General features: G+C 43.3%; 1 protein-coding gene across 1 annotated transcript; it reads right to left on the bottom strand.

Annotated features, from left to right (window-relative positions):
- Positions 1–32,648: 32,648 nt before the first annotated feature.
- Positions 32,649–65,438, bottom strand: LOC126234660 (dehydrogenase/reductase SDR family member 11-like). The gene is made up of 6 exons (XM_049943390.1): positions 65,289–65,438; positions 51,234–51,396; positions 45,077–45,206; positions 36,249–36,378; positions 33,241–33,387; positions 32,649–33,017 (listed from the first exon to the last, which is right to left on the bottom strand). The coding sequence occupies exons 1-6, from the start codon at positions 65,418–65,420 to the stop codon at positions 32,976–32,978; spliced, it is 744 nt and encodes a 247-aa protein (XP_049799347.1). The 5' UTR covers positions 65,421–65,438; the 3' UTR covers positions 32,649–32,975.
- Between the last annotated feature and the right edge of the window lie 1,029 nt (positions 65,439–66,467).

Here is a 66,467-nt window from a genome sequence, read left to right as displayed (position 1 = left end):
CTCTGAGCACTATGGGACTCAACTGCCGAGGTCATTAGTCCCCTAGAACTTAGAACTAGTTAAACCTAACTAACCTAAGGACATCACAAACATCCATGCCCGAGGCAGGATTCGAACCTGCGACCGTAGCGGTCTTGCGGTTCCAGACTGCAGCGCCTTTAACCGCACGGCCACTTCGGCCGGCCCCATCGTGTTCCTAAAGAATTTTTCCGGCATATTTCCCAGGAGCTGGACAGACAGACAGCGTATTCAGTTCGTCACTGGCTTTATTTCTGGTGATGCAGCATTATGGGGAACGGAAATGGTAGACACGTGTAGAAATTATGAAGAGTTTGAGAAAATGTTCTTGGCAAAATTTTGGAGTAATGGGGTACAGCAAAGATTAAGGAAGGAGGTGTATGGTGCGGAAATTTTCAATGAGAAGCATGGAAGTCTCCGGCGATACTTCGAAAAGTATCTAGCAAAAATTAAATTCTGGGATTCTCCGATTTCTTCCAAGGACGTAATTATGATTCTCAAAAGCAAACTCCCTGTGTCTATTAGAGAGAAAATAGTAAATGTGTCCGAAGAAGACACGGATGCATTCCTTTCTGTGCTGGATTCCTTAGATTTAATTAGCGAGGATGTGCGCTCCAAGGTTGACAGCGGCAAATTCTTCCCTGGCAGCCAGCAGAATGCATCGCACGCGGACAACAATGCGCCGAAGGAGAGAGCGAGCTACTGCGACCGCTGTTGCCAACCTGCCAGCCGTTATGAAAACGCAAACGGCAATAACTTTAAACGGAAGCAGAAAACCAATTACAGTAATCAGCAGAGATACCACCCAATTTACAACCACCAGGTACAACATCAGTACGGAAACCCACCCTTTAATTCTGCGCCAGAGCACTATGGAAATTCTCCACAAACGATTGGTAATTTTTGAAATGGGCCAGTGCACAATCAAAGTTATAGGTCGAAAAATAGCAAGTGGCATGGGCAAGGCGGAGGCCACCCAGCACAACATCAGAACAACTTTTCACAGGATAGAGGACCGCGGAACAATTTTCAAACGGTACCAAATGCGAACTTTCCTTCACAAGGAAATGGTTTTGCCGGCAACCAAAAGATCGGGCGACAGCAGCCGTCTCAAGTATTCTATTCATAAGTGAATGCACCCAGTAGATTTTACCCCTTTACACCGGCATTTGTACCACATAACCAGCACCAATATGGAACGGAACAAACACTTAAGGCCATGAATGACAAACAGGTTAAACATCCTGCGGAAAATTAGAGGCAGCGCCTTTCAGCCTCCTAGAGGTCGCTGCCGGTTCCAGTGGGAGTACTAACGAATACTCTGAGTATGCTAATGCGATACGGTACGACCATGAGACCGACTTACGAGATGACCTTGCACCCGACCTATAAGCTCAAGACATTAATGACATTTATGATGAACAGGTCCAGGCTTCGATTCAGATTTCTATTGCCAACGTTCCTGTCACAGCCATTGTTGATACAGGAGCAAACATCAATGTCATGTCATCATATCTCTTCAGACAGGTGTCTTCTGTTTCAAAAGTTTTATCATTGCCGATTCAGGGTTGCTCCATATCGGGAGTAATTGGTCTATTGAAACAGAGAGTTAGTTTACAGACACAGCCTCAACTGCAGATAGAATCTGTTTTGGTTTCTTACCTCTTGCGTACTGGAAATTTCCTTGTGTGAACTGTTAATGATAAGTATTGTGTTGAACAGCGCACTGACTACATGGTAACGGCTACGACATGTAAACTTTAAGTATTAAATGCTATGTATGGAAAAATTGTTTATAGTGATGGACATGAACTGATATTTCTTCAACAAGCTGAAGCAGGAAATTAAGGTTGCAGAAAGAATTTCAATTTAGCTTTAAGTTAGTATAAAAAAAATGTGCTTGCGAGGTGATTGCCAGGATCTATATAAATATGTAAAGGTGAGAAATGGAGGAGGATGCGTAAATAAGCACTTCTCTCAAGGTACAAGAAGATTTATAGATTTATTTTTAGTAATGTAAGTACTTGAAGTTCTGTTGTAAAAGCCCAAATTACCTGCTTAAAAAAAAAAAAAGGTACATGTTCAAACAGTCCAGACAGGGACAGGAGTAGAAGAAATAGCTTTAAGTTCAGTTAAAGCGTGCTGTTAAATGTAAAAACAAGTGGTAACCCACATGTGTTCACGCAAGGAGACAATAAGCTGTAGTAAACTAAGTTAGGTGAAATACAGTACAAATAGAGGCAAACCATGAAGCATCAATAATGTAGCGTAAGTACTCCGGGAGGCCATTAATTGCTATGAAAGTAAACTATTTCCCTGTGATCTGAGCCCAATGTAAAGAGTATATGAGGAATGTTAGCTGACGAATTGATTTCGGTAGAATCAAGGTACTAAATAACTACACAGCAAGCCCCCTGTATCATAAATAAGTCCAAGTAAAGATCTTCAGAAGATTTGTAGTGTAATCTAGCGACCATTCAATACCCTAATTGAAGGCTAATCTAAAGAACAAGCAATGCAGAGATATTTAAATTAATACTCACTATAACCAGAGTAAGACGTAGAAGTAGCAAAGCATGCTGTAATGAAAGAGGTTGAAATTTATATATGTGCCTATGTTTATTATGATAATTTTATTTACATGCAGATTTTATTGCAAAAATGTCTCCTAACACACTCCTCTTATGAAATCCATTTTCCTTGTGCCCGTTCCTTTTGATCCTGGTTCATTAACACAGACCAAGGGTCGACTTGTAAAAGGCACGTGTGCTTCGAGGCAAAGCAGTGCTTATGAGAAATGAGACACGTAGCGTGATGAACTTCGCTAGCTTTGGTAATGTTTGTTATGGACCGGTTGCTTAAACCCAGTGAACTTTCGGTAATTCCATTCATGCGAAAAATAGTAGACACGCGTTACCCTATTTTTTTTTAACAGAGAACGATTGCTGAGTACATGAAGCGAAGAGGGAGACCTATTGTTATCCAGTCTACCCCCCCCCCCCAAAAAAAAAAAAAAAACAAAAAACAAAAAAAAAACGAGTGTTGCGAAATCTGTAGTTTTCATAATGAGGAGATGAGCCCTTAAAAGAAAGTTTGAAAGAATATTTTTAGATTCACTAGTGAAAGTAAACCTTGAGATATAAAGAGTCCATTCATAAAGCAGTTGTTCACTGGACTTGACAAAAGGAGTGACCATTAATTGTAAATACACTCCTGGAAATGGAAAAAAGAACACATTGACACCGCTGTGTCAGACCCACCATACTTGCTCCGGACACTGCGAGAGTGCTGTACAAGCAATGATCACACGCACGGCACAGCGGACACACCAGGAACCGCGGTGTTGGCCGTCGAATGGCGCTAGCTGCGCAGCATTTGTGCACCGCCGCCGTCAGTGTCAGCCAGTTTGCCGTAGCATACGGAGCTCCATCGCAGTCTTTAACACTGGTAGCATGCCGCGACAGCGTGGACGTGAACCGTATGTGCAGTTGACGGACTTTGAGCGAGGGCGTATAGTGGGCATGCGGGAGGCCGGGTGGACGTACCGCCGAATTGCTCAACACGTGGGGCGTGAGGTCTCCACAGTACATCGATGTTGTCGCCAGTGGTCGGCGGAAGGTGCACGTGCCCGTCGACCTGGGACCGGACCGCAGCGACGCACGGATGCACGCCAAGACCGTAGGATCCTACGCAGTGCCGTAGGGGACCGCACCACCACTTCCCAGCAAATTAGGGACACTGTTGCTCCTGGGGTATCGGCGAGGACCATTCGCAACCGTCTCCATGAAGCTGGGCTACGGTCCCGCACACCGTTAGGCCGTCTTCCGCTCACGCCCCAACATCGTGCAGCCCGCCTCCAGTGGTGTCGCGACAGGCGTGAATGGAGGGACGAATGGAGACGTGTCGTCTTCAGCGATGAGAGTCGCTTCTGCCTTGGTGCCAATGATGGTCGTATGCGTGTTTGGCGCCGTGCAGGTGAGCGCCACATTCAGGATTGCATACGACCGAGGCACACAGGGCCAACACCCGGCATCATGGTGTGGGGAGCGATCTCCTACACTGGCCGTACACCACTGGTGATCGTCGAGGGGACACTGAATAGTGCACGGTACATCCAAACCGTCATCGAACCCATCGTTCTACCATTCCTAGACCGGCAAGGGAACTTGCTGTTCCAACAGGACAATGCACGTCCGCATGTATCCCGTGCCACCCAACGTGCTCTAGAAGGTGTAAGTCAACTACCCTGGCCAGTAAGATCTCCGGATCTGTCCCCCATTGAACATGTTTGGGACAGGATGAAGCGTCGTCTCACGCGGTCTGCACGTCCAGCACGAACGCTGGTCCAACTGAGGCGCCAGGTGGAAATGGCATGGCAAGCCGTTCCACAGGACTACATCCAGCATCTCTACGATCGTCTCCATGGGAGAATAGCAGCCTGCATTGCTGCGAAAGGTGGATATACACTGTACTAGTGCCGACATTGTGCATGCTCTGTTGCCTGTGTCTATGTGCCTGTGGTTCTGTCAGTGTGATCATGTGATGTATCTGACCCCAGGAATGTGTCAATAAAGTTTCCCCTTCCTGGGACAATGAATTCACGGTGTTCTTATTTCAATTTCCAGGAGTGTATTAGCTCGTAAGTGATCTTTTGTAAACAGTAGAATATAAGTCTTTCTGTACCAATGGAGGAAACCTGCAAAATTGATTGTTTTGTAAATGAACTCTATCGGCGAAGGAACTAAGCACGAATGCTGTGTGAAGATGCACACTAAAGTGCGACGTGCATAATAAAAATAACTGTTCACTGTATATTAGTGGTAGTGTTGTACTGCAAGTGTAAAAAGAAGTCAAGGCTACGACAACAAGTGCAACGCAAAGTTCAGTGTTGTTCTAAGTGCAGCGACAGCTAAAACATTCGTCGTCACTTCCCTGTGAGCCTCATGGGAGGCAGTTGACAGAGAAGTATGGAGGCAGCTTCAGTGTCCGGGTCCTCCGATGGAAAACGCGCGCGAGGTGTTTGTATCGATGCACTCGTGTGATACGAAGTTCACAAAAAAAAAGGAGCAATCGACGACCAGCAGCTCTGTTACAGCCTGAGCGCGAACGGATACTGAGCATTGGAGCTCACGCAACACTGTGCAGCCGCTGTTGAGTGGCTGACGTGTGGGTGACGAAACAATCCGAACTTTAAACTGCTAACCGCCATGACTTCCATCGTACATACTGGAGGAAAGACATTTGTACACTTGTGTGACTACATTTTCATACATAAATTAAGCAATTTTCTTGAGTTGAAGTTAAGATGAGTGAGAAGTAGATTGTTAGATTACTCAGGCCTTAAAGCCATTAATACCGGCACTCCTGAACACTGCTAAAATGAATTATAATCCTGTCTCTTGATGGACAAAGAAAATGAATGTGCACTATAGGAAGACCCTAAACTCCAGACCAGTCCCGATCCTTAACAAATGTATCCAATAGGTTGTAAGTCATACTAATAATTTTCCACTTCTTCTGTTTCATATTGTAAATAAAAACCCGGAAAGCCACTTGAATTCCTGGCACCACAGTGGAAAGGACAGATGTACTGCATGATGAACGCCGTAGACAGCTAACACAGAAAGTGAAAGCATCACGAAGTGTAGTGCTACGTTATTAAACTGTAATTGAACCATAATGAGTCAACAGATGCTCGAACATTGTCCACTCTAGTTTAGTGAAAATAAGCACTCACTGTACTCATGAATTAGTTGTTAAGCTCAAGAGAAAGTAATTTCTGAATTCTATCCCCTGAAGTGCGAAATGAACGTTCACTTATTGTTATAAGCAAATATGAACCAAACTTAAATATGCACATAAATGTTAATCTTGGTATTATGGAATGAAGTGACTGATGAACAAAGAATGAAAAACTTTATTTTGAAAAATGATAAATATCTGATATATGTTTATAAATGTAATTTCAATTTATGTACATAGTACGCCAGTAACATTATGTAAATGTCACACCAAAAACCACGAATATCTCATGAGGACATGAGGATCGAGGTAATCCTTCGGCATTCCCTCTCTCCTCATGGGAGGCAATGTGATATTCGCTATTTTTGACATCATTAAGACAGCAAATACGAGTAATTAATACTTTCAGCCAGAAGGCAAATACTTGTTTATAAATAATGATTAATGTATAATGAGGCGTCGCATGGCGACGGTGGAATTTTCTAAATAATGTAATTCGTCGTCTTTGGGCGGCAATATAAACAGAAAAATACGGATAGATATGCGATCCTTCACTATTTTGTTCGCTGGAGAACAAATGAAGCCTTGAGCGCTAAAGACTTCTACTGTTTTTCTTGAGTAATACGGACGCAGATTTGTGGCAGTCTGATCTAATTTTTTGCTAAATGTATATAAACGTGTTATGTCTAGGTTTGAGTGAAGTGTAAAGAACTGTTATAACTTACCGTGACGACGCACGAGCGACTCAAAGAAGACAATGGCCATATAAAAGAGCGCTCAATGGACATGATACGGACATAAAAATCTACCGTCATTGTAGTACTAAGCTTAAGGTACGATATATGTTTTAGTTTATAGTAAATATTTGTTCTGGGAATACTGAATCATTTAGCAGTGCTCATTCCTATCCTCTCCTCAGTGTTATTTTCATTTTAATTATGCATTTTGCTAATATTACAGACACCAAGATCAGCAGTCCAATGTGCGTGTTACATTGATAAAAAGAAAACTGTTTTATCGTCTTCTTGCATCATCTTTAATATTGAATTTCCCTTTTGTGTGATGTTACAGTTGTTTTTGCGCCCTTAAGAACTTTCTGGTCCCTTAGGAAATTGTTTTGTCATAACAATAACTTCACAACCGGGTATGATCGTATCTACGATCATGAAGTAATTAGAAAGACGATAATGCGATTTCTTAATCAATAGCACGCTAGTTGTGACTGCCTCAAGCCACGCGAAACTGCAAGTAAAAACTATTCACATCTCATAATGCAATATTTTATGACAATGGTCAATCCATGATTCTTACGCCAATTGTGATTGATAAAACAGTAAGCTAAATCTCAATTTCCAACTTTCCATTGAATAACAACATCACTTTTATTTTGTAACATCACAGGCTGTATATGCGAGCGATGCGCACAGACGGGTGTGGCGTGTGTATGGGTCTAGCGGGGTTCAACGAGTATAATGTGAACTGGAGACAGTGGACTCTTCTTTGCGAAAGGCGAGGTTTTGCTGCTTACCATTATGCAATTCTGTTTTGAGGTTGGCAAGTAAAACTTGAAGAAAATTCAAAACACATTCATAGGACTTATCGACTTGGAAAAGGCGTTCCACGATGCCAAAAGGTGCCAGATGTGCCAAATAGTGAGAAAAACTGCGGTAAGCTACAGGGAAATCCGCGAAACATACAATGTGTACAAAAACCAAGAGGGAACAACGAGACTGGAAGACCAAGAACGAAGTGCACGGATTAAAAAGGGTGTAAGACAGGGATGCAGTCTTTCGCCTCTGCTTTTTAGTCTATGCGGCGAAGAAGCAATGACGGAAATAAAAGAAAGGTTCGTGAGTGGGATTAATATTCAAGGTGAAAGGATATCAGTGTTAAGATTCTCGGGTGACATTGCTATCCTCAGCGAAAGTGAAGAAGAATTGCAGGATCTGTTGAATGGAATGAACAATTTAATGAGTGTAGAACATGGAATGAGAGTAAATCGAAGAAAGATGAAAGTAATGAGAAGTAGCAGAAATGAGAACAGCGAGAAACTTACCACATAATTAGCGATCATAAAGCAAATTAAGTAATTCCGCTACATAGGCAGCAAAATATCCAAAAAAATGGTTCAAATGGCTCTGAGCACTATGGGACTTAATATCTGTGGTCATCAGTCCCCTAGAACTTAGAACTACTTAAACCTAACTAATCTAAGGACATCACACACATCCATGCCCGAGGCAGGATTCGAACCTGCGGCCGCAGCGGTCACGCGGTTCCAGACTGAAGCGCCTAGAACCGCACGGCCACACCGGCCGGCAGCAAAGTAACCGATGACGGCCGGAGCAAGGATCATACAAAAAGCAGAGTAGCTCTGGAAAAAAGGGCATTCAGACCAAGAGAAGTTTAGTAGTATCAAACATAGGCCACGATTTGAGGAATAAATTTCTGAGAATGTACTCTTGGAGCACGTTATTGCGTGGCTGTGAGACATGGACTGTGGGAATACCGGAACAGAAGAGAATGGAAGCAGTTGAGATGTGGTGCTACAGACGACTGTTGAAGATTAGTAGGACTGGTAAGGCAAGGAAAAGAATATATGGAAAACACTGTCAAGAAGAAGGGACAGCATGATTGGACATCTGTTAAGACACCTGGGAGTAACTTCCATGGTACTAGAGGAGGGGCGGCCAGAGTGGCCGTGCGGTTCTAGGCGCTACAGTCCGGAACCGCGCGACTGCTATGGTCGCAGGTTCGAATCCTGCCTCGGGCATGGATGTGTGTGATGTCCTTAGGTCAGTTAGGTTTAAGTAGTTCTAAGTTCTAGGGGACTGATGACCTCAGATGTTAAGTCTTATGGTGCTCAGAGCCATTTGAACCATTTGAACCAAACCAGCCGGAAGACTGGTGACTGAAAAAATGAAACTTTGTATGGCAGGGAACTGTGTCTGTACTGAAGTTTATGAGCTTGGCCAGTGAATGGAAGGAAGAAGCCTTTGGTTAGATAATGATGATGGATGATTCATGGCATTCAGAGCTGGAGCAAGACATTTTGAAGGCCGGCACTTGTTGTGGCTGGTGCCTTCAGGAATGTGGGTCATGTTCTGCGTTCGGTGGTTACGAATTACAAGGTACTGAAGTGTTATGTTACTTTGCTCTCTTTAACTGAAGTCGGTGTCTTGAACGCTGTTTCGAATAACGGATGTCGAAGGCTATCTTTATATGTCTGATATATCCGTACTCCCGGTAATGAGATAGTAGGACTTGGTATGCACTGCTACCGGTCATTCGGAGGATTTGGTTTCCTTCCTGGACATATATTAAGATTCAGGAGTTATTTCTGCACAGTTGTTATATGTACACTACGTTCTAGATCAACTATTACCACGCTCTCCCCGTTTACTGAATGCATTTGCTCCTATAATCGGGGTTGAACACAGCAGTCATTGCAATACAAATCTGTAATTTATTGTTGATCTAGATAGATTTCAGCTGCAGTACAGCATTCATCAACGCTAAATAGCAAGACACACAGGGATCAGAATACTTAAGTGGGTACAAGCAGTTGTACAGCTTAAATATTACATGACGAGACAAACACGCCATTTAAGAGCGACAGACGTATCTCAAATCACACTGGGGCTGCTGTTGACTAATTTAACGCAGCCAGCTACAGTGTACCTCAGTGTGAAAATATTTTCGCAACAGAGAAAAGTGTGAAATACACAATCAAAAAAACGTGCAACAGAAAACACAGAGTAGTGCAACAGCCCTCAGGCAGTGGCAAAAGACTCCGATATGGTTGCCGTCGTTGCGAAAACAGCTCAGCGCAGAATTGTTATGCCGTTGCTCCATAGCATTCACTGAAACCACGCACGAGATGCGTATCTGCTAGCAGTTCATCACTAAATCTATTATACTGCTGTGTATCAGTGTCCTCTAACACTGTCGGAAAGAAAGAAATCGGAGACAGAACCAAGCCAGATGCAGTATCAAGATACACTCAATGCAAGTTTGACCGCGACGAATATAGCAGGCATTATTGTTGTAAACAGCAAGTACCGTCAATGAATGGAGCAGTTTTGCTCTCAAGCTAGACACACAGCGTATACTGTTGACGTTCGCTCTGTTATGCAGTTTCTTCAATGTAAGACAGACACAAAGATAAATTGGGGTAAGAAATCAAACGAAATGCAATTACTCTCTGACAAACCACCGGGAACCACGAGTACCTTGTATCAAAATACTCAGAAAATATCAATGAACAGTCTCCGACATTTTGTCGTTGGAATTCAGGTTCGTCACATAACCCTGTCGATCCCAAAAAGGTTTCGAGACTGGATTTGAAGTTACTAATATATATATTGCTGAAATAACGCAGAACTTCTTGAGAGTGTTACTTGGCTTTTATTGTTTGACTGCATTCACAATACACAATCAAATCAGCAATCACACAAAAACTCACAAAATAATTCCAGGAACCAACACAAAGCGATCAAATACAAAAACTAAGAATAATCAAGGAACCAAAGGGGTTCCGTGCGCAGTCATATTCCGCTGCGTTGGAACGTCTCTGCTTTTATGGCGACTACTCGAAATCACTGTCGGTCGCCACACAGCCTCCCTGCTGAAAGTACGGAGCACCCGGGACGAATGGGTACTTGAAGCGTACCCGCCGACCTGCTCGTGTATGCGATACTTGCACGGGCGATGTTTGCTGACTGGACGGTGGAGGCACAAGAGAAATAGTTTCCTACGATGTCCTCGGTGCTGGCTTGTTTGTTGGTTGAGGTACTTCGTTACCGTCAGCAGGCATGTAAGCTGGCTTGACTCTTTCTATTGACACCACTGTTGACTTCCCATTGTAGGAGATTTCATCGTATGCGCGTTTCGGCGCAAAATTTCGTAAGGCCCCGAATACGGTTGTTCCAATGGAGGTTTGACGACGACTGATCTCAACATAATGTGGGTACAACTGCTCTAGTCTTTGTGCATGAAAGTTGGCTAATTTTCATGCCTAGTGCCTGGAATTGTCCCCAGACGCGAAACTTGTAACTGCGCTATGAAGGTAGGTGATGTATAAAATTCTCCTGTCTTAGGACTCCTGTCTTCAATTAAGTCCGCTGGGACGTGGATATTCTGGCCATACACCATTTCTGCGATAGACGTGCATAAGTCAGGCTAGTAAGCATTGCGCCAACCGAGTAATACCAAAGGCAGAGCCTGTGTCCATTTATCTTCATGACACACAAGAGCTGCTTTTAAAGTCTGATGCCTTCTTTCAACCATACCGTTGCTCTTGGGATGATAACTGGTTGTTTTGTGGTGGTTCATTCCACACAGCTTGGCTAACTGTTGAAGTAAGGTTGACTCAGACTGTCCCCCTCTATCCGTGGTAACATGTATAGGACATCCAAAGCACGCTATCCACACACCCATGAAGGCCTTTGCAGTCGTTTCTGCTGAAATGTTCGCTATCGGAACGGCTTCCGCCCAACAGGTATATCGATCAATTACCGTAAGAAGGCAGCGGAAACCATCTGAGGGCGGTAATGGACCCACCAAGCCAAGATGGACATAAGCGAATCTTTCGCAGCTGTCAGGATAAGTCCCTAACGGAGGATGGGCGCGACGACGCACTTTGTCTCTTTGGCAGGCCAAACATTCTTGCGCCCATCTCCTGCATTCTTTGCTTACCCCGGGCCATAAGAAACGTTCTGTCACCAGGCGGACCGTGCTCCACATGCCAGGAGGGCCAGATCGTGTATCCTACGAAATGCTCGTCTGCAGTAGTCTGTTGGCACAAATGGGCGCTTTCTATCTGTAGAGACGTCGCACCAAACTTTGAGACTCGAATTCGGTAATCTAATTTGCACTAGATGGGGACCCGTATTCTCATTCAGGAGGAAATGCTGGAACCCTGCATCGTTCTTTTGTGCCACTGCCAATTCGTGAAAGTTAATGGTTTGGGATATGCCATTTATTCGGGAAAGATAATCTGCCGCAAAATTGTCTGCCCTGCCATATGCCGTATGTCGGTTGTGAATTGAGCTATAGATTCAACCTGTCTGTGTTGCCTCGGAGAACTGTGTTTGCCTCGCTGTCTGAAAAACAAACGTTAAGGGTTTATGGTCCGTGAAAACTTTGAAGTCTTTGACCTCAACTGACATTTTGAGATATCTGATTGCCACAAAAACCGCCACATCTCACGATCTTATGCACTCCAATTTCTTTGCTGCGCATTTAAATTTTTTGGAAAAAAATGCCAATGGCTGCCACGGAAAAGTAACATATTGTTGCAGGACTGTGGCTATGGCTGTCTGACTTGCATCGACAACAGTTGCCAAAGGTGCGGTCGGATCAGGGTGTGCTAGAAGCGTTGCGTCAACTATACTTTTGTTTTACTGCCTCGAACGAGCGTCGCATTTTCATAGACCACTGAATACTGCGCTTACCTTTAGCGTTGGTACCTGCTAGTGCTGCTGTCAACGGCTCCTGTTTCTCCGTCTGGTTAAGTGCCGCCTGTAGAAATTTACCATTCCTAGAAATCTTCGTAATTTTTGGTATGTGGTCGAGGGTGACACTTGCTGTAGCGCTTGCACCTTCTCCGGCGTTGGAGTAATTCCTGCTGTAGTAACTAAATACCCTAAAAAAGTCACTTGGTTTTGTCCTAGGACACATTTGTTGAAGTTAATGGGCACACAATGATCACTGAGACGTTAAAAACCTGTGTCAGATGATCCTTATGCTCGGTTGTAGTTTTAGAAATACTAGAATGTCGTCAACGTAAGCTAAACAAAAATGCAGGCCACGCAAAACCTCGCCGATAAACCTTTGCCATGTCTGGGGTGCATTTTTAAGTCAGAAAGGCTTATACATGTGTTCGAACAGGTCAAACGGGGTAGTTTTAGCTGTCTTTGGAACGTCTTCTGCCGCCGCTGGAATTTGCATATAAGCTCTCACACAGTCCACTACACTGAACACATGTGATCCCGCTAGCAAATTGTTAAACTCCTGTAAATTCGGAACCGGGTACGTATCTGTTATTGTCCTTGCGTATAGTGCCCGGAAATCACCACAAGGTCTCCATGTTTTATCTTTCTTGGGAACTAAATGCAACGGCGAAGCCTATGGGCTGTCAGACGGACGGATAATGTTTTCTTTCAACATTTTCTCAAATTCTTGTTTTGCTATTAGTAGGCGGTCAGGTGGTAATTTTCGTGGCCGTGCAGACACTGGTGGATCTGGTGTGGTTTTGATGAAATGTTGCGTATTATGTTTCACGTCTTTCTTCTCTTATTGTGGTGTAAGAATCTCGGGAAAGTATTGAAACGGCTGCGTAAACTCATTTGGGACGAATGCTTCTCGCACCTGATTCATGGGATAATAAGGTGCCTGGGTGCCTCTTGTACTGCAACCGGAAGTATTGTCGATTAGCCAGCCGTTCCTTACATCAGGCAGCAAGCTGAAATTCGCGAGGAAGTCTGCTCCTATTATTGGTTCTGCTATAACAGCACAATAAACTGAGACTGATATCTCTTCCCCAGTCCGAAATCTAACAGCAGAGTTATTTCACCAAATGTCTTAATCACCGAGATGTTTGCTGCAGAAAACTGTAAGGGCATGGGCTTCACACGAACCCATAACATCTTGTGTCTATGAGGAATTTGCACCGCGAAAGTTTGTCCGCCACAAAGAGTCTGTGCGAGAATGAATTGTTTTGTTGGCGCTGTAAATAACTCTCGCAACCGGTCGCGCCTATTGTCGGCCGCTCGAGAAGTTTGGGTAATTGCACGGTGGTGAGCATCGTGTTGTACTTTCACCAAAACGCTCGTGATACCAACAAAATTAACGTCAATGTGGGCTCGGGCTGTTGCTCCTGGCTGGTGATTGAGAAAATGTTTTCCGACGTCTCTGACTTCTTTTTCTCTTTATCGTCAACTGCCGTTTGCTCATGCAGCACTGTTAACGCCTCTACTTGACATTACAGTTGCTGTACTGCGTTTGACAACTGTTGCAACTCGTCCTGTGTGTCTGTATGGCACTTCCGCTGTGTTGCTGCTGCCATCTCTGTCGACGCTGCTGTATAATGTCGTGGAAGCTCTGTGATTGGAGGTAGCGGAAGTGGAATTGTTTCCTGTACTCGGTCAGCCATCTCTGCCAGCTTATCTAAATTCAGTTCCATGAGCGGGTGTACGATGGCTTGCACTGATACAGGTAGGCGACTTGTGCACAGCACTCGCAGCATTGAGTCTGGCATTTCCGTGTTCGCTGCGAGGCTTCTCAGGCAGTCGGAGAAATTCCGAAGCCGTCTTATCTCCCATCTCTTCACGATGCAATAAATGTAGGATTTGTTGCTCAACCGACTTGGAAACCCGTTCTATTAACGCTTATTTCATGTGTTAGTAAAGTTTTCAGATGGTGGGCTGACAATTATATCTTCCACCACAGATGCGTAGTTTTGCTCCAACTAGCTTACCACATAGGCGAAATTTGTTTTCTCGTTTGTTATTCCACTACACAGTAAATTCGCTTCTGCCTGTGCAAACACAAATTTTCGGGTTCTGTGGCCAAAACGGCGGTAAACGTAGAGCCACCCGCGAGATTAAACATGTATCTGATTCGCCGGTGTAACGAAACGGCATGAATGAATTTTCAATTGGATTTGCTTGAACTCCGCTGCTTTCGTCTTCCTGCCGTCCAATTTCTGTACGTGATCGAGTCCCTTCCATTCTTGTGGCCACTTTTTCTTGTGAGCTAATTTTCGTGTTCGTAATATCGGGGTCACCACTGAAGTTACTATTATACACTACTGGCCATTAAAATTGCTACACCAAGAAGAAATGCAGATGATGAACGGGTATTCATTCGACAAATATATTATACTATAACTGACTTGTGATTACATTTTAACGCAATTTGGGTGAAGAGATTCTGAGAAATCACAATCTAGAACAACCACCTCTGGCCGTAATAAAGGCCTTGATACGCCTCGGCTTTGAGTCAAACAGAGCTTGGATGGCGTGTACAGGTACAGCTGCCCATGCAGCTTCAACACGATACCACAGTTCATCAAGAGTAGTGACAGGTGTATTGTGACGAGCCAGTTGCTCAGGCACCATTGACCAGACGTTTTCAGTTGGTGAGACATCTGGAGAATGTGCTGGCCAGGGCAGCAGTCGAACATTTTCTGTATCCAGAAAGGCCCGTACAGGACCTGCGGTAGTCCATTATCCTGCTAAAATGTAGGGTTTCCCAGGGATCGAATGAAGGGTAGAGCCACGGGTCGTAACACATCTGAAATGTAACGTCCACTGTTCAAAGTGCCGTCAATGCGAACAAGAGGTGACCGAGACGTGTAACCAATGCCACCCCATACCATCACGCCGGATGACACGCCAGTATGCCGATGACGAACACGCGCTTCCAACGTGCGTTCACCGCGATGTCGCCAAACACGGATGCGACCACCATGATGCTGTAAACAGAACCTGGATTCATCCGAAAAAACTGACGTTTTGCCATTCGTGCACCCAGGTTCGTCGTTGAGTACACCATCGCAGGCGCTCCTGTCTGTGATGCAGCGTCAAGGGTAACCGCAGCCATGGTCCCCGAGCTGATTGCCCGTGCTGCTGCAAACGTCGTCGAACTGTTCGTGCAAATGGTTGTTGTCTTGCAAATTTCCCCATCTGTTGACCCAGGGATCGAGACATGGCTGCACGATCCGTTACAGGCATGCGGATCAGATGCCTGTCATCTTGACTGCTAGTGATACGAGGCCATTGGGATCGAGCACGGCCTTCCGTATTACCCTCCTGAACCCACCGATTCCATATTCTGCTAATAGTCATTGGATCTCGACCAACGCGATACGATAAACCGCAATTGCGATATGCTACAATCCGACCTTTATCAAAGTCAGAAACGTGATGTTACGCATTTCTTCTCCTTAGACGAGGCATCACAACAGCGTTTCACCAGGCAACGCCGGTCAACTGCTGTTTGTGTATGAGAAAGCGGTTGGAAACATTCTTCATGTCAGCAGCCAGCTTAAAAGCTAATCATTTGCATATCACAGCATCTTCTTCCTGTCGGTTAAATTTCGCGTCTGTAGCACATCATCTTCGTGGTGTAGCAATTTTAATGGCCAGTAGTGTATATTGCTGAAATAACTAGTGGTGTACATGTCCCGCTTTTAACCCGCCCATGTTTGCCCGGTGGCCAGGCGGGCAGGCCGCCGCGCGTTGTCAACAGAACGGGCAGGCTGCTTCACTCCCAGCCAAGCCAAGCACAACCCAACCCGGGCAGGCTGCGGGAAACTTGCTTGCCTGCCCATATTACTGCTGAGCTGCGCTACGCAGCCGTTTAGTCTGCGCGAGTCATTGTCGTGTTATCAACGTTAATTAAAAGTTTTTATTTTACCTGAGCACCAAAAGACAAACCCCAACACTATATATATATATATATATATATATATATATATATATATATATATATATATATATATATATTGGAAAATCGACCGAAAAATTCGAAAATTTGAGAAAAACTGAAAGTGCGTTTTCATTGTGTCCGTGTGTTTGTATTGCATACAATCTTGATAAAATTTTGCACACTATATCTTGAAACCAAGAGGAAGGTCACAGTCTACATAAAATTTCGTAGGGTACATGGCAGAGGTTACTTTACCTAACGGAATTCGACAAATTGTACGTTTTTATTCCGACCTTGATGAAATTTGGCACACTTGATATTCAAAGCAGGATAAAGGGCGCTGTCTGCTTAAAATTCTCAATGGTGCATGGCGGAGGGCACTTTACACACTTCTACACCAACCTACAGTTTTAGTTTTAGTCCGATCTTGAAGAAACTTTGCGCACTTGACCATCAAGAGGAACATCACTGTCTACATAGTATTTCGGACAGTCCATGGAATAGAGTACCTTACAAAAGATTTTGACATCGTTTGCGGGTTACCATGAAAGTTGGCTCCATGTTTCCATGTAGAAGGTTTTTGAATATTTCCATGTGCATCTTTATATATATATATATATATATATATATATATATATATATATATATATATATATATATATATGTGTGTGTGTGTGTGTGTGTGTGTGCGTGTGTGTATATATGTATATATACATACATTTTTTAAACGAAATGTCTATGATCTTTTTGAAATTTGAGAGATGTCTGACACATTCTGTCACCGTGTTTAACAATTCGCGCACAGCAAATGTCGCTTAACAGTTGCAAACCAGTTTTGGTTGAGCGAATGTGTAATATTGGATGCAAAAAACCTTCATGGTAACGAAATGAATTTTCAGATTCAAAATATGATACCTGGCAAATTGATGACGTACAAGTCGGTTTATTCCGTTACTAACCAAGATGATGTAGTCAACTATCCTACGGAATTTTTAAATTCGCTGGATCTGCCCGGATTACCGCCTCCCAATCTGCAATTAAGTCGGATCGGCAATCATTATGTTGCGAAAGGTAAACCAGCCACGTCTTTGTAATGGAACCCGACTTGCGGTGAAGAAATTAAAGAACAACGTAATCGAAGCCACAATTTTAAAAGGAGAGTACAAAGGTTAAGACAGTTTGATTCCATGTATCACTATGATTCCGACCGACATGCCACTCGACTTTAAACGGTTATAATTTCCAGTGCAGCTTGCATTTGCCATGTCGATAGATAAATCGCAAGAGCAGTCGTTATATGTTTGAGGCATCAATCTTGAGAATCATGTTTTTCACACGGCCAATTGTATGTCACATATTCCCCTGTCTGGACACCTTCAACATCATTTGTTTACGCACCAGAAAACAAAACTATCAATGCTGCGTATCAAAAGTATTACAATAAATGCTGCCTAGCAATAAACTTTGACACTGCTTGACTGATCACCACAAAAGTTGACAGATATATATGAGTTTTCATAGATAGGTGAAGAAGAGATGAACTGAAGTGGCGGAGTCCAACAGAGAGGGGACGAGGAGAAGGATAGAGGGTGGGGGGAGATGGGCCAAGGCATGGGGAGGGAGGGCGGGAGGTGAACATAGAGATAGTGGGAGAGGAATAAATGGATAGAGAGAAAATAGGGGAGGGAAGATGGACTACGAGAGTATGGAATAAATAAATGCCCAGGCAACGCCCGGTTTTCAGCTAGTTGTCAGATATAAAAGGATTTCTTCGAGACTTCACAATTCTCAGTTTTGGATATTCTCAATTCAAACCACCATCAGATCACATCTCAAACAGGTTTGTGTAGCAAGCAGAACAATCACTGAAAATGGAGTTCCTTTGTACACTAAAAGCTACAATTAACCACCAGGGGCGTAGATAACGGGGAGGGTGGGGGGCAGGGGTACCCCCCCCCCCCCCCCCCCCCCCGAGCCCATGAACATAGTGTTTTTTGTTTTAGTGGAACGCAATGCAGTCTGTGTTGCAGGTTTCAACACTGAAATGGATGGATATTTGTACTAAAGAAGCGAAACTCCACCCCCCCAAAAACATAAAGAAGATTGGTCCCCTCCCCAGAAAAAATAAATTATCTACGTCCTTGATAACCACTGTACTGCAATGAGAACCAAATTAAGATTTTGTAAGTCTAGATTCTTTAACTTCAGTACGTTTCAGCCAAGTATTACACCAGTTATTCAAATATTTAACTACTTTTCCAGGATGTATTTTACTGGTTCTGTGAATTCATTCAAAGTTGTCAAAATCATTCTAAATTGCCAAAATGCATTTTAACAAAATCGAAGCACTTGTTACGTATCCAGTTCGTCTAAAAACTATAGTACTGGGAATACAATGGCGACTCTGAGCCATTTTTCGCGGCGTCTACGTTTGCGTCATGAGAGTCCACACTTGTAGTCTAGGTCTGCGTCATAGGGACCATAGTTCGGATCCTCATGATGCAGACTTAGACGACGAGTGTTTACTTGCATGATGCGAACCTAAACGACGACTGTAGACCCTCATTACACAGACCTAAACGACGAGTCTGAATCCTCATGGCGCAGACGTAGACGCTGTGGAGAGTGGCTCCGAGTTTCCATTATATTCCTACTACAACACATTCGTGGAAAAAGACGCTCTTCATTTTAAAAGCATTTGTAGTGTCTAGGTCTTCAGCATCTTGACCCTGCTTGTGGGATTCCCCTTAATATAGAAATACAGGAATAAAATTACATTTCGCAATGTGTGTGGAACTCAACAAAATAAATTGTAATTTAAACTCATAATGTGTATTGTCTTAATCCACAAATGAATATTTTATTTTGCAGAACACTTTTCAACATAAAATATTTACAAATTTTCCTTCAGTTCCCCTGAAAGTATTATTTAGTCCAAACCAGATACTCCTAAAAATATTTGGCTACTCTTGCAAACACAAGTAACAGAAAATGGTTTACGAACAATAATAAATGTCACTTGGGAGGATTTAAATCAAAAAGTTTAGTCTAAAATAAAAATGAACTCTATGCATTACAAAATTTCTATCTCAGAAATTGACGCCCAGAAAGCACAATTAGAAAAGTGCACTCTTAATTAGTAAATTTGCACTCAAACTCATAGTTTTCTGTTTAATGTTATACTGTATTCTTAATGTGTATGCTGATTAGTGTTTGAATTAATTATGACGAGATCGTTAAGTCTGTCTGTATTAAGACGTGATCGTTTTTCGCTAATTAGGTTTCCAGCGCAACTAAAAATTCTCTCACTAGAGGCACTAGTGGCTGGTATATTTAATATTTTTCTTGCCACACACGCAAGTCGAGGAAGTCGTTGGGAGTTATTTTTCCACCACTGTAGAATATCTCCCTCGTTCACACAGTGTTCTTACAAGTATCTGCTGACTTCATCATGTAGGAGAGGAGACTCTTCTGCCCAGTCCTCAAATTTCGCCATTTTGTACGGTCCTGGATTTGTTTCTTCGGTGCTGTGACTGGGCACTTGTACTGAAACTATACAGGTTCCAGTTAATAAGTTTTCACAAAATTTTCTCTACTTCAAAACATTCTGAAGAATATCTTGAACGCTTGATTTATAGACGTTCCGTTGCGATATGTAATACAACAGCGTTGTAACAGAACGGCCGTAGGTTCATTACTTAACGCTGCCTACTGAAAACTGGCTGGTCGATTGTGCATCTATTGTTTACAGTTGTTACCGTAGTTACTGCGCTGACGCCTTTTATACGTCAGGAATGAATTTAGTCTCGGAACGTTTTATACAGAGAGCATACTGCATGGGGGCTTAATTAAAATGCAATAATTTTAGTAGCAGTGTGTCCGGTTACGGAGTCTCGTAACCGGTTGGCCCTGAGTAGTATTAGTACGCAATCTGACTGCATAAAACAAAAATAAAGAATGACAAGAAATTTCCGTTAACACAATTGATTAATTAAGTTCAAAATGGCTCTGAGCATTATGGGACTCAACTGCTGAGGTCATCAGTCCCCTAGAACTTAGAACTAGTTAAACCTAACTAACCTAAGGACATCACACACATCCATGCCCGAGGCAGGATTCGAACCTGCGACCGTAGCGGTCTCGCGGTTCCAGACTGCAGCGCCAGAACCGCGCGGCCACTTCGGCCGGCGATTAATTAAGTCCCCTGCAACTATAAAAGCTACGAAACAACAAAGCACAAGTGTAACTGTTCTGTGTGTGGTAGTGTGACTCAACGTACATTTATCTGGCACGGTTCTTCCTCAATACGACAAGGTATTTTAAACACCATTTATAATGAACTAATTAAAAAACCAGAAATACTATAATTGCACATAGAAACCAGAATTACAAGTCTAATACATGAACACGAGACAGATGCTTTGTTGACTGAACCTGTGATCAAGAGGCATTGTCATTAAAGAAATGTGAAATAATTTTTCTTTTCCTCAATATATATTGACGAAAAATACACTGTGATCATTGCAACATCTTCCATCTATACATTACACCAACCGAACAGCATCTACTCTCTCGCCCAACAGAACAACAACTGCACTCGACATCCTCTGAACTAGTACTGCTCTCGATATCCTCTCAACAAGTACTGCCCCCGCAACCTCTGAACTACTACTGCACCAGTGGAGGCGGCGGAATAATAATCTTTGGCGCAATCTCTGGCGCTGTGACTCAGTGTAGCCCCCTTTCAATATACACATACACAAATCAGACTGTGTGGAGCCATTTACTATATTCTGTCAGTCGTTCGTACCTGTTAGTTCCAAAGATAGTAATTCTAGAAGATTACAAAGATGAAATTTTAACGGAAAATTAAAGAGGAAGTAATTTCCAAGAATGATTGCCTATCGAAGTCGCTGGGTCCAAACGATACCTATCGAACGTGCGATCGTAAATCGATCATGCGACTCCGGTGGCGGGCGTTGTGATCAATTATTTGTGATCCTCATTTTTATCTCCTTTCCGCCGTTCCCTTACTTGCTCTAAATTACATACCTTCGCGAATTATTTGTGAGTTGCTAGGGGAACCCAGGCGATTTATGTCGTTAGTAAGTGGGCTGTCTGGTGTTCTTGACGTTTCTTCGGCGGATTGTCTCACATGGGAGAATCTAATTCCATGTTTAAGCAGCGTAGAAAATTGTTAGACTTTTTGTCGCAAATATGGAGTACTACATCTACATTTATACTCCGCAAGCCACCCAACGGTGTGTGGCGGAGGGCACTTAACGTGCCACGGTCATTACCTCCCTTTTCTGTTCCAGTCGCGTATGGTTCGCGGGAAGAACGACTGTCTGAAAGCCTCCGTATGCGCTCGAATCTCTCTAATTTTACATTCGTGATCTCCTCGGGAGGTATAAGTAGGGGGAAGCAATATATTCGATACCTCATCCAGAAACGCACCCTCTCGAAACCTGGACAGCAAGCTACACCGCGATGCGAGCGCCTCTCTTACAGAGTCTGCCACTTGAGTTTGCTAAACATCTCCGTGACGCTATCACGGTTACAAAATAACCCTGTGACGAAACTCGCCACTCTTCTTTGGATCTTCTCTATCTCCTCCGTCAAGCCGATATGGTACGGATCCCACACTGATGAGCAATACATAAGTATAGGTCGAACGAGTGTTTTGTAAGCCACCTCCTTTGTTGATGGACTACATTTTCTGAGGACTCTCCCAATGAATCTCAACCTGGTACCCGCCTTACCAACAATTAATTTTATATGATCATTCCACTTCAAATAGTTCCGCACGCATACTCCCAGATATTTTACTGCAGTAACTGCTACCAGTGTTTGTTCCGCTATCGTATAATCGTACAATAAAGGATCCTTCTTTCTATGTATTCGCAATACATTACATTTGTCTATGTTAAGGGTCAGTTGCCACTCCCTGCACCAAGTGCCTATCCGCTGCAGATCTTCCTGCATTTCGCTACAATTTTCTAATGCTGCAACTTCTCTGTATACTACAGCATCATCTGCGAAAAGCCGCATGGAACATCCTGTGGTGTCACTGCCAGACACCACACTTGCTAGGTGGTAGCTTAAATCGGCCGCGGTCCATTAGTACATGTCGGACCCGCGTGTCGCCACTGTGTGATCGCAGACCGAGCGCCACCACACGGCAGGTCTCGAGAGACGTACGAGAACTCACCCCAGTTGTACGACGACGTTGCTAGCGACTACACGGACGAAGCCTTGCTCTCATTTGCCGAGAGACAGAATAGCCTTCAGCTAAGTTCATGTCTACGACCTAGCAAGGCGCCATTAGCCTTAGATAGCTTGTATCTAAAGAGTCGCACTTGCATCGCCACAATCTCCAGACGTCTCATCAAGAACGATGTATACAAAGGAAGGATTAAAAGTTAAGTAGTCCAGAAGTTACGTATTTTCTTTATAGCATTCATTAAGTCTCCTGTTTCAGACCTCACTCCATCCTTCGTGAGTTAGCGCGTGCATCTTGGCCGCCTCTTTCAATTAGTGTGCGTAGTGTTGGCAAGTCTGCCGACACTACACTTACGACACTATCTACTAGGTCATTTATATATATTGTGAAAAGCAATGGTCCCATAACACTCCCCTGCGGTACGCCAGAGGTCACTTTAACGTCTGTAGACGTCTCTCGATTGAGAACAACATGCTGTGTTCTGTTTGCTAAAAACTCTTCAATCCAGCCACACAGCTGGTCTGATATTCCGTAGGCTCTTACTTTGTTTATCAGGCGACAGTGTGGAACTGTGTCGAACGCCTTCCGGAAGTCAAGGAAAATAGCATCTATCTGGGAGCCTGTATCTAATATTTTCTGGCTCTCATGAACAAATAAAGCGAGTTGGGTCTCACACGATCGCTGTTTCCGGAATCCATGTTGATTCCTACAGAGTAGATTCTGGGTTTCCAAAAACGTCATGATACGCGAGCAAAAAACATGTTCTAAAATTCTACAACAGATCGACGTCAGAGATATAGGTCTATAGTTTTGCGCATCTGCTCGACGACCCTTCTTGAAGACTGGGACTACCTGTGCTCTTTTCCAATCATTTGGAACCTTCCGTTCCTCTAGAGACTTGCGGTACACGGCTGTTAGAAGGGGGGCAAGTTCTTTCGCGTACTCTACGTAGAATCGAATTGGTATCCCGTCAGGTCCAGTGGACTTTCCTCTGTTGAGTGATTCCAGTTGCTTTTCTATTCCTTGGACACTTATTTCAATGTCAGCCATTTTTTCGTTTGTGCGAGGATTTAGAGAAGGAACTGCAGTGCGGTCTTCCTCTGTGAAACAGCTTTGGAAAAAGGTGTTTAGTATTTCAGCTTTACGCGTGTCATCCTCTGTTTCAATGTCATCATCATCCCGGAGTGTCTGGATATGCTGTTTCGAGCCACTTACTAATTTAACGTAAGAGCAGAACTTCCTAGGATTTTCTGTCAAGTCGGTACATAGAATTTTACTTTCGAATTCACTGAACGCTTCACGCATAGCCCTCCTTACGCTAACTTTGACATCGTTTAGCTTCTGTTTGTCTGAGAGGTTTTGGCTGCGTTTACACTTGGAGTGAAGCTCTCTTTGCTTTCGCAGTAGTTTTCTAACTTTGTTGTTGAACCACGGTGGGTTTTTCCCGTCCCTCACACTTTTACTCGGCACGTACCTGTCTAAAACGCATTTTACGATTGCCTTGAACTTTTTCCATAAACACTCAACATTGTCTGTGTCGGAACAGAAATTTTCGTTTTGATCTGTTAGGTAGTATGAAATCTGCCTTCTATTACTCTTGCTAAACAGATAAACCTTCCTCCCTTTTTTTATATTCTTATTAACTTCCATATTCAGGAATGCTGCAACGGCCTTCTGATCACAGATTCCCTGTTCTGCACTTACAGAGTCGAAAAGTTCGGGTCTGTTTGTTATCAGTAGGTCCAAGATGTTATCTCCACGAGTCGGTTCTCTGTTTAATTGCTCGAGGTAATTTTCGGATAGTGCACTCAATATAATGTCACTCGATGCTCTGTCCCTACCACCCGTCCTAAACATTTGAGTGTCCCAGTCTATATCTGGTAAATTGAAATCTCCACCTAAGACTATAACATGCTGAGAAAATTGATGTGAAATGTATTCCAAATTTTCTCTCAGTTGTTCTGCCACTAATGCTGCTAAGTCGGGAGGTCGGTAAAAGGAGCCAACTATTAACCTAGCTCGGTTGTTGAGTGTAACCTCCACCCATAATAATTAACAGGAACTATCCACTTCTACTTCACTACAGGATAAACTACTACTAACAGCGACAAACACGCCACCACCAGTTGCATGCAATCTATCCTTTCTAAACACCGTCTGTGCCTTTGTAAAAATTTCGGCAGAATTTATCTCTGGCTTCAGCCAGCTTTCTGTACCGATAACGATTTCAGATTCGGTGCTTTCTATCAGCGCTTGAAGTTCCGGTACTTTACCAATGCAGCTTCGACAGTTTACAATTTCAATACCGATTGCTGCTTGGCCCCCGCATGTCCTGACTTTGCCCCGCACCCTTTGAGGCTGCTGCCCTTTCTGTACTTGCCCGAGGCCGTCTAACCTAAAAAACCGCCCAGTCCACGCCACACAACCCCTGCTACCCGTGTAGCCGCTTGCTGCGTGTAGTGGACTCCTGACCTATCCAGCGGAACCCGAAACCTCACCACCCTATGGCGCAAGTCGAGGAATCTGCAGCCCACACTACCGGACGAGGAAAGAAGGGACTGTGTAGAATGTGGTGGTGCGAAGTGTGTGAAACTTCGTAAGAACGGTTTGGATGCTGAAATACCGTTACGATTTCATTTCGGACAGTGCGGAAAACGAACGAGTATGAAGAAGAATACATGGTTCGACTCCTCCAAATTATCCATCCAGACCACCGTAATGGACTTTCACGTGACAACACTGACGACGGTGTAAGGTAAGTCGTCTCCTTTGCAATTACAAGTATTTTTGTAACGCTCTTCTTTCGTCGTTGCTGTAGCGACCAACGTAAACATACTCATAACGCCCGCCACCGGAGTCGCATGATCGATTTCCGATCGCACGTTCGATACACAGGGTGAGTCACCTAACGTTACCGCTGGATATATTTCGTAAACCACACCAAATACTGAGGAATCGATTCCACAGACCGAACGTGAGGAGAGGGGCTAGTGTAACTGTTTAATACAAACCATAAAAAAATGCACGGAAGTATGTTTTTTAACACAAACCTACGTTTTTTTAAATGGAACCCCGTTAGTTTTGTTAGCACATCTGAACATATAAGCAAATACGTAATCAGTGCCGTTTGTTGCATTGTAAAATGCTAATTACATCCGGAGATATTGTAACCTAAAGTTGACGCTTGAGTACCAATCCTCCGCTGTTCGATCGTGTGTACCGGAGAGCAACGAATTACGTAGGGATCCATAGGGAACGGTGATGGACCTTAGGTACAGAAGAGACTGGAATAGCACATTACGTCCACATGCTAACACCTTTTTATTTGTCTTTTTCACTTACGCACATGTACATTACCATGAGGGGTGAGGTACACGTTCGACGGGCGTTTCATAGGACGTGGAGGACGCATAAATTGGCCAGCCCGTTCTCCTGATCTTACACCTCTGGACTTCCTTCTGTGGGGTACGTTAAAGGAGAATGTGTACCGTGATGTGCCTACAACCCCAGAGGATATGAAACAACGTATTGTGGCAGCCTGCGGCGACATTACACCAGATGTACTGCGGCGTGTACGACATTCATTACGCCAGAGATTGCAATTGTGTGCAGCAAATGATGGCCACCACATTGAACATCTACACTCTATTCCACTCCCTAATTGAAAACGGAAACCACGTGTGTACGTGTACCTCACCCCTCATGGTAACGTACATGTGCGTCACTAAAAAGACCAATAAAAAGATGTTAGCATGTGGACGTAATGTGCTGTTCCAGTCTCTTCTGTACCTAAGGTCCATCACCGTTTTTTGGACCCCTACGTAATTCGGTGCTCTCCGATACACACGATCGAACAGCGGAGGAGTGGTACTCAAGCGTCAACTTTAGGTTACAATATCTCCGGATGTAATTAACATTTTACAATGCAACAAACGGTGCTGATTACGTATTTGTTTATATGTTCAGATGTGCTAACAAAACTAACGGGGTTCCATTTAAAAAAACGTAGGTTTGTGTTAAAAAACATACTTCCGTGCATTTTTTTATGGTTTGTATTAACCAACTACACTAGCCCCTCTCCTCACGTTCGGTCTGTGGAATCGATTCGTCAGTATTTGATGTGGTTTACGAAATACATCCAGCGGTAATGTTAGGTGACTCACCCTGAATATCGTTTGGACCCAGCGACTTCGACAGACAGTCATTGTTGGAAATTACCCAGTTTTCTGTTCATTTTGTCCCCATTATTTTATGAATAAGGGTTAGGACAGGAATCGTATTTTCAGGCCTCTGGGCTCCAGCAGTATTTGCCCAGAGACTCCAACGAAAGTGAAACCAATTTCTCCGGCAGAAAACAGAGAAGCAGGTGCATCCAGGTGTTACTTGCTTTCTCGCCCTCTTTCCCGCCTTCCATCAGCACATCCAGGACGGCCACAAGGCTGAGCATGTTGGTAACCAAACATCGCCGTCTTTGTACTCATTTCAGCTCGTGTCGTTTTACGTTTCAACTTACTGTGTTTTACTGTAAATAAAAGCTCTAAAGACACATTTTGCTCTTTTATTGACATTTGTTGCTTCACCATTTGTTTCAGGGTCGCAGTCCCATTCTCACAGCTGGACATCACTTTCTTCTTACATTTGTCTCAACTAATATGAATAGGTGTGGAAATGTTACACTGCTTTGCAAAACTTAAGGACGATACAGATAAAGTTACGTAACACTAGGTGGAAATGAATGAAATTGCGGGAGCGTGTTGCCAGACACATTCCTGTTGTGCACAAGATGCTGAGGTCAGCTTGACAATAGCGCCAGGTTTTGGGTGGCCCCGCAACACGAGGCTGTTGAAGCTACGAGAAAAGTCGATGCGTGTCAGTCATGGAGTAGTTACGGTGCAGTGTGCTTGTGTTCTTCGTTACAACATGACCCGGCGACAACATATGGGTGACTTCACACAGGGAACAATGAATGGGAAACTGGAAGAAGCACCAAGTATGAGGAGTATATCTCATGAGTTTGGTATATTGCTCACAGCATTGTTTCACGCGCACAGGGGACGCTCCGAACCACAAGTATCGCTGCTATGGGAGAAGAGGTGGTCGACCACGGTCAACTACATCAGCGGGTGCAACTGCAACCACATTTAACAGGACTGCAAGGCACGATGTCTCACGCTTCAGAGTGGCACGGAGAGTGGATAGGGAGGTCTCTTTGGTCGAGGACTAGTACGTTGTGTTCCGTTGACACCTGGTGGCGTTTGCGATGGTGCCGAGAGCACAGATACCGGGCCGTCGCGGAGAGTGGTTTCTCAGATAAGTGGAGATTAAGTTTGAGTAATGAAAGAATGGTGTCAACGGCAGTGGTAACACCGGTTCCCGTCAGATCACCGAAGTTAAGCGCTGTCGGGCTGGGCTAGCACTTGTATGGTTGACCATCCGGTCTGCCGAGCGTCGTTGGCAAGCGGGGTGCACTCAGTCCTTGTGAGGCAAACTGAGGAGCTACTTGATTGAGAATTAGCGGCTCCGGTCTCGTAAACTGACATACGGCCGGGAGAGCGGTGTGCTGACAACATGGCCCTCCACATCCGCATCCAGTGACGCCTGTGGGCTGAGGATGAAACGGCGGCCGGTCGGTACCTTTGGGTCTTCACGGACTGTTCGGGAGGAGAATAAAAGAAGGCTAAAAGAACGGACCTGCAAAATCACAGACCAATATCCTTAACATCGGTTTGCTACAGAATTCTTGAACATACTCTCAGTAAGAATAAAATAAATTTGCTTGAGACAGAAAAGCTTCTGTCCACGAATCAACGCGGTTTTAGAAAGCATCGCTCGTGGTAAACGCTGCTTGCCCTTTTCTCACATGATATCCTACCAACTATGGATGAGGGGCAACAGGCAGATTCCATATTCCTAGATTTCCGAAAACTTTTGACACGGTGCACCACTGCAGACTATAAACGAAGAGACGAGCATACGCAATAGGTTTCCAGATATATGAGTGGTTCAAGGATTTCTTGAGTGACTCGATGGTAAGTGTTCATCAGAGACTAGGATATCGTGAGGAGCGCCCCAGGGAAGTCTGGTAGGATCGCTCTTATTATTTATATACATAAATGATCTGATGTACAACAGTCTGAGGCTGTTTGCTGATGATGCTGTGATGTACGGGAAAGAGTCGTCGTTGAGTGACTGTAGGAGACTAAAAATTGACTTCGCCAAAATATCTGGTCGTTGTGATGAATGGCAGCTAACTCTAAACGCAGAAAAATGTACGTTAATGCAGACGAGTAGGAAAAACAAACGCGTCGATTACGTATCTAGGCGAAATGTTGTAAAGCGATATGAAATGAAACGAGTATATAAAGATTGTAATAGAAAAGGCGAATGGTCGACTTTGGATTATTGGGAGGATTTTAGGAAAGTGTGGTTCATTCGCAAAGGAGACTGCAAATAGGACGCTAGTACGAGCCATTCTTCAATATTGCTCGAGTGTTTGGGATCCGTACCAGGCCGGTTAAGGGAAGGCATCGAAGCAATTCAGAGGCGGGCTGCTAGATTTGCTACTGGTAGGTTCGAACAACACGCAAGTACTACGGAGATTGTAGCGTTTCTCCTGGGTGGCCTTGGGTTTTAAAAAAAATTTAAGCTAAATTTTATAAAGCACCGACAAGTTACGCCAGGGAAGAAGAGATAGAACTACAATGGGCATGTTATTCCATGGACTCTTGCGCTTCTATGCGTGAACTATCTTTCCTTTGTCATTCGCTTATCTTATCTGCCTGGGTTCGGACCTAAGAGGACGTTCTTGTGTAAATCTCATCTTTCTCTACCAGCTAATAATGTAAGTTGTACATAAAACAAAAAAAATATAATGGTTATTTTGTCAAAAGAATTTGTGCATGCGGTCAATGAATTTGTAATCTGATACCTGGATTGCCCTAAGTAGATATGGGCCTTAACAAAGAATTTTCATTGTTAGGCGCTATCTTAAAAAATCTTTAACGTTTTTCTTTTAGCTCATCTACGAGACGTGCCGTCGGTTAGGACAATTAACTTTCTTTCAGATCCTACGAGCCCGGAGGAAGCTGATAATAATTTAACAATTTTTAGTTACAGCTTTTCTTTATATAACGAGATAACATCCTTGCCAGAAAAGGTCTGGTCACAGGATTCCAGTTCCATTATAGGATTTCATTTGTAGATGCTACTCTTGTTATCTTATATTGGGGAATCGAGACGAAATCACGATATTGAGTTACGTATTGCAGTATTTTACATCGAACAGACTTGTGAAATATTCTCTGGTGCAATAAGCACACGACTTCTCACGAACCAGGAATAATATCTGTGCTGTTGGGTAAAGAAGGGAAGGACAATTAACTGTCGACGATTAGGCAACTACCCTGAGAACTAAGCTAGTTTATTAATTACTGGCCTGTGTCAGGCTAACTAAGAAGATATCGCACTATTAAGAAGATTCTTGTGAGTAAGTTGTAGAAAAGTGTTTTCAACCGCTAGTATTGAATCATTAAGAATACGATTACATTGGCAGACTGCCGTACATTTTTTAGGTATCACTGTTTTTATATTTTTACATTACAAGGTGCTTCAGGAACTCAAATTGGAAACCCTGGAGGGAAGGTGACGATCTTTTCGTGGAACAATGTAGAGAAAATTTAGAGAACCAACATTTGAAGGTGACTGCAGAACGATTCTGCTGACACCAAAGTACGTTTCGCGTAAGGACCGTGAAAGTAAGATGAGAGAAATTGGGGCTCGTACGGATGCATGGAGATAGTCGTTCTTCCCTCGCTCTGTTGGCGGGTGCAATAGGAAACGAAGCGACTAGTAGTGGTACAAAGTACTCTCTGCCAACCGCCGTACGACGACTTGCGGAATATGTATGTAGATGTAGATTCCAGGCTTACCGTCATATGGCGAGAGGTGTGAAAGCTTAATGCACCCAGGAACATTGCCGGATATGATCGTTTTGGTGATCCGAGTGTTATGGTGTAGGGAGGTGTAATGTTGCATTGACATACTGACCTCGATGTCTTTGAATACAGAACACTCACCAGTCAACGTTATTGTGACTGCACAACTTCCCCCTGTGCGTCTTTTCAGGGCTGCACTTGGCCCTGACTTCACTCTTATGGGGTGACAATGCATGAGCGCATCGAATAGCGCAGATGGAAGAGCTCTTGGAACTAAAGGATATTCGGCGAATGGACTGCCCTGCCGGTTCTCCGACTTAAATCCCATCGAGGACGTGCGGGACTCGTTGGAGAGACGTATTGTAGTACGTCCAGATGCAACAACGAGAATCCAGCAGTGTTCAACAGTACCAGTGGAGGCACGGAACGCCTTACCACAGCAACTCATTATCAACCTTGTGGCATTCGGAATAGGGCTTATGTCCATAGGAGCTTTTTTTACTTCAAATAATCGTTCCTGTCATATCTCTGAATATTTACCATTCCTCCTAGTACATGAATTTCGTATTTTGAACTTAATCTGTAATACCAACACATGTCCAACACTCATACAAAAGTTATCCGTAGGCGAATAAGACTACTGTGTATGTAACGGCCACTCTTATTTCATAAACGAAGTGCTTTAATGTACTTTGTAATTTGTTAATCGTAATTACTTGTACGTCTTTCCTTTCATTAGCTTTTAGTTTGTCAACAACGTCCTTTGAATTTTGTTACTTGTACAGAAGTTGGTGTATGTGTCTATTATTAATGATTTGCTGGTCTTTGACCTGTTGATGATAACTTAGAAAATTTTATCCATGATAAAAATAATCTTCCTGCGTGGTTAAGACAGGTAAGTATGAGAGAAATCCCAAAAGTAAGGTCTCCAATTTTTTTATAAGTACAGAACTCTGTTTGTGTGGGAGTTGGTCACACTGTTATGAAGAGTGCTTCACGCGCTGTGAGTAAACATGCGCACGCCGCGCTGAGCGGTCAGTCTTGGCTTGGCAGCCGTTGAGAATGGAGCTCCCGTTGGGTGTTACCGCCAAGTGCGAATTGCGCGCAGTTATTCGGTTTTTGAACGCAAAGGGCACTGCGCCGATTGAAATCCATCGCCAAGTGACGGAAGTGAGTCGTACATTGATGTCAAAAATGTTCGTAAGTGGTGTAGAGAGTTTGCAGCTGGTCGGACCGAAATTCACGACGAACAAAGGAGCGGGAGACTGCCAGTTTCTGAGGAGACAGTTGAAGGTTGAGCAAAGCTTGCGTGAAGATCGGCGGACCACTCTGGATGATCTCTGCACGCTGGTTCCTGAGGTTTCCCGAAGCACCGCTCACACAATTTTAACGGAAACATTGGATTACTGGAAGGTGTAATCAAGATGGGTGCCACGCATGCATGCTGACTGAGGACCACATGCGGCAACGAGTTGACGCTTCCCGCGCATTTCTTCACCGCCTTGCAGCCGAACAGGACAACTTTCTGGACCTCAATTGTCACGGGTAACGAAACCTGGGCATATCACTTAACACCTGAGACCTAGCAAAAATCACGCCAGTGGCGGCATCCTTCTTCGCCAAAGCCGCGGAAATTCAAACAAACACAGTCTGCCGGTAAAGTCATGACAACCGTTTTTTGGGATCGGAAAGGGGTATTGTTAGTCGACTTTATGCTCACTGGAACCACAATTAACGCTGACAGGTACTGTGAGACTCTGAAAAAACTCAAACGGGCAATTCAGAACCGGAGAAGAGGAATGTTGAGCAAGGGCTTACACATTCTCCATGAGAACGCTCGCCCACATATCGCTCGGCAAACCGTTGCTCTCCTGCAACAGTTTAAGTGGAACATAATCACCCACCCACCCTGTAGTCCTGACTTGGCGCCCAGTGACTATCACCTGTTCCCAAGGTTAAAAGAACATTTGGCCGGAAAGCGAGTCAGCTCCGACGACGAGGTGAAAGAAGAGGTTCATAGCTTTCTGAACAGCATGGCGGCTAGCTGGTATGACATGGGTATACAAAAACTACCACAGCGTCTACAAAAATGCGTCTACAGAAATGGTGATTATGTCGAAAAATAGCTATATGTTCAAGCTGTAAACTGATGTAAACCATTGTAGAAATAGACAGGTCTATGTACTTATAAAAAATAGGAGACCTTACTTTTGGGATTACCCTCGTAAATTCTTCTTTGTAAAGGAAACCTTATTCTAATTCTTCGTCTTTTCAGACAATTTTATTAATAGCAGGACTTTTGTACATAGCACAACTCCACTCATACAGCGTAATACGAAACGTTTTCATCTTTGACAACCACACAAATGACAGGCATTCTGTGAAACAAAAGCATGAAACACGTACAAGGGCTTCAATATGTTCCACGTAAGATAGTAAACGTGGAATAAGCAGATTTCAGAATACAACTGTATTTTTGTTGTATTATGTCAATGTGTTTTATAACGACACAGTTCACGAAGATCCAGCATCACAAAGCGTTACTAATTCTTCGTCTTTTCAGACAATTTTATTAATAGCAGGACTACAATAGCAACATCTGTAATTCTCCACTATTATTGTCCTTATGCAGCACTACCGTTTGGACGTAAAACGATGTCATGAACCTGCAACATCAAAAGAAAGTGTTTCAATTGTTAAGCGCTGTAAAAGCGAAAAAAACCTGCTTTGCGCAACAGTAGTGTCAGCTAAAAATTAGGACACTTACTACCGATCGGTTTATAAGAACGTAGTTCAAAACACGTGACACTTTCGAAATACATAAGGCTTCTAAGCCGTGATAGATAAACTAAATTATTTTGCGCTGAAAGAACTGTGAAAGAAGCTTACCTGTACTCGAGGATGCTGGGATAACATGTAAACCACGGCTTCTGCTACATCCTCTGGTTCCATGTACGGGGCTCTATCGTAAAGGTCTTTAGGCCAGAATTTCCCGTTGTTTAGCAGCTCTGTCTTCACAGTGCCCGGAGAAACTGCCTGTAACGGAATTTCGCTCTGTGAGATTGACAGCTTCTCTCTTCTATACAATGTAAAACTTGTCAATGAAATAGGAAATGAAGCACAACGTAATGGTAATGCTATGATTCCCTGTTGCTACATAAAGAGGCTTTGATGTGGCGGCTCATTGTCCTCATACACAACAGTCTGGTAACGTCTTAGAATGGAGCATAGACTGACAGCAGCCAATAAAAACCAGGTACGTGGGACAGCAATAAAAAGTGCGCACCGTCTTCACGTTAGCAATTTTTGTAACACTCTCTGGAGTTCCGTCAAAATTATTATCATCACCTTCCTTTTTATAGTTATTATTATTGTATCTCGTACTATGATGGTGACGCACATTTCTTGTGAGGACGGTAGAGACGCCCATGTGGTATGCCATTCAACTAACCATAACAACAGCAAACAAAGTTCAGGTTCATACAGATTCAAAGTTCAGATTCATTTTTATCCTCACCTTCTACATCAAAACTACGAAACGTATCTCACCAATAATCGCTTATTCGAACCCAAAAACTAACAAAACTCATCTGGGGAAAAATGTTAATATTTCTGTCTCGTTGTTCAGTAAGGTAGCAATAACGCGTTGTTCATTGTGCTGTGAACCCCTTGCGATAGATTCTCAAAGATATTTTATTCAAATAGCAAGCAACAATGTGGCTCAATGTTAAAGCACCTCTAAGTGAGTAAGCGAATTTCTCTTATCACAGATTGTAATATTACGCAGATAAAAATAAATATTCCATCACTCAAGCCTTTTGTCAGAGTCCATTACATATGATTATGAATCAATTTTCGTCGACGAAGAAGTCGCTGGAAAGGAAGCACGAATATACAGGTAGCATAGCTGGAGATATAAATCGACCATAACCGTTCCAAAGGAACCATCCCAGCATTCACATTAATCTCTTTCGAAAACTACATCAGCCCCATATCTGAAAAACTGCAACAGGAATTGAGCTCCTCTCTTCACGACATCTAGTCCACTGTCTTGACCACCGTGCCTCCTCCCACGGTAGAATCCATCTAAAAACTGCAAGAGTCGTCCGTTGCAACAATCTCAGCCATCAGCATATCACCAAAGAGAGAGGACTGAGAAAATTGCAGACAAATGTTCTGGGTACTTCGTAAGGAGGGTATTTACTCCAGATCTTCTGGGGATTCCGTCATGAGGGGACGCGATTTCACTTTGCCGGCTATTCACGCATTAACACAGGGAAATAAAGTTGGAATACCGTCCTAAATGCATTACAAAAATTTTTTTTGAACTAATTAAGCGCGCTAGCCTACTAATGAAGGAAATGTAGGGTCGAATACATTTGTATTTATGCTGTTGCAATACATATTACTATCTCTTCGACTTAAAATTATATAAATTTCTCTTCGGTCTACGATTTACATTAATAAATGTCGAACTAACTTACAATAGAGAGGAAATTGTACGAATATACAACTTTTTAAATGTTTGTGTAGTTCAAACAATGAATCGGAAACACAGGATGGTAATAATAATATGCTAAATATGGAAATTAGGTAATACAAATGGAGGTTGCAAAATTAGTTACAGAATGTCTGAGAAGAAGAAATTCCGAAAGCTGGAGTGACGTTGCATTTGTTACACTGTACATCATAGTTACTCAAAAAGCGTTCTGCGGAACACTGACTTTCCGCGGGAAGTGAGTAAGTACTCCGTGAAAAACTATTAATAACATGAGGTTTTTTCGATATTGTTACGATATTGAATATTTTTAAAATTTTATTATAATTTCTGTATTATTAGCTATGATTTAAAATTGAAGTACTCACTGAACAAAACAAGTTTTTCGATCTTCAAAATAAACAATGTGTTCCATCAGAGTACCAAGATCCCCCAAGTGTTCCGTCAGAGGAAAAGTTTGGGAACTCATGGTCTACGTGAAAGAATACAGGTGGGTTAAAAATGCTAGTTACCTAACATACTCTGTAATGGACAATGTAAAGTTTGGTAACTATCGTTACCAACAGTTCTTGAGAAACCAGACGCTGGCTGAAACTACGATAGTATGGTAAGGAACATACGTTTGAATACTGTAGCTTCTGTTAGACTTCATAAAGATAGTGAGAAATTCAGAACTGAAAGAAGAGCTCGAAGATGCAATATCACGAAACCTACTCTCTATAGCCCTAGGTAAACAGCGGAAACCAAAAAGGAATACGTGTTACTAGGATGTGTCTGAAACACAATTGTTTTGCCTATAATAATATACTACTAGATGACGGACATTTTCCATTTAGGGTAAATGCAAAGTATTGCTGTATGGACAATAAAATAAATAATCAGAAGAATCCAAAAGTCTTTTACCGCTTTTGGGAAATAGGTGTTGTGCCCAAAAGGAAAAGTTTGTAATCAGTGTGTGCGACCAGTTCTGAATTACCGAAATGAGTTATGAAATTGTATTGAGTTGTTCATCAAGTGAGAGAGATAGAGATGTTCGTAAGAACTATAAATGAACAGGAAACGATGAAATTCATCAAGAAACAAATTAGAAACAGTTATGAAACTGAATGAAACATAGGAGTCTGTTAATGACAGTCCTGTTCTTACCGGTCTAAACACCAACTATTCGTGATATACTATTAAAAAGATGGCCAAACACGCTCACATTCGGTAAGGCTAAGGCAGAAGACATGTTAAGAGTAAATACCTACACGTGTCTCTGTTACCATTCTAGAAAGTATGGCGAGAAACGTGCTTATTGAGTCAAATAATCTACATTGTTTCTAGAACAAGAGATTTGATGCTATTTATCCCTGCTTGGTCCCGTTAAGGTACAATTTAGTAACAGATGTTGACTTACCCCCACGCGAATCTTGCTCTTTTTGGCGACGAGGTCCTTCCTGAGGCCTTCGAGCAGCACGTTGACGGCGTGCTTGGTGGCAGAGTACATGGCGGTTTCTGTTCCGAACGCTGGCAGGTGTGCAGTTAAGCTGGAAACAAGGACAGGAAACTGTGAGACTACCTGCAGTCCCAGACAAGCAGCAGATACAAGATGTAACGTACTGCGCATACATAGGAAAAGAAATCCACTACTGTACAGCTACACTATTGATGAGGAACAGTTGGAGACAGCGTCTGCCCAAAATACCTAGGCGTAACTGTCCAGAGCTACCTTACGTGGAATGACCATATGAAACAGATAGTGGGAAAAGCAGACACAAGACTCTGATTCATCGGAAGAATCTCAAGGAAATGTGACTCATCCACGAAAGAGGTGGCTTATAAGGCGCTTGTTCGCCCGATTATTGAATATTGCTCATCTATCTGGGATCCCTACGAGTTAGAACTGATAGAGGAGGTAGAGAAGATCCAACAAAGAGCGGCGCGTTTCGTCACGGGATCGTTTAGCTGGCGAGAGAGCGTTACGGAGATGCTAAACTAACTCCACTGGCAGACGTTACAAGAGACGTTGTGCATCGCGGAGAGATTTACTATTGAAATTTCGGGACAGCACTTTTCGGGAGGAGTCAGACAACGTATTACTTCCCTCCACATACATCTCGCGTATTGACCACGAGGAGAAAATTCGAGAAATTAGAGCCAATACAGAGGCTTCATTCTTCCCATGCACTATTCGCGAGTGGAACAGGATTGGAGGGATCAGATAGTGGTACAGAAAGTACCCTCCGCCACACACCGTTAGGTGGCTTGAGGAGTGTGATGTATGTGTATATGTAGATTCTTAATGAAGAGGAACCTATGTGCGGCAAATAATATCCAGTCAAGGAGAGTGTTAACGAACTGCCAAATTGCAAAATGCTAACTTTCACCGCCATGTCACAGATAATAAAATGTTCTGGGCTTTTACACCGAGATGGAAAGGATTTTGTTGTGGATTGGCAGGAGACCAACCCACTAAATTTAGAGGAAGCCGAAAGGCACGCGTTTAAGCTCACGCAGACTGGCGTGAGGTCTGGGACAGGACAAGGAAATTAGAACTTAGAAAAACGGACGCAGATGGTGGAATACTTAACTTTAATCCATTAATGGTGAACGTCGCTCTTGACGGTACATTATTTACAATATCAGCAGCAACTGATAATGGCGCCTTGCTAGGTCGTAGCAAATGACGTAGCTGAAGGCTATGCTAACTATCGTCTCGGCAAATGAGAGCGTATTTTGTCAGTGAACCATCGCTAGCAAAGTCGGTTGTACAACTGGGGCGAGTGCTAGGAAGTCTCTCTAGACCTGCCGTGTGGCGGCGCTCGGTCTGCAATCACTGATAGTGGCGACACGCGGGTCCGACGTATACTAACGGACCGCGGCCGATTTAAAGGCAAGCACCTAGCAAGTGTGGTGTCTGGCGGTGACACCACACAGATTTCACTTTTAAACCCAACGTTTCGTCCACATCTTCAGAGGACGTTTTCAAGGACTATCGTAGTTTCTTTGAGTGTCCGATTCACACCTTAGCTTGCTGTTGACTGCAGTAAAATTTCGTCTACGCCAGCTCCCACGCAGTGGCGTGACGTCACATGTTTTGAATACCCGCGCGCAATTGGCCGTTGTCGACTGCCGTCGTCTGCTATTGCTATCACCCCATGGTGGAAGACTGGTACACATCTTCTTCAGCACAGGGATCCAAATGTCATTCCATTTCACGCCCTCGTCCTTCCTACTGTAATTCCTGGGGTATTTTAAATCTCTATGGCTTCTGTGTATAGTCTTTCGTGGTATCCGCTCGCGGCTGCCAGTACTTAAGTCCTGTCAAAATGAATATGGTGGTCTCCTGGCTGCAAATATGTTCTGCAAGAGCTGATCTGTCAGTCTCCCCCCTACTGCAATTGGCCTACACCAATGTCAGTTTTTGATCAGAGCATGTAATATTCTTTCTTGTCTGCCAGCCTATAGCATAGAGTCCAAATCAGCTAGCACAGTGAACCTTCATACTAGAGCAGGGCTTAACAACTCGCTGATTTTGAGAGTGAGCACTCTTGCCTGCTCACACCCTTGCTCGCGAACACAGCAGTTGAAACGAGGCAGAGAGTGAGGAAAATGGGCATGCACTGTATGGTTGCGACAACACAGGAGAAGCTGCAGCTGCAAAATAGAGGAGGGTCAGTTTTGACACCGGTGGCGAGTCGGCACTGTATAACGCCGAAAAAATCTTCGGTTTCGATCCACAGTGCGTGGAATGTTGCATTTTTTACACAAATAGATGGGTTAACTAAATATTTAGTATATCACAAGACTCAACACTTTCAGGAAGCCAGTTTGCAAAGGCACTACATGTCTTACCAGGTACACGAATACGGATACCAAAAATTTCGAAGGACCTGAGCGTGTATAAGAAGTTGTAAAACATTAAAGTAACCTCTGGGATGAGGAAGAAGAAGAGGAACAGAAATTAAGCGAATGTGCCGTTCGGATGACCTACAAATTTTCGCTATTTTTCACTTTCACTACTGGCGAAGTCCTTGCGCCTTTTCATAGATGGTGATTTAATAAATGAATACTTGGTAACTGTAGCTGAACATTTATGTCAACTTCAGATAGAACAACCGCGCGTGGTGTCATTCAAAAATGTCAATCATGCGTCCCACACAGGTTATAGCAGAGAAGGTTCATAGCCACCTTGCAAAATCTTCAGCGCTCTATAAAAGTGTAGATATGGCAGGAACACAGTTGGACGTGGCATTCTTGACATCGTTGAAGGAAGTGTATCAAATGTAAGTTTCTAGCGGAATTTATTAGTTTATGTGTCTACGGACGAAGCGGCCAGTCACGCTGGTGAAAAAATTAGGATTCGTAGCGCTAGTGATGGGAAGATAAAACGCTTCCAGTACTCAAATTGCGCTAATCTTTAGCTTGAAGTAAATGACCTGTAATAAGACAGGGAATATAAAGACAATCTATACTTCTCCAAGCACTACACTCAGGATCGATTTCCTCGTTTACACAATGCTCCGGCTCCCCATTGTGTTCCCCGCGACGAGGGGGGTTGGGGGGGGGGGGAGGGGGGTGTTACAGTACTCATTGCTGGCAGTCTTGCGCTCACCATCTGTTCACGGAGCAGAATTAGAGGATGAAGTTTGAGATATTTGTCCGAATTTCCAGATTTATCTTTCTCATCATTTCCCCGAAATCATTTCAGGCGGATACCGAGATGGATTTTATTCATTCTCTGTACTTTCCTTTATTGTTTGATTTTGGTACTTATTATTTTATATTTTTTCCCTCTTGAATACCCCTCGGATAATTTTCTGATCTATTCCAGTCCGCTCTTGTACTGGCATTCCAGCGACCTCGTCGAAGAACACAAACATTTTCATTCATATTACAGAGCCAAGAGCGTCTTGGTTTCGTCACATTTGTTGAGCCACGTCAAAAACCGCCCTGGGGAAACTGAAAGTAATAATCGGTCAAATTTAATAAAAACATCCTAGTTTTCGACATGAATGACCAGTTCGAACAGCGATGAGTTATTATTCTTGTAATTCAGGACTACATCTGCATTGCCACATGTTCTTGCCAGTTAATATTAAGGAGCACATTATATGAGAGCACTGTGTAGACTGTCTTGAGAATCCTAAGAAATATCCGATCTCGCCCAGAAAATCTTGATGATCTGCGGCTGTGAAAACGCATTGCTCATCTGCATCTGGTGCATCTGACCTAAATTAAACGTAATTGTCAGGAAACAACCCGGTTCAATTGGAAATTTCGTAGGTGATACAAATAAAGATTCGTGTGATTGAATGTGTTACACTAGATACGGAGGTCATTAAAAACCACAAAGTATAGCAGGTCATTCCTTTACGTAATAGAATCAGGTGATATGCACATATACAAATGGCGGTTGTATCGCGTACACAAGGTATAAAACGGCAGTGCATTGCCGGAGCTGTCATTTGTACTCGGGCGATTCATGTGAAAAGATTTCGGATGTGATTATGACCGCACAATTGGAATTAACAAACTGAACGCGGAATGGTAGTTGGAGCTAGACGCATCGGACATTTCATTTGGGATATTGTTAGGGAATTCAACATTCGAGATCTACAGTGTCAATAGTGTGCCGAGAACACTAAATTTCAGGCATTACCTCCCACCACGAATAACCCAGTGGCTAATGTCCTTCATTTAACGATCGACAGCAGCAGTGTTCGCGTAGAGTTATCTGTGCTAACAGACAAATAAAACTGGGTGACATAGCCTCAGAAATCAATGGTGGACGTGCGACGAATGTATCCGTTAGGACAGTGCGACGAAACGTTACGTTAATAGCCTACGGCAGCAAATGACCGACGCGAGTGCCTTTGCTAACAAGCACGACATCGTCTGCAGGAACTCTCCTGGGCTCGAAACCATATCGTTTGGACCCTAGGCGACTGGAAATCACAGAGCGGTCAGATGAGCTACGATTTAACTTAGTAAGAGCTGGTGGCAGGGTTCGAGTGTGGCGCAGACCCCAAGTTGTCAACAATGCACTGTGCATGACTGGTGGTGGCTCCATAAAGGTGTTTACATGGAATGGACTGGAGCCTATGGTTCGTCGTCCTCTTGGAGACCATTTGCAGCCATCGTGGACTTCTTGTTCCCATACAACGATGTAATTTTTGTGGATGACAATGCGCCATATCACTGGGCCAAGATTGTTCACGATTGGTTTGAGGAACATTCTGGACCGTTTGAGCAGATGATTTGGCCACCAGATCGCCCGACATGAATTCCATCGAAGATTCATGGGACGTAATCGAGAGATCAGTTCTTGTACAAAATATTTTACCGGCACTACTTTCGCAATTATTGACGACTATAGAGGCAGCGTGGCTCAATATTTCTGCAGGGGACTTCCAACGACTTGCAGAGTCCATACCAAGTCTAGTTGCTGCGCTACACAGAGCAAAAGGATGTCCGACACTATATTAAGAGGTACTCCACGACTTTTGTCACCTGCTACAGCGTGAATTTGCAACTTGCAAACTCATACATATGTATGAGAACAATTAATACATTATAGAACTGCTTCTTGGAAGTAATTCCTTGATTTGCTGTGAAATGTCAATTTCGTTCTAATGTGATAGGGTAGAGGTACCAAATTGTGTGCTAACAAGAGTTTCACTACGTGGAATACAAATCTTCCGTGGACAGAGTTCACACAGTATGTAATGGCGAAACCGGATTTCACATTATAATATAGATAGTAATTGAGAAGATTTAAAGACTATTCAGACGCTCTCGAATCGAAATAATTACATAATTTAAATGAGAAAAAGAGCTCCAGTTTAACATAAAATATTTTCGAGGGATAGTCACAAAGTTTTTTAACTGTCACCTTGACTAAATAAAGTTACGTAATTAATTTCGTGATTGTTGGCAGGTTGATGTCTGCAGTTCTGATGCACATTGATATTCATACCTCACTGTGCCGTAGCACTCCACTAGAGGAGCCAAAAGAAAATGGCTCAGCTATTACTTTCTTGTCATGTGTCAGTGAAATCTGCTCCACATATCTTCACAGGCATCGTCGGCGGCCCAAAATCAAGGCGCGAGCTATGAGCATTTTAGAATAAACTTCCAGTATAGTTCACGAACTAAAGTAGACACCTTGCAGGCTCAAAAAGAAGTATCAGATGGAAAAATCATCCGAGTACTTACGCAAGACATCGAGTATAATAAGTAAAACTAAACTAAATTCCGCCCGAACACGCCGTCGAGGCCCAACGGTACCGATCGGCCGCCGTGTCATCGTCAGCCCACAGGCGTCACTGGATGCTGAGATGGAGGGGCATGTAGTCAACACATCGCTCTCCAGGCCGTATTTCGGTTTACGAGACCGGAGCCGCTACTTCTCAAACAAGTTGCTCCTCAGTTTGCCACACAAAGGCTGAGTGCATCCCGCTCTCGAGCAGCGCTCGGCAGACCGGATGGTCACCCATTCAAGTTCTAACTCAGCCCGACAGCGCTTAACTTCGGTGATTTGAAGGAACCAGTGTTAGCATTGCGGCAAGGTCGTTGGCAGTATAGCAAGTACTTGCAATAATTGTAGCAACGAGAAGATTGGAGACGTAAAGAGTCAAACTTATTAAAGCACAGTCTAAGTGAAGTGTAAGATTAATCATTTAGGAGATGTCATGACTAACAACCACTTTGCTAGAGCAGCCCACAGAAGTCAATATCTCTGTATACATGATTACCCTTAAAATCACACGTTAATTGTGAAGTATTCCTCACACGGAATACTTTCACAAGATCGAAAATAGCTGTAATTAAACTTTGTTTACTCGAACCAGCAAACTTCGAATAAAAAAAAAGGAGTCTGCTGTTTCTGATTCTACACGACAAAAGATAGTAAACGTTTTCCAGAAATTCTTCTTAGCAAAGCAAAGGAAAAGTTCGTCGCAACAATTCTTCTCCAACGAAACGAAAATATACTCTTTTTTTTATCGTTGTATTTGGTCCTTGCGGACGTCGCAAGACATCCCGTTCAAGTTCGGTGGTTGATCCTTCCACTCAGTTTTTTATTACAGAGGCCAACCGGCTCTCGGACCGAACACGCTGAGCTACCGTGCCGGCTATACTCTTGAGAGCGTAGATTACGTTCTCTTGACCAGTTGAGAGTCTATCTCTAAATAAAGTACGTCTTCATAGTTCTATCGAGCAGCACACCGTATCCACGACGCAGAACACCAAGGATCGGAACACAGGTCGCGAGAGCGCAACCGTCCGGATGGCGAATGGAGCGTCCAATCCGAGGCGCTGTTCAAACGGTGGTAGTATATTAGTCGCTGGCAGGCGAGGACGGAACTGACTCTAGCCGACTCCGAGCGACCAGAAATAATCGCGGGGCGGAAGGTTACAATTTTCCTATCGTCTATCGAAATCGATCCCTGCTGCTATCTTCTACGGGCTCTGGCTGCTTACCGGGAGGCCCAAATAGGGGCTGAGCCGGATACCACGGAAACGAACCTGAATGCCTGGGTCGAGCTGACGATAACCCGCTACGCAAAGATGCGTTGCGGGTTGGCGACATTCTACATCTACGTGATTACTCTGCAATTCACATTTAAGTGCTTGGCAGAGGGTTCATCGAACCACAATCAAAAATGGCTCTGAGCACTATGGGACTCAACTGCTGTGGTCATAAGTCCCCTAGAACTTAGAACTACTTAAACCTAACTAACCTAAGGACATCACACACATCCATGCCCGAGGCAGGATTCGAACCTGCGACCGTAGCGGTCGTGCGGTTCCAGACTGTAGCGCCTTTAACCGCTCGGCCACTCCGGCCGGCCGAACCACAATCATACTATCTCTCTACCATTCCACTCCCGAACAGAGCGCGGGAAAAACGAACACCTAAACCTTTCTGTTCGAGCTCTGATTTCCCTTATTTTATTTTGATGATCATTCCTACCTATGTAGGTTGGGCTCAACAAAATATTTTCGCATTCGGAAGAGAAAGTTGGTGACTGAAATTTCGTAAATAGATCTCGCCGCGACGAAAAACGTCTTTGCTTTAATGACTTCCATCCCAACTCGCGTATCATATCTGCCACACTCCCTCCCCTATTACGTGATAATACAAAACGAGCTGCCCTTTTTTTGCACCCTTTCGATGTCCTCCGTCAATCCCACCTGGTAAGGATCCCACACCGCGCAGCAATATTCTAACAGAGGACGAGTGTAGTGTAAGCTGTCTCTTTAGTAGACTTGTTGCATCTTCTAAGTGTCCTGCCAATGAAACGCAACCTTTGGCTCGCCTTCCCCACAATATTATCTATGTGGTCTTTCCAACTGAAGTTGTTCGTAATTTTTACACCCAGGTACTTAGTTGAATTGACAGCCTTAAGAATTGTACTATTTATCGAGTAATTCCAACGGATTTCTTTTGGAACTCATGTGGATCACCTCACACTTTTCGTTATTGAGCGTCAACTGCCACCTGCCACACCATACAGCAATCTTTTCTAAATCGCTTTGCAACTGATACTGGTCTTCGGATGACCTTACTAGACGGTAAATTACAGCATCATCTGCGAACAACCTAAGAGAACTGCTCAGATTGTCACCCAGGTCATTTATATAGATCAGGAACAGCAGAGGTCCCAGAACGCGTCCCTGGGGAACACCTGATATCACTTCAGTTTCACTCGTTGATTTGCCGTCTATTACTACGAACAGCGACCTTCCTGACAGGAAATTACGAATCCGGTCGCACAACTGAGACGATACCCCATAGGCCCGCACCTTGATTAGAAGTCGCTTGTAAGGAACGGTGTCAAAAGCTTTCCGGAAATCTAGAAATACGGAGTGAACTTGAGATCCCCTGTCGATAGCGACCATTACTTCGTGCGAATAAAGAGCTAGCTGCGTTGCACAAGAACGATGTTTTCTGAAACCATGCTGATTACGTATCAATAGATCGTTCCCTTCGAGGTGATTCATAATGTTTGAAGGCGAAGCCGAGAGACACGCCAAAATGTTTGGTAGAGGTTTCATAAAATCACTTTCTCACTAATTCTCTACGATTGCACTTCCGAAGAGGGCATGGGAAAAATGACACTTATGTCTTTCCATGCAGGTTATGATTTATTATATTAGAATGGTTACTTCTCTCCGTGTAGATTGGTGCACTGTAAGGGGACAAGTTGGAAGTTTGGATTATACTGGACACGGGCTTACCTGCTGATGTGGATGATGAAGCCGTCGTCAACGCCCCTGCTCAGCATGTCCTGCACGGCCTCCCTGGTGCAGATACACAGTCCCAGCACGTTCACGTCCAGCATGCGCTTCCACGATTCCGTAGGTGCGGCTGTCCACATCAAGACGGCAAAGAGTCAAACTTTAATACTCTCAGGCGAGAACAACAAATACTAGTTAGAGTGTTCTCAGAAAAATACGCTGCTGGCCGCGTACACTCTAAGACAAAAAAGGACTCAGCACCAAGGAATTATCCCTATGTGATGTAAGTCTACAGACAAACAAATGATTACAGTTTCAGAAAATGTAGATGGGTTATTAAGAGAAAGAACTTCACAAATTAAGCAAGTCAATAACGCGTTGATCCACCTCTGGCTCTTATGCAAGCAGTTCTTCGGCTTGACACTGATCGACAGAGTTGGTGGCTGTCGTCCTGACGGATATCATGATAAGATGTGTCCAATCAGCGCGTTAGATAGTCAAAATCTCGAGCTGGTTGGAGGGCCCTGCCCACAATGATCCAAACCTTCTCCATTGGGGAGAGACCCGACGATCTTGCTGGCCAATGTAAGACAAGCAGCAGAAAATCTCGCCGTGCGCGGGCAGGCATCATTTTGCTGAAATGTAAGCCCAGGATAATCTGTCATGAAGGGTAACAGAGCGCTTTGCTTAAAGGGTACTGCGGATGACAACCACAGGGGTCCTGCTATGAAAGCACCTCAGAACATCACTCATGGTTGTCGGAGCTGAGCTGGTGCGCTGCTAGTGCCTTTCTCCATCGATTGCCATCCCGATCGTTGTGAGTCGATTTTCGATGCCTGCTTGTCTTCTTCGCATCTTTGGTGGATGGCTATTTAACTACGGCGCGCGCGCTCTGTAGGGGCTTGCGTTCGGGGATCAGCTGTGTGAGCGACAGTGACGTGTGGCGCTGGCAAGTGACCGAGTCGGTACGTCGAAGTAGCGTGGGCAGCCGCTGCAGCGTGTTTCGCCGTTCGAATGCAGATCCGCTGACGGTGGTGATTGGGATTTCCTGGAGATTTGAAGGACAGATTTCCTTCGCGTCTGTTACATGTTACTCAAAGTGAACGAACTGGAGTCGTCGAATTGTTTCTTGGTGGGTTCTGTTCACATTAATTGAATATCCGAGTGCACTGAAAACTATCTTTATTGTTTCAGTTATTTGTCACTGTACTTGGTTGGGCGCCTGATATGTTGATGGTATGTAAGGGGGTGCTCGCTACACACCACAAATAGCCGTGCTTAATGCGTAGCTAGAGGTCATGCCAAACAATACGTAAGTCTGTGCCTGACGTTCAAGAGCGGGCCGAAATAATTTTCCTATATCCTGTTCCTATGTTATTATTTTATTTCTTTGTTCTAGAGAACTGGCTAATCAAATTTTAAGAGCCGTTACCTGTCAAGTGGTTACCTAGGTTAGTCCGGTATAATTACAGGTTTATTTATAACCAGTTGGGCAGATACGTTTCTCTATCTGATGCGCCAGAATGTTGTCTGCCGCCCATGTGTTTATGTTTCACATAATTGGCAGTGGTCGACGCGAGCAAACTCCGATCGGGGTATCACGGTGGAAGAGGGAAATTTAAGGACCTGGATCTGTGTCTGTGGTTACGTTGTTAGTGTCCTGCAATTCCATCTTTCCGGTGGAGTGTTGTGGTTTTCTGGAGGCTTAATTGTAGCCCAAAGTTGAGTATAGTTCCATTTTACCTTCTCGTCCGTGAATCTCCTCTATCTGGTAGCACCTTTCGGTCTGCTTGCGTCCATCACTAATTTTCAACGTAAAAATTGTAACGGCTCCATGTTAAGACTATTTAATATCCTATTATTATATTCTGGCCATGAAATGTATGTGAACCGCGTACCTGTGAGTAATACGAAAGAGAAGCTTAGTCGAGTGCATTAATATGATACTTTTAATTTGTTAAAATTGCTTAAAATCAGTCAATGGAAGCAGTTTTAGAATTTGATATGGATTGCGTGAAAGCCAGTTCCTACGTAAGTCATGAAGCATTCAGTTATACCAGTTAAATTTTATTAATGGGGTTTATGAACATTGTTTTTATTAGTGAAAATTGCTTGAGTAAATTTTGAAAGATCTAGGTCTGTCATATTTAAATGCAGTAATGTTCCAACCTGAGTACACCTGCTGGTTCTGTAGGCCAGATGCCTTTTATTATAATCGTGTTACTCTTGGTTTCATTAACAGCATATGTTTGTAATAAAGTGTTTGCCAACTACAACCTGGTTATGTGTTTAATTTCGATGTGTCGAAAGAAATGACGCATCAGGAGCGTTTGTCTGTACATGTACATCACATCTACCGATTTCCGTCACACTTGGATAATTCCTTCGTGGTGCGTCGTTTTTCTTATCTTAGAGTTTAATTGCTTTATTATGAAGGTGGCATGCAACGAACATCAAAGTCTCATGAAGTGTGGTATAGGTAGTATCAAACCCCTGCACATTCATAATACAAGAAAAATTTACTCATTGGGTTCCTCATCCAAAAACCGCATTGGAGTGTTGGCTGTGTAAGTAGAAGAAAAGTCTACCAGCACGCATCATGTTCGACGATGTGACAATGGCGTATCGAGACTAAGATCTATCGTCCCACAACGTTGTCATTCTCATTGATTGGGATCCTTTGCGACTTCCGTGTGAATCTGGAGCCTTTGGGATCAGGAGAACTATACTCAACGCCATGCAGAGTAGCAGGAGCTGCTAGCGAGTAGCGCCAGAGAGGAAAGACATGCAGATCGTGTAGGATGGTCCAGACACGCCACGAACCTTGAGTCAGGAAATGAGAATGTTCACTGCAAGACGAATATCAACACGGACAGTCCAAAGATGCCTGGAGCACCACAGACTGTCAACATGGCGACCGCTGTTGTGTATTACTTTAACACAACAGTAGAGAGAGGGCCCACCACAGCGACACTGGATTCAGATGTGGCACCACGTCGTCTTTTCTGGCAAGCTCACAACGGGCGGGTGTGAGGAGGCTTCGAGGAAAACGAACGTTGGCAGACTGCAATCGTCATGTTCACATAGGCACAACTCTTAGCGTGATGGTATGATAGGCCATTGGCTACAGAATACTGTAACCTCTTGCTTGTGAAGATGAACAACCATCAACTGTACAATGGAATGACGACAATGAAAATTTGTGTGTGACCAGGCCACGAACCCCTATTTCCCGCTTATCTTGACCGGTCGCCTTAGCGTTAGGCTACCCGGCCACGCTTCACGGCCAGACCCAAACTTCCATACGTCGTCAACCACGTGTCTACAACCTACAACACCTCTGGTTGACATAGCCGGTAAAAATTGGAGGGCAAGCCACTACATTTCTTCCAAATTTCTTCCATGCTACACAGTTTTCCTGTCATCTACTGTTGTCATCTGAACGTATACCTGCCTTTATTTTTTTCTAAAGACGCGAGAACGTTACATTCGGGCTCAGAGGAAAGTGGAACATGGAATACGCGCTGGTCGCACAGGAAACAAGACTGACAAATATAGGAAAACAACCCGACTATTTAACAACTATGTACGGGTTATATTTGCATTGTCCTACATAATGATTACGACAGTGAAAAGAATACTTCAAACAAACGTGACTAAAATTCAAGTGTCAGTTGTATCCAGCCAACAAAGACCACGAAAGGGCGAATAGGAGAAAAATTAGCGTAGTCACAAATTTTTGACCGGTGGTAGGGGGAAGTGTAATAAACAGCATATTAAAAATGTCCACATGCGGGAAGTGAGTGTAGGGTGGGTGGCGTTTGAAGGTCACTTTTTGACGTTTTTCTTGAATAACTCGAAAACTGTAGCGTCTAGCGAAAATGTTTTCCACTACAAAATTAAACTACATTAAATTTCCTACAAAAAAGTCCTGTTAATTTTTTTTCTAGAACTAACAGTTTGTGCGTTGCAGGCGATGTAAAAATCGCAAATTATTAAGAATAGTGTTTTAATGGTATAAAATTAATGTTTATTGTTAAATGAAGTGGGTCAAGGCTAAATATTAAATGGCTGTACCGTATCTAAGTACAGCAGAGCCGTATTGAGGGATAAATTGTTCTCTGGGGATGTAACTGGTGGTAGTGGAAGGGAGCAGGGATGGATAGCAGAAGTGTGAGGGATGCTGGGTCGCCAGAATGAAGTCACTTACTTCCTTCATATCTGCCTCTGCAAAATGGAGATCGAGGTAGTAAGTCCCCACTCTCTCCACACCACTAAGTCGCAGGAAACAACTACATGCTGTTTCACAATCATACCGACTCTTCCGCATTATGCCTCTTAAGTTGCTGGTTCCGCAGTGTGTAGACACACCTGGAGAGTGTTTATTTTTGACAAAATGCGTTGTGCGCAGACACGTCAGGGAAGTGTTTATTTTCCACAAAATGCGTTAACCCTAACTGGGATACAGATATTAGTTACTAATGAAACTACATATACGAAAAGAAGCAACGCAAATCTCTGCCACACTGCCTTCTACTGCCAGTAGGGAAACTGACTGTTAGTCATCCTGTACGACTGTTGCGGCTTTCTTCTGGAAAAGGTCAGTTCTCCAACCACGAGAGCTGCTCGCTCTTCAGTTTACGGAATAATCGACTATATCATCCCCAGCATTTCCTGTCTAGTTCTCTTATGACAGTAGACACCTACTGAGAATGACGTCGAGGGGACCACTATAGATATCGGTGGTCGCAGTATAATTATTGTCGCTGAACAAAAATAGAATCTCTATTTGTCTCAACACGTATTCCTTTCAGTTACCTTCTGTACCACGTTATAGCAGTTCTTTCTATGTGTGGTCCAAATTTCGTGGAGCTGTGATAGTTAGCAGTAATCCGTCACGTGAAAGTTACTTTGATTCTTAAGTTTTGCACAGAAGTGAACTTCTTTTTGTGCGCCAACACTTATAGCCTAAGCAAGGAGTTACCTCAGTATATTGTACTGTAGGAAATCAGTGAAAGAAAACATGTACTTTAAGGCAACTTAAATGATTTATATATCCGCAAAGTTGCCAATTATTCTTTAGGCAAAAGTAGCTGAATCTAAATATTTTAGCAGGAAGTGGTACATACTCTTCACAGATGTATTCCCCTCCTTTTCGGAATGCTAACGCCCAGCGCTATGCAGATGCTCTCCAACTAAAATAATGTCTACAGTTTCGAACTGCTCTGATGAATTATTTCGCTGAGAAAGTATCTTTCACGTTGATTCTCCACCATTATCCCTGTATCTGACTGCGAAGGACCAAGCTTGGCATGTCTTCCACACCTATGCACAATTTTTTTCTGAGAACTGGGATCTGTTGCAAAAGAGCCTTAAAACGATTTCATGAAGCGTACAGAACACCACCTCAATCCATAACCATCACTCTTTTCTTGTCGACGAAAGAAATTTTTACTTCAGTTACTTTTCTTGTAAAGTTTATATTCGGTCTCACCACTTCTCTAATATCTTGATAAATACACTGTAGTATTCAAAGGGTAATTAGCCTTTACTTTCATCTGTAATTTCCGCGAAGTAATGTCCAACAACAATATCTTCATTTCACGATCATGATGAACTCTTGGATACCACAGTAAATAAAAGCGAGATGCCAAAAATCGTTCAGCCTTCGAATATAATTATGGTCGGTCAGTGATGCATAGTGCTATAGCCAGCTCTAACGTAAATAACTAATATAAAAATGTATACACAGATTTATTTTAAGAATCTTCTTACAGTCTATTTACAACAATTTATCAACGATCTTTCGGGCAACTGCATAAAACTGTAAAGTTCTTTCTACGAGGCATACTCACACTAATGGGATATGCCTACAGCGACACTTCATGTTTTTTTTTTTTTTTTTTTTTTTTTTGTCTATGGCAGCAGTAGACAAAAGAAACTCCCTGTGTCATTTCATCGATTATCAGATATTATAAAATGCGCCAGACGTGCTAATACTAATATATATGATGCAGAATGACAGCATTATAAGCTTCTATCGGAAAGCATAGCATTTATAACACACCAAATCCACTGATATTGCCAAACTGAATACAAATATGTTTTGCTTCACTGAGATGCCGAAACAAACTCATAAACTGCGATATTTACTTACATGATAGGTCGCTCTCTACGACAAGTCCAGCGTTGTTAATGAGGATGTCGACACCTTTCAGATTGTCCTTAATCCATTTGAAAGCAGCAAGGATGCTTTTCTCGTTGCTGACATCACCTTCTAGAGCGTACAACTTTCCAGGAGCATCTTTTAGTGCCAGTGCCTACACAAAAATAAGATTAAGGAAAAAAATTTAATATTACGTGAACATCGCGGAGTTACTGTGTATGGTTAGCAGAAAGAAACAATGGTCAGAGATGATATTAAAATACGTAGAATAAGATGGTGCTGCATGTTATCATATCCAAAACTATCTTGCCAGTAATATTTAAATAATAATGAATTGCAAAAACATGTTCCTTTATAGATACAATTAAATGAAATTTATCTGTGTTGAATGCCTTGCTGCAAGTTAGAAATTTTTCTGTAAACTGAACGTGGTGACCGTAAATAATAGTTCTTCGATATGGTATCATCTGAAGAGGAGAAAACAGTATCATAAATTGAAGAAACCGAAAGTGATGAAAATACTTCTTGTTAGCCTGGTAGGTGACTTCGCTGCTAATTGTCATTGCACAAATGCAAAGACTCGGGACCAGATCCTTGCTCGATCGTTCTCGCACTTAATGTAGCGCCCAATCCTGATGATACTTTGTAAATGTGCAAAATGTCAGTGTGCCCCGTGGTTCCAGTTCCACGACCATGTCTAGTAAAGCATATATTCTAACCAAACTCTAAACGTGGTGATTATTTACAGAAAGACTACAATGATGTGGAATTTTAGTGAACAAAATATTAAAATTGGTTTGAAAATGAGAATGGAACATCCACGAAAAAACTTCAAGTATCTCATCGGAGCCATACTCGCTTACTTGTTTTCCTTAGCTTGCATACGCAGAGAAAATGTTAAAATGTTGAGCTTGCTAAGTGATTAGTCGTTCTATCATGTACGTTTTCTTTTTGTCGTCATGGTTTGGAAATTTATTTTGCTTTGAAGCTTAACAGTATTTTTTATCTCCTCGATTGAGCAATTATTTTTCTTTTTTGTGTAAGCCTATGCTATCCCCACAGCATAACTAGTGTAAAATCCCAGTCTGTCTCTTTACAGACCTCAGAACTTCCACACAAGGAACGGGAAGGATATCGGATACCCTTCCAAAGGGACCAACAGATATCATACGGAAAACCTACATCTGTGTGGCCAAGTGGACATCTAAACCACTCTCCTCACTGTGCAATTTGTTAGAACATGGCCTCTACATCTCTCACTATGGAAGGCGTGTACCGGCAAAAATGAAGAAATTTAAAATATGTGCAATATTCATAACTCTTACATAGTCGTCTTAGATAAACGTTTATCGTGTTAATCGGAAAACCTTCAAGCGAGACAGGACCTGTGGCGAGGAGATGTACTCACAATACTAACAAGGCGTGGGAAAGAGACAAACAGAGGAAACGAGGCTAGAACGTAGCGCCCTGTCTATATTAAGTAATCAGAGACGTTCCTATCAGCTCTGCTGCACAACAATGTGGGACAGGTGGCGGCCGAATACATCCCTGCAACACAGTAGTATGCTGATTACCAACCTGTTGCCAAGGGTCTAGCGCACGTCAAAAAGGATTATAGTTTAATTTCCAGTTGACATCAAGATCATTAGAGATTGGGCACTACCTCAGCTGAACGAGGATGCAAAAGGAAATCAGCTGTGCCCTTTTTCAGGGACCACGTACTCTACTGACCTGGTTTAGACAGATCTTGAATAGCCTACATTAGGTACGCACACGTGCCTGGAACCATGCTCTTTTCGAATCCAACTGTATAGGCCAGGCACTTACTCTTAGTTTACAGAGGGGCAAAAAGTTTTCATCAATCAACGAGCAAAATTTATTCATTTGCAAACCTTTTCCTAATATTATAATAGTAATAATCCAAAGGTAGCCTGCAAATAAATAAATATTCGTAGCTGCTTCCTGGAAGAAAGACTCTCCTCATACAATGAAACCATCAGAGCAAGGCTACAGAAGATATACTTAGCATCTGACTTAACAAAATATGTTTGCAATAAAACATCGTTATGTAAACGCAAAAATTCATCACTGCGAGACATAAATTAATTCATAATACACATATGTATCACAAATACTAATTTTATGATCAATAAAAGAAAAGTAAGTAATCAAGAAATAGGAAAGAAATATTGTGACGAAGATATTAAGAAATATACGAACTGTAGAAGTATTTAAATTAAGAAGTCACCCAGAAATAAACAATAACGTACAATAAAGTAGAGATGAAGAATGAGTCCTAGCAGAACGCCAGGAAAAATCATACAAAATTTAGATAAATTAACCCAACTGGCTTAGGAAAATGCATGAAGGCCTAGAAGAAATTGGTACAAATAAGCAAGAAACTGAAGACTGAACAATATACGGAAACAAGTATTTCCCCAGATAAATGAATCCCAGGAGCATTGAAGATGATATACAGTAGAAACTGGGAAAGAAAAGGTGAACAGACGAAGAAGTACTGAAGAGAGCATAAAGCTAGCTTAGTTGCTTACGGCCCATAATGAAAGAAGAACAGCATAGCGCGGTCTCAAGGTCTAAATTTAGATAGTACATAATTAAATAGTCCTACGTTAGTTTTATCGCACAACAAGAGTCTGGGGAGTTTCGCGTATTGCCTAAACTCCTTCCTCCATCCTATTGTAGCATATTGAACGGTATCGAAGACGAAGCTATATCCATGTGTTAAAGCGCATCCGATGTTACACGAAAGTTGCCTAAGTGTTCACCCACTGACGTGCTACCAACCATGCTTCACAGCTTCAATAATGTTCGCCCCGCGCCGACAAAGTGATTTCTTCGCGAATGAAGAAGATGATGAAATGATGAGAACAACATAAACACCCAGTCCCCGGGCAGAGGAAATCCCCAACCCGGCCCGGTATCGAACCCCGGACCCCGTATCCAGAGGCAGCAACGCTACGTCTCTTTGACATTAGAAGTGAAGAGTATTACATTCGCACCAAATCCAATACAACACTACAAGAAATGTGCTGTATGTTAAGTTTGTGGGACGCCGACAACATTGGTGGAAACAAAGAAAGACAACGTGGTGTCACCGCCAGACACCACACTTGCTAGGTGGTAGCCTTTAAATCGGCCGCGGTCCGTTAGTATACGTCGGACCCGCGTGTCGCCACTGTCAGTGATTGCAGACCGAGCGCCGCCACCGGCAGGTCTAGAGAGACTTCCTAGCACTCGCCCCAGTTGTACAGCCGACTTTGCTAGCGATGCTATACTGACAAACTACGCTCTCATTTGCCGAGACGATAGTTAGCATAGCCTTCAGCTACGTCATTTGCTACGACCTAGCAAGGCGCCATTACCAGTTTATATTGAGATTGTAATTATGTATCATCAAGAGCGATGTTCTCCAATTATGGATTAAAGTTAAGTATTCCAGAAGCTATGTACTATTTTTGGCTACTATAATTACTTACCTTGTTCCAGACCTCACGCCAGTCTGCGTGAGCTTAAACGCGTGCATTTCGGCCTCCTCTAGCAACACGGTGTTGGCTCTTCTGCCAACACATCAGACAATAAGAATTCTGCATTACAATACTGGAGAGGAAGGGATGCCACTAAAACCTCAAAGAGAAATGGTGCTGGCCACAAGTATTTTTTCCCAGTGAAAGTGTGGTTTTTAAGAGCTTTTGTTATCTGGAGATACATGCGAAAATAGAAGCGTCTCTAAAACACAATTAAACTGAGATTTCTAAATAAACGCAGTATATTATTTACAGTGAAAAACTGTTACTTACATTTAACAAAATTTAGTGTTTTGTTACAATATTTCAGCGATTCCTTCCCATGATCCATGGACCTTGCAGTTGATGGGGAGGCTTGCGTACCTCAGTGATACAGATGGCCGTAACGTAGGCGCAATCACAACGGAGGGGTGTCTGTTGAGAGGCCAGACAAACGTGTGGCTCCTGAAGAGGGTCAGCAGTGTTTTCAGTTGTTGCACGGGCAACAGTCTCGATGATTGACTGACCTGGGGTTGTAACATTAACCAAAACGGCCTTCCTGTGATGGTACTGCGAACAGCTGAAAGCGATGGGAAATTACAGCCGTAATTATTCCCGAGGGCAGGCAGCTTCACTGTATGGTTAAATGATGATGGCGTCCTCTTGGGTAAAATATTCCGGAGGTAAAATAGTACCCCATTCGGATCTCCGGGGGGGGGGGGGGGCGGGGGGGGAGGAACTACTCAGGAGAACGTCGTTATCAGCAGAACCAAAACTGGCATTCTACGGATCGGAGCGTGGCATGTTAAATCCCTTAATCTGGCAAGTAGGTTAGAAAATTTAAAAAGGGAAATTGATAGGTTAAAGTTAGATATAGTGGGAATTAGTGAAGTTCGGTGACAGGCGGAACAAAACTTCTAGTCAGGTGAATACACGTTTATAAATACAAAATCAAATAGGGGTAATGCACGAGTAGGTTTAATAATGAATAAAAAGATAAAGGCGCGGGTAAGCCACTACGAACAGCATAGTGAAATCATTATTGTAGCCAAGATAGACACGACGCCCATGCCTGCCACAGTAGTAGAAGTTTATATGCCAACTAGCTCCGCAGATGACGAAGAGATTGAAGAAATGCATGATGAGATAAAAGAAATTATTCAGATAGTGACGAAAATTTAATAGGCATGGGGGACTGGAATTCTACAGTAGGAAAAGGAAGAGAAGGAAAACCAGTAAACGGATATGGAATAGGGGTAAGAAATGAAAGAGGAAGCCGCTTGGTAGAATTTTGCACAGAGCGTAACTTAACCATAGCTAACACTTGGTTCAAGAATCACGAAAGAAGACTGTATACATGGAGGACGCCTGGAGACACTGGAAGGTTTCAGATATATTATATAATTGTAAGACAGAGATTTAGGAACCAAGTCTTAATTTGTAAGACATTTCCAGGGGCAGATGTGGACTCCGGCCACAATCTATTGGTTATGAACTGTAGATTAAAACTGAAGAAACTGCAAAAAGGTGGGAATTTAAGGAGATGGGACTTGGATAAAGTGAAAGAACCGGAGGTTGTAGAGAGTTTCGGAGAGAGCATTAGGGAACGATTGACAAGAACGGGGGAAAGAAATACAGTAAAAGAGGAGAGTAGCTTTGAGAGAAAAAATAGTGAAGGCAGCAGACGGCCGGAGTGGCCGAGCGGTTCAAGGCGCTACAGTCTGGAACCGCGCGACCGCTACGGTCTCAGGTTCGAATCTCCCCCGGGGATGGATGTGTGTAGTGTCCTTAGGTTAGTTATGTTTAAGTAGTTCTAAGTTCTAGGGGACTGATGACCTCAGAAGTTAAGTCCCATAGTGCTCAGAGCCATTTGAACCATTTTGAAGGCAGCAGAGGATCAAGTAGGTAAAAAGACGAGGGTCTGTAAAAGGGCGATGTCCTTGAGTGCATTATTATGGAAATTGAAGAGGACGTAGATGAAGACGAAATGGGAGATACAGGGTGTTTCAAAAATGACCGGCCGGCCGCGGTGGTCTCGCGGTTCTAGGCGCGCAGTCCGGAACCGTGCGACTGCTACGGTCGCAGGTTCGAATCCTGCCTCGGGCATGGCTGTGTGTGATGTCCTTAGGTTAGTTAGGGTTAAGTAGCTCTAAGTCCTAGGGGACTGATGACCACAGCAGTTGAGTCCCATAGTGCTCAGAGCCATTTGAACCATCAAAAATGACCGGTATATTTGAAACGGCAATAAAAACTAAACGAGCAGCGATAGAAATACACCGTTTGTTGAAATATGCTTGGGACAACAGTACATTTTCAGGCAGACAAACTTTCGAAATTACAGTAGTTACAATTTTCAACAACAGATGGCGCTGCGGTCTGGGAAACTCTATAGTACGATATTTTCCACATATCCACCATGCGTAGCAATAATATGGCGTAGTCTCTGAATGAAATTACCCGAAACCTTTGACAACGTGTCTGGCGGAATGGCTTCACATGCAGATGAGATGTACTGCTTCAGCTGTTCAATTGTTTCTGGATTCTGGTGGTTCACCTGGTCTTTCAAGTGTCCTCACAGAAAGAAGTCACAGGGGTTCATGTCTGGCGAATAGGGAGGCCAATCCACGCCGCCTCCTGTATGTTTCGGATAGCCCAAACCAATCACACGATCATCGAAATATTCATTCAGGAAATTAAAGACGTCGGCCGTGCGATGTGGCCGGGCACCATCTTGCATAAACCACGAGGTGTTCGCAGTGTCGTCTAAGGCAGTTTGTACCGCCACAAATTCACGAAGAATGTCCAGATAGCGTGATGCAGTAATCGTTTCGGATCTGAAAAATGGGCCAATGATTCCTTTGGAAGACATGGCGGCCCAGACCAGTACTTTTTGAGGATGCGGGGACGATGGGACTGCAACATGGGGCTTTTCGGTTCCCCATATGCGCCAGTTCTGTTTATTGACGAAGCCGTCCAGGTAAAAATAAGCTTCGTCAGTAAAGCAAATGCTGCCCACATGCATATCGCCGTCATCAATCCTGTGCACTATATCGTTAGCGAATGTCTCTCGTGCAGCAATGGTAGCGGCGCTGAGGGGTTGCCGCGTTTTAATTTTGTATGGATAGAGGTGTAAACTCTGGCGCATGAGACGATATGTGGACGTTGGCGTCATTTGGACCGCAGCTGCAACACGGCGAACGGAAACCCGAGGCCGCTGTTGGATCACCTGATGCACTAGCTGCGCGTTGCCCTCTGTGGTTGCCGTACGCGGTCGCCCTACCTTTCCAGCACGTTCATCCGTCACGTTCCCAGTCCGTTGAAATTTTTCAAACAGATCCCTTATTGTATCGCTTTTCGGTCCTTTGGTTGCATTAAACCTCCGTTGAAAACGTCGTCTTGTTGCAACAACACTGTGTTCTAGGCGGTGGAATTCCAACACCAGAAAAATCCTCTGTTCTAAGGAATAAACCATGTTGTCTACAGCACACTTGCACGTTGTGAACAGCACACGCTTACAGCAGAAAGACGACGAACAGAATGGCGCACCCACAGACTGCGTTGTCTTCTATATCTTTCACATCGCTTGCAGCGCCATCTGTTGTTGAAAATTGTAACTACTGTAATTTCGAAAGTTTGTCCGCCTGAAAATGTACTGTTGTCCCAAGCATATTGCAACAAACGGTGTATTTCTATCGCTGCTCGTTTGGTTTTTATTGCCGTTTCAAATATACCGGTCATTTTTGAAACACCCTGTATGATATTGCGTGAAGAGTTTGACAGAGCACTGAAAGACCTAAGTCGAGACTAGGCCTCTGGACTAGACAACATTCCATTAGAACTACTGATAGCCTTCGGAGAGCCAGCCCTGAAAAAACTCTATCATCTGGTGAGCAAGATGTATGAAACAGGGGAAATACCCTCAGGCTTCAAGAAGAATATGATAATTCCAATCCCAAAGAAAGCAGGTGCTGACAGATGTGAAAATTACCGAACTATCAGTTTAATAAGTCACGGCTGCAAAATACTATCACGAATTCTGTACACAAGAATGGAAAAACTGGTAGAAGCCAACCTCGGGGAAGATCAGTAGAAATGTTGGAACACGTGAGGCAATACTGACCCTAGGATTTATCTTAGAAGATAGATTAAGGAATGGCAAGCCTACGTTTCTAGCATTTGTAGACTTAGAAAAAGTTTTTGACAACGTTGACTGGAATACTCTCTTTCAAATTCTGAAGGTGACAGGGTTAAAATACAGGGAGCGAAAGGCTTTTTACAATTTGTACAGAAACCAGCTGGAAGTTACAAGGGTCGAGGAACATGAAAGGGAAGTAGTGGTTGGGGAGGAAGTGAGATAGGGTTGTAGCCTATCCCCAATGTTATTCAATTTGTATATTGAGCAAGCAGTAAAGGAAACAAAAGAAAAATTCGGAGTAGGAATTAAAATCCATGGAGAAGAAATAAAAACTTTGAGGTTCGCCGCTGATATTATAATTCTGTCAGAGACAGCAAAGAACCTGGAAGAGCAGCTGAACGGAACGGGCAGTGTCTTCAAAGGAGGATATAAGATGAGCATCAACTAAAGCAAAACGAGGATAATGCAATGTAGTCGAATTAAATCAGGTGATGCTGAGAAAATTAGATTAGGAAATGAGACACTTAAAGTAGTAAATGAGTTTTGCTATTTGGGGAGCAAAATAACTGATGATGGTCGAAGTAGAGAGGATATGAAATGTAGACTGGCAATGGTAAGGAAAGCGTTTCTGAAGAAGAGAAATTTGTTAACATCGAGTATAGATTTAAGTGTCAGGAAGTCTTTTGTGAAAGTATTTGTATGGAGTGTAGCCATATATGGAAGTGAAACATGGACGATATATAGTTCAGACAAGATGAGAATAGAAACTTTCGAAATGTGGTGCTACAGAAGAATACTGAAGATTAGATGGGTAGATCACGTAATTAATGAGGAGGTACTGAAAAGAATTGGGGAGAAGAGGAATTTGCGGCACAATTTGACTAGAAGAAGGGATCGGTCGGTAGTACATGTTCTGAGGCATCAAGGGATCACCAATTTAGTGTTGGAAGGCAGCGTGTAGGGCAAAAATCGTAGAGGGAGACCAAGAGATAAATACACTAAGCAGATTCAGATGGATGTAGGTTGCAGTAGGTACTGGGAGATGAAGAAGATTGCACAGTATGGAGTAGCATGGAGAGCTGCATCAAACCATTCTGTGGACTGAAGACCACAGCAACAACAACAACATTTCAGTGATTATCCCTCTAAAAGAAGTTCTGTTTTTTTCACCTATAATGATCGTTTACTTCACTGCCCCCGTATTTAGCGCAACGACTGCAGAAAAATCAAGAGTGTCCTATTTCCTTTTGGTACTCAATGTCTATATAGCTTGCTCTCTATCAGTACAATACTGATGTGTGCCTTGCGGCACGTTTAACCACACTGGACTTTCGTGGTACACTTTAAGACGCACTTTAATGGACGCTTACAGTTTAGGACAGGCATGGCCAAACAAGTTTTCCGCGAGTGCGTGCGCTCAGGTCGCGCTCCTTCCTAGCACCGAGCGAGGTGGCACAGTGGTTAGACACTGAACTCGCATTCGGGAGGACGACGGTTCAATCCCGCGTCCGGCCATCCTGATTTAGGTTTTCCGTGATTTCCCTAAATCGCTCCAGGCAAATGCCGGGATGGTTCCTTTCAAAGGGCACGGCCGACTTCCTTCCCCATCGTTCCCTAATCCGATGAGACCGATGACCTCGCTGTCTGGTCTCCTTCCCCAAACCAACCAACCAACAATCCTTCCTAGCGCTACGAGCGCAGCGGCGAGTGCGGACGGGGGATGAGGAGTAAGAGGAGGATGAAGGCTGCAGATGGACGTCGCTAGAGCAAAGCATTCGCCTTGTCATACAGCAGGCAGTCTGCTGGCAATATTACTTGCGTTAAATTAGATTTACGTTCTGCATTAGTAACACTATAGCGTCTACACCCATGTCTAAAAAATGACAAGTGGAAAAGCCATATCGCTCAATTCCGAATGGAAATTACCTCACTATTCGTATAATATTAACGCCGTGCAAAGTACTTAATATGGATAAACACTTACTGACACATCATTACAGCACCAACCACAAAGACAATTTGATTCACTTGTCTTCTGACGAATGACAATTTACTGACACATCATTACAGCACCAACCACAAAGACAATTTGATTCACTTGTCTTCTGATGAATGACAATGAAAGCTGAGTGAACTGAAGGCAGCCATTAGGGCAAAAACTGAGTTAATGGTAAGCAGAGTGCTGACAACATCTTTTGTAGTCAACATGTGAGTTAACGAACATTTCTCTCTCATTTAAGTATATGACTGAAAGAGCCAGCCTTCAGGAATTGTGAAGCGAACCCTGTCGTCCAGGACCGCGTGCCACAAAGGGCGCAGATTCACCACGAGATGGGGAAACTCACAGGCGTCTATTGTCTATTCAGGCCTAAGCGCTGTAGTGTGCGAGTGAGACAGACGAGAACCTACGTCATAGGGAAACTCCGTAGAATCCGTTTGTGGTCGAGGAGACGTAGCAACGTTAAATATGGGAGACCCAAGATCGGCCATAAAGGTAAACATTTATGAAAACTATTTAATTCTGTACTAATGCAGGGAATCAAGCGACAGTAATTTTAATCTGTTATCCTCCATAAATTTTCATGGTGATCCCAATAAAATTTGAATATTAATCATATCTAAATAGTTTAGGATTTACTGTTAAAGTGAAATTAACAAGTTTTGTAAGAAAGACATGTATGCTAAGATCTGAATGCTTTGATCGATCTTAACGATCGACATTTCATATGGAAGCGCATCATTAAAATGACAAATGTTGTAAATATCAACTCTGTAACTTTATTTATTAAAAATATATAGTAAATTTAAATTATCAGTATTTTCACTTAAGCATCAGATCATCACTTCCTCCACACAAAACATATTTAACGATGAGAGCATGACACTTTATTGACTCATTAGGTAATAGAATATTTGTTGTAAAGTTTAGTGCATAATAGTTACTTTTGTTCTTTATTTATTTATCTGAAAGCACATTGGTGCAAGGCTATTGACCATGATATTCAAAGCTAAGAATGAAATTGTACTGCTTTTATGTAAAAGAATGTAACGTTAATTATGTAATGGATATTATTGTTACTTTATTTAGAACGTGAAAGTGGCCAAGCTTTGATTATTTAAATATGTTAAAAAGTAAAATAATGTAGAATAAGGTGTAGCCAATTAGATGGGCGGCTTCAGGAAAGGGAACTGCCCTAGTCAGTTGAGCGACAATGTTCGGCACACGGGGGGCGCGGCCGGAGACGGGTAGAGAGGGTCAGTTCGGCTGGAGACACCAAAGGGTACAGTTCGTATGCAGACGCGAAAACGGGCAGTTTGGCTGGAGACACCAAAGTGAACAGTGCTGGACGAGACGCGAAAGCGAAAGGTCGTTCTTCAGGTAGCTAGGAAGTGAAACAACTTAGAAAATTTCGTGTTGTGTGGTATCGCGGGACTTAGACTCTGAGTGGTGAGCAGATGCGCGCCTGGTGTGAACTCCAATTTTTCGTGTAGTTAAGAAAGCGGAGTATTGGACTTGTGTTTCGCGATGAGATTGTGAATGATCGAACTGTATCAAACAGATATGCGCTCGAGTGTGACAGTAACTTTAAACAGGAGCACTTTCACCATTAGTTTACTTTTTGAATAAACATTATGCTAACCAAATCGCAACTGTGTGGCCTACATCATTTATGGGTCGTTAATTTGGTTCCCGATATTATTATTACTGTTATTGTATGTTATGTTAATTTTGTATTTCGCAAACTTGCCATCAGCCAGAATATTTAACCAAAGGGAATGTAATGCGACACGTGCGGTTCAACCACTAGACGAGTCTGAGCCAAGACATTTCGACGAAGAGGAATCGCATGTGAGCCCGAACGTCTTTGGGAAGTTAGCTCGCAAACATAGAGTATTATTTGAATTCCTTAAGTGTCTTAACACAAGGGTAGAATCATTTGGTAACATATGGCGTACAAGGCTGATAGCATCAAACAAAAAGTATTACTATGGAAAAATCAGCTTCGTGTTCATGACATGGAACATTTCAGCAAGTCAAGGCAATCATTCCTGGGCCAGACATGACTGTCTACTCTTTAGTAACTGGAACATTTCATCACAGTTTCCCAAAAAGATTCCAAAGCATTGTATTGCTAAGGACGGATTTCGATTTATTTGTCAGATCGTTCTCGCTTTTGGCTGCTAATGTACCTCATTTCTTCCAACCGCGCGGGGTAGCCACACGGTATAGGGCGCCTTGTCACGGTCTGCGCGGCTCCCACGTCGGATGTCCGAGTCCTCCCTCGGGGATGGGTGTGCCTGTTGACCTTAGCGTAAGTCAGTTTACGTTAAATTAAGTAGTGTGTAAGCTTACGAACCGATGACCTCAGAAGTTTGGTCCCATAGCATCTTACCATATCATTACTTCCAACTTGAGCTGACAGATGTACAGTATAACACCCTGCTCAGCAACCTGTTTATCCGATCCAGGTATTTACGAGATTTTTATAAAATGTCACCCCAAGAGTAATGTCCTCGACCGCACAGACAAGCCGCTAAAGTATTTCAGTGTTTGATACAACACATGGGTGCATAATTTTTTTATGCAATTGACAACATTGTAGCAACATTCAGGTGTGACTATCAGGGATCATGATTTCTGGATTTATTACGTATTATAAAATCAAAATGTGCATAAATTTGTAAACATCACAAATTAATCGTAAATGCCTCTCCATAAAGCTTTTTGTAGGTTGTCTCGTCATATTAGCACTATTTAGCGTACCGCTTTAACAGAGTAATAAAAGTTGTTGCTTTGAAAGAAAAAGAAAAAAGTGAAAATAAGCACATTTGATGAAATCCTGCTTATAAAAGTAGTTGTACTGTGTTGCAAACGTACAATATTGGCCATTAAAATTGCTACACCACGAAGATGACGTGCTACAGACGCGACATTTGACCGACAGGAAGAAGAGGCTGTGATATGCAAATGATTAGCTTTTCACAGCATTCACACAAGGCTGGCGCCGGTGGCGCACCTACAACGTGCTGACATGAGTAAAGTTTCCAACCGATTTCTCATACACAAACAGCAGTAGACTGGCGTTGCCTAGTGAAACGTTGTTGTGATGCCTCGTGTAAGGAGGGGAAAGCGTACCATCACGTTTCCGACTTTGATAAAGGTCGGATTGTAGCCTATCACGATTGCGGTTTATCGTATCACGACATTGCTGCTCGCGTTGGTGAGATCCAATGACTGTTAGCAGAATATGGAATCGGTGGGTTCAGGAGGGTAATACGGAACGCCGTGCTGGATCCCAACGGCCTCGTATCACTAGCAGTCGAGATGACAGGCATCTTATCCGCAGGGCTGTAACGGATCGTGCAGCCACGTCTCGATCCCTGAGTCAACAGAAGGGGACGTTTGCAAGACAACAACCATCTGCACGAACAGTTCGACGACGTTTGCAGCAGCATGGACTATCAGCTCGGAGACCATGGCTGCGGCTACCCCTGACGCTGCATCACAGACAGGAGCGCCTGCGATGGTGTACTCAACGACGAACCTGGGTGCACGAATAGCAAAACGTCGGTTTTTTCGGATGAATCCAGGTTCTGTTTACAGCATCATGGTGGTCGCATCCGTGTTTGGCGACATCGCGGTGAATGCACATTGAAAGCGTGTATTTGTCATCGCCATACTGGCATATCACCTGGCGTGATGGTATGGGGTGCCATTGGTTACACATCTCGGTCACCTCTTGTTCGCATTGATGGCACTTTGAACAGTGGACGTTACAGTTCAGATGTGTTACGACTCGTGGCTCTACCCTTCATTCGATCCCTGCGAAACCCTACATTTCAGCAGGATAATGCACGACCGCATGTTGCAGGTCCTGTATGGGCCTTTCTGGATACAGAAAATGTTCGACTACTGCCCTGGACAGCACATTCTCGAGATCTCTCACCAATTGAAAACGTCTGGTCAATGGTGCCCGTGCAATTGGCTCGTCACAATACGTCTGTCACTACTCTTGATGAACTGTGGTATCGTGTTGAAGCTGCATGGGCAGGTGGTTGTTCTGGGTACTGATTTCTCAGGATCTATGCACCCAAATTGCGTGAAAATGTAATCACATGTCAGTTCTAGTATAATATATTTGTCCAATGAATACCCGTTTATCATCTGCATTTCATCTTGGTGTAGCAATTTTAATGGCCAGTAGTGTATATCCCTAAGTTTATCATGTGTGTAGCTTTCAGCATACAGTCACCTCACTGATACACTTGCTCGGAATAGCGTAGTGGTGGGGGAAGCAGGAGAGGTGAGCAGACTCAGCTCCCCAAATCTTTCCCAGGCCTGGTGTAGGGCTACAAGAGAGGCGAGCAGTGGCTGGTGCAGCTTACCTTGACCTTGTCGACTCTCCTAGCCAGTCCCACCACGGTGAGTCCGTGCCGGAGCAGACTTTGGGTGATGGCTGCCCCGATGCCGACGCTGGCGCCTGTGACCAGAGCGACGCGGCCTGCGTACCTGTCCATGACTGCTGACTTACTCGCTGCTAGCTGCTGACTGCTGGCTGGTGAGCGCACGCAGTATAAATAGCCCCCGTCAGTCTAATGTCACAGAGATACCGTTCGAGATGCGCTCTTTCTCTCTACTCGAGACGTATCTATTACGCCACCCTGATAGACGTTATCTGTTTGGCCCGGTATTACACGGAGCCAGAAGTTGTACAAGGAAATTTCATCAAGCAACTTACGCTCAACCATCATACCACTGAGCGATCGTCGTTCTGCATGCACTGGATATGGCAATGGAAATGTAGAAAGCATGAGCCAGATTCAAATCTCTCTCTCTCTCTCTCTCCCTCTCTCTCTCTCTCTCTCTCTCTCCACACATCCAGACTGTGATTCATCACCGTTGACCCCGTGTCGGAATGGTGTCATATTTTAATAACCTCCTTCTCTTCACTAAGTTTGGCACAAACGATACACCAAAGCTATCTGCATTTTCGAAAGTTGGCACCAGGAAGGAAAGTTCCGTCGACCACAATAGCATTAGAAAAGGTAGATGCCAAATCCACAAAACCAGTTGATTAGGAATGCTGGGAGGAAGCGTATGTGACATGCCTGTTTAGGGAAACCACAGTAAATCTAAATCTCGATGGCCAAGCAGGCATGTGAACTCCACTCGAGCGAACTGAAGTAACTTTTACTTCCGTAAACATCGCGACATATTAGAAGTCTTTAATGATCATACTCTTTGTCAAAAACAGTGAGATGGTAGTTTCTTTCGCTTGTTCAAATTGTATTAAGTGTTCCAAGTGAAGGACTGTGAACCGCTATTGACGCAGCGTCCGAAATTGCTAATAGTCAGAAGGAGAGTACAAGACACGAAAGCTGCTGGTCTGAGATCATCTCTTTGGGTAGAAAAGAACAAAGATTACTCAGACAATCCTTTTAATGTGAAAAGAATATATGAATTGTGACTCCGGCCAGTTTGAAATATTGCTGAAGAGAAGAACCAATCAACCAAAGCGTCGTTGAAAGTTTCATTGTGGCATTCGTCTGAAGTCATTTAGAAAA

Source organism: Schistocerca nitens, chromosome 2, assembly GCF_023898315.1.
Source record: "Schistocerca nitens isolate TAMUIC-IGC-003100 chromosome 2, iqSchNite1.1, whole genome shotgun sequence".
Classification (NCBI taxonomy): domain Eukaryota; kingdom Metazoa; phylum Arthropoda; class Insecta; order Orthoptera; family Acrididae; genus Schistocerca; species Schistocerca nitens.
This window is presented reverse-complemented; position numbering and strand designations above follow the sequence as displayed.

Bases quoted from the DNA above. Each gene is read 5' to 3' on its own strand.
- LOC126234660 (XM_049943390.1), bottom strand. From the start codon at position 65,420: ATGGACAGGTACGCAGGCCGCGTCGCTCTGGTCACAGGCGCCAGCGTC. The intron at 51,397-65,288 runs GTAAGCTGCACC...ATTTTTGTGTAG, and splicing joins GGAGAGTCGACAAGGTCAAG to GCACTGGCACTAAAAGATGC. The intron at 45,207-51,233 runs GTAAGTAAATAT...TGATGTGGACAG, and splicing joins CGTAGAGAGCGACCTATCAT to CCGCACCTACGGAATCGTGG.